The sequence below is a fragment of the Odontesthes bonariensis genome, chromosome 1, assembly GCF_027942865.1.
Source record: "Odontesthes bonariensis isolate fOdoBon6 chromosome 1, fOdoBon6.hap1, whole genome shotgun sequence".
In the NCBI taxonomy this organism is placed as follows: domain Eukaryota; kingdom Metazoa; phylum Chordata; class Actinopteri; order Atheriniformes; family Atherinopsidae; genus Odontesthes; species Odontesthes bonariensis.
The window spans coordinates 31,107,418-31,179,506 of NC_134506.1; the positions used below are offsets into that span (position 1 = coordinate 31,107,418).

The 72,089-nt window shown below is 40.8% G+C and overlaps 2 protein-coding genes across 2 annotated transcripts; one reads left to right on the forward strand and one right to left on the reverse strand.

Annotated features, from left to right (window-relative positions):
* Nucleotides 1–6,467: 6,467 nt before the first annotated feature.
* Nucleotides 6,468–56,997, forward strand: igdcc4 (immunoglobulin superfamily, DCC subclass, member 4). Its single transcript, XM_075464226.1, has 20 exons — nucleotides 6,468–6,753; nucleotides 31,256–31,570; nucleotides 37,303–37,444; nucleotides 38,877–39,010; nucleotides 42,597–42,731; nucleotides 43,483–43,635; nucleotides 44,595–45,005; nucleotides 45,098–45,262; nucleotides 45,701–45,838; nucleotides 46,458–46,640; nucleotides 48,319–48,531; nucleotides 48,878–48,979; nucleotides 49,131–49,317; nucleotides 49,689–49,816; nucleotides 50,680–50,850; nucleotides 50,986–51,120; nucleotides 52,259–52,361; nucleotides 52,454–52,685; nucleotides 52,819–52,947; nucleotides 53,877–56,997. Exons 1-20 carry the CDS (start codon nucleotides 6,687–6,689, stop codon nucleotides 54,399–54,401), a joined length of 3,768 nt encoding a protein of 1,255 aa, XP_075320341.1. The 5' UTR covers nucleotides 6,468–6,686; the 3' UTR covers nucleotides 54,402–56,997.
* Nucleotides 56,998–67,443: 10,446 nt separating this feature from the next.
* LOC142383751 (E3 SUMO-protein ligase ZBED1-like) lies at nucleotides 67,444–70,999 on the reverse strand. The gene is made up of 3 exons (XM_075469456.1): nucleotides 70,049–70,999; nucleotides 69,295–69,365; nucleotides 67,444–68,122 (listed from the first exon to the last, which is right to left on the reverse strand). Exons 1-3 carry the CDS (start codon nucleotides 70,997–70,999, stop codon nucleotides 67,444–67,446), a joined length of 1,701 nt encoding a protein of 566 aa, XP_075325571.1.
* Nucleotides 71,000–72,089: the final 1,090 nt, after the last annotated feature.

Genomic DNA, 72,089 nt, shown 5'->3' on the forward strand with positions numbered 1-72,089 from the left:
AGTAAGAGGGCTGGAACTCTGGAAACTGTGGGCAGAAATTGTCATTTTCAAGGCAAACAGAGAGGGCTACTAAGGAGGTTAGCCAAGACTTGGGACTCTAAGAGTGGAAAAATGCCAGGGCACTTAGATGAACTGAACAGTTTTGGCAGCTATGAAATATGGCAAACACAGGACCAGCAAAGAAAGTGAACTCTGCAAGGGCAGGCCAGGAGCCTAACAAATCAGGGACCCAGAAATTAACACTCTCGCTCAAGGCTGGCAATAAAGGGTATGGTCCCTCATGTGGCTTATCCTCCAGTGGGCCTTTCATAGTGTGAAATATTCAGCCAACTGAACAAGAAGGCAAGGCAGAAAGAGTACAGTGTATAAAGTGTACAAAGATAGAGCAGTTTTATATAAAACAGGAAATGTCATAAACCACCACAAAAAGCCTGAGTGTATGTAATGACAACAACATTTCACAGACATATTTAATCAATTTTATTTTATTAAATATGTCTGTGAAATGTCATTTCATACATATTTAATAAAAAAAACAGATGATCTGTTCTTAAAGTTAATTAACAACAGGTCTTCAACATGAATGATCATTAGCATCCCAGAGAGAAAAAATTACTGAGGTGGGCACATCAGTGTTGAGCATATTAATGCTAGGCTATGGGAATATACAACTTTTGGGGCAACATATGCTTCCAAATTTATATGGTTCAGTGAAATACCTGGCCAATGTCAAACCACATTCCACATATATTTTAACAACATAGTTGCATAGTAAAAAGGTTTGGATTCTAGACTGAAAAGTAGCTGTTAACAAAGGATTTTAAACTCAAGTCTCTTGTTTAGTCATCCTGTGACATTCATCAAGGCCCTCCTACAGCCACCTTTTGAGGAACCTGAAGAAAACCCTCTAGGTAAAATGTGTAAGAATAGCAAAAGGTGCCTGATAAGGCATGCAATGTACAAGCATTGAGAAGAGATCATTTTGGAACAAACAACAGCAGCTGACGACCTGGGAATTATGAGGTTCAAACCAAATCTTTTTATTTCCCTAGTTCCTAAACACCTTCAGATTGTAGTTAAAGGAGGTGCTAATCTATTTTATATATTCTGTTTAGTATAAGTGTTATAAAACACAAAAACAAATTAGACACAGCAGTCAGAAAGTGCTGCAAGAGACTTTTTAGATACCACAATAAAGTGCATCTTACTGCTGTCGTTGCAATAACAACAAAAGTATCTACAGTATATACGTCGACAAATAAAATGACCTGTTCGTGTCTTGTCTTGGTTAAATCAATCCCAAAACACAAATGACAAAAAAAATTATATAAGAATTATCACCAATTTTTGCCTAATTGACACTCATTGTTTTTAGAGAAATGTAAGATAGCGTCCTCTGTAAAGGGTATTTTGGTTTTACTTCATGCTAAAACTCCACAGAAATTAAGTGTGTCAGTAAAAGGTAGTGGCACTACACAACGCACGCACATACATACACACAGAGTATTTTTTTGTATTACGAGTTTGAATACAAATTACGTCTTCGCTGGGTATGTGAATGCACTTTAAATTAGTTAAATTAGTTTAAAGTTTTTGTTTGTTGTTCAACGCTCATTATCCCAGCTTGATGCCCTCGAATGCAGCCCAGCGCCTCTGCACCTCGGTGACATTGTCCTCTAGTATAAAACACATTTGCCCAGTCACCCACTAAACCCATGTGCCACTGTTTTCTTAGTTTCCATGGGGACACTTTCCTGCTGACCAAGCATGTGGAGGGCAGCTCTCCGGCAAAAGGAGGTGGAATAACTTTGTGGTAAGGCAATCATACTCCAACTTCATTTACATGTCCAAACATGAACCATGGACCGTATCATGCTCTGTTTGTTCGCTAAACATTTCACAGTAGTTGATTAAACCTTGCTTAAGGTTGGAAGACACAATCCATAATAATTCTTAGGTAACGGAAATATAAAGTTCTTTTACAGGGTTGTGATAAATCAAGTTATATTGAAATGCAGATTTTCATTCAGACTGTTGGAAATATCTATTATACTATCTTCTACAGTCTGACCAGAGTTGCTCTTTTTATGCTATTGGCATGAAAGAAACATGTCTGGGCAGGCACCTCCAGATGAGGGCACTGTTCTCTGTGTCTTTTAGTCAGTCAGTCAGTCATTGGTATTTTCTCCCCTGATCAGGAAGCACTCTTCTGTCAGGTGTAGTTTGATTTGTCCAGCCTTGAAGAAGATGACAGACAGCCACCTTGGAGGAAACTGTACTCCGCATTTAAATATACAGCACAGACTCGAGACTCCTCGTGGCATTGACACAAGGACAAGAGCCATGTGGAGCAAAAGCAATTTGAAACTATGTTTTATAAATTCATAGCCGCTTGATAACTGCTTGTGTTTCAATGCAATGTCCTTAAACTATACTTTATGTGTGGGCTTTGTAAAAACTGTCATAGTTAAACAAGACTAAAGGATCATTGTCTTACCCTGTGAAATACGTTTCAATAAGATAGCTATCAATTGACTAATCAAATAATAACAGAGCTAAATGAATCAGAATAGTGGCATATTTTAATCGCCACTGTCTGATATATTAAATAGAATTAAATTTGATTCAATTAAATTCAGTTCAATAAAACTGTATTAATCTCTGAGGGGAAATTATATTGTTGCTGTATAGTTTTTTTCTTTTAGATAAAACAAAAGATAAAAATCCTTATCAATAAGCGCTGATCTTTGCTGATTACTGATTTTTACAGGGGTTTTTCTCTGTGTGTTATTATTTAATAATGTATTTCATCCTGCATTGAGTCTTTAGCAGCAGGAACCCTCACCTGTAGGGATTGAAAGTCAGTCTATTTTCCAGTTCTTTAACTTAGTCAAAACTACAACCAAATATAAAACCAAAGAGCGTATTCAACACACTGAATAACTTGCACATGTAGCTTCCTGGCACATCACACCAAAGAGTGGCTAAATACCCTTCTTATGGAATCGTCAATATGTGTCACGGCTCAGACAGACGACCAGAGGACCACAATTGCGTCACACAAGAAGGTTTATTAACTTCAGGGGAAAGGGAAGTTGGGAGTGAGTTGAGGAGAAAGTCTCAGGGGCTCCAGGGGGTCCGGGGGTTCCGAGGGTTACCGGGGTTATGGTGGTCCGTCCAAGGTGCCGTATGCGTGTCCCCCCCAGTGGCAGTGATGCGTCCTATGGAGCTGGATGGTCCGGAGGTCCTGGGGGGGGAACACACAGACAACAGGGCAGATGAAAAGGCAGAAGTGCAGTTCAAGGAGAATCCAAAATCGTACTTGCAAAGGCAGAAGGCTGGTCAGAATTACCGGGGCAGGAGAGTAGTCAGCAGTTGTCAAGGCAGAAGGCAGGTCTGGTTTTCCAGGGCAGAAGAGTTGTCAGGAATCAGGCGGGTCCGAGATCACAGAACAGGAGTCAGAGAGAGTCACAAGCAACCTGGTTCCGGGTGTGAGCTTTGCAGACGATCTGACAAGATGTGGCTGAAAAGCAGGGCTTTAAATACAGAGCATGATGAACTGGAATGAAGTGCAGCTGGCAGGTTAACGAGAGTGGAGCAGAGCAGAGCAGAGACAGGTGGAGGTAATCAACAGGTTGTTACCAGGCAGATAGAGAGAGCCCATGACAATATGTTTTTGAATATAGTGTTCTTTAAGAAAAGATACATTCATCTAAATCCCTTGTTGACTGCAGTTTTTGTTACTTGTGTCTGTGATGTTTGAACAATGACTGTAAAATGACCTTGCATTTGCTCAAAAATTAATTGTGGAAATGAATGAGGATAAGGTGGTAATCCATCTTAACTTTGAGTTATGTCTTAGTTTGTTTCTGCTTGAGATCTCTCACACTGCTTGAACCTCCTTTACTGCTGTTTCAACTGCAAAATAAATGCTGGATATACTCTGAGCTACTATAAATAATAGAAAGCAAATGTGCAAGAGAATTTTATTAATCAGTACTTTACTGGATTCTATTTAATATGCTCTTTATATATCTATTCATGTCATACATGAAATTCATTGTTTAACAGTTATGTATGTACAACATAAACTGTATTTCTGTACAGTTTTCATCTGCAAACTACAGTAATGCTGATATTTAAAAAGACAATAACTCAATATGCACAAAGTTGGTTGTATTACAAAAACTTTTTTTTTCAGTGCATGCATGCCCTTTGAAGTGTGTCTTAGTTATTTCAGAAAAATACATTGCTCTAAACATATTTGTAGACTATTATTTTCTGGAGTGCAATACAGACACTGAGTTCCTCAGCAGCCAATTACTGAATTGTGTGTTTCTCTGCTAAGAGGAAACTACTGGAAGCACTCGGTGTCTAACTGAAGCCAGACAAGTTTACCATCATAATTGGTCTCAGAGGGCAGTCCATCAAATGTGAGAAGAAGTTTCTCAGAAATTGGCCTGCCTGGTTTTAGTTTGTCCTGCTTTCTTTAACAGCGGAGAGACAGCTGTGTCTGTTGAAACAATGATCAGTGGTAATCGTTGTCTACAAAAGTGCTTATTTGTATTAATGAGAGAGGAGTGTTCAGTCAAAGGGCAGCCAGTCTCGTGGATCAAATGTGCATGGCTTGCCATGTCTGTTGCCGACAACGGATTGCAGGGGCTTCAAATTTTTGCTGCCGCACGGTCACTCAGTTTGTGGTTTTAAGAGAATCAGGTTACACATAAGTAAAAACATAGCTTCGAGCAGGTCATTCCCTCCATCTGATCCGAGGGGCAGTTTCATTTAGTCTCAGCTGTTAGAGCTGCAATATAGAAACCTGTATAATGATGTGCTGCTCTGTGAAGGTGCACTGCTCTTATTTACTACGACTTCCTGTGGAGCAATAGGCTACAACAGATTTACAGTGAGTAACAGATGGAGGCACTCAGCCAAAACTCCAAATTTGTGGGCAGCTGATAGCTGGTGTTCATTATTTTACAGCAGCTGGGTAGGAAAAAGGAGGAGCAGGGAAACTACAGTTTACAGAGACACAGTCTCCGAGGACACAGCAGTGAGATTAGTTTTCCAATGCAATCACATAATCCAGTGGACATTTGCTTTAATCAGACACCTGGGAAATGCATCCATCCCATTTCATTCCGCCGGCTCAAATCAATCTACTATCAGTATTAAATGAATACACTGAGGCCAGAAATCTATCTGACTGGACAAGATATCATGACCAAAGGAAGCTCTTTCATTATAGCCTGGTATGATTGATTGTATTTTCTCAAGGCAATGCAAACCCTTCTCCACCAGAAAAACTGCAGATGCATTTAAGTCAGATAAAACCCTGTCTTTAAAGGCATATGTTATGGTTATGGCACACGGATGGACTCAAAGCAATTATCACTGGACTTTCATTTCATCCCAACAAGCAGTTTTCAGGTAGATACCACATCAAATGTCGTACAATGCACAATGGAATGTAGAAAGAAAGAAAAACCAATGTGTTTTACAGTGTGACAAGCAGCAGTTCTAATGTGGTTATTATTTGCTGTAGAGTCACATCTGACAGGTACGTCCCAGGCTGCTGAATGTGGGGATGCTGCTGGTATCAGTGATACTGAGAGCACTACAGGAGGTGAGTTTTTGTCTGCACCGGGAGGCTGGGCTCCAGCTGGCTCCTGCTATGTGTTTACATGCAAAGTCAGAAGGTCCGTCAGCACTCGGAGGAGGGGGTGAGCTGGTTGATTGATTGGGATGCACAACCTCCCCAACTCCCTCTTCAGCCCACATCATGTGCACCCCTTTCCCTTTTTCCTTTCTTTTTTTTCAAAGTCAGGCCTGCTTTGTCACACATAACCCATTAACAAAGGTGCAAAACACACAGCATTGAGATGATCAAATGGATGACCGTGAGCATATCTAAGATATTGTCTCGAAGGGGTGTGTGAGCGCTAACATCACCAGTGTCTCCAGCTTTGGGTTCAATCGGGGCAACGCATTAGCAGTCCTCACAGGCACCCACTTAGCCAGACTGTTCTCCACACTTCATTTTGCTCTTGCAGACACTGAATTATCATAAAGACTCTGTCAGCCCAGACAGACAGACAGAGAGCCTGGGGTAAAGTACATTTTTTAATTCATTTATTTTATATTTTTTTTTTGCAATTTGGCAAGAGCTTTCTAGCCAAAAGCGTGTCTGCTTTGAACAGACATCTTGCACGTGAGTGGAAATCATGGAGCCGATAAAGGGCAGCGAAGGTGTATGATAGAATCACCGATAGCTTCTCAGGACTCCAGCAACGACCAGCCAGCCAGTGTCTGTGGTGGACGGGCGTGTGCGCGAATATGCGCGCGCACGTGTGCGGCCATGCGTGTGTGTGTGTGTGTGTGTGTGTGTGTGTGTGTGTGTGTGTGTGTGTGTGTGTGTGTGTGTGAGGATCAGCAGCAACACACACTTAACACTGGTTTGCAACATGGCGTTGAAGCGCCGAGAGACACGACGGCTCTCAATGTCTAATGCCAGCGTTTTGTTCGGGAAGCCAGGGGACTGTTGAGCGGGGAGAACGAAACACAGAGACTCTTTTACGCACCGGCTGAGACAATAGCGGATTCCGACGTATGTATATAGCTATAGCGGTATAACGGGTTGTATAGACGCACGCTGCTACCCCACTGGTGGAAATCAAAGGCTGTACATGGCGGTGGAGAGCACAATTTGGCTGTTCTGTCTTCTTTCGCTGTTTTGTGGTCCATCCAACCAAGGTAAAGTCCTCACTTTAATCATCTGCAGTTTTTTTTCTTTTCTTTTCTTTTCTTTTTCATTTCTTTTTCTTTCTTCGGTGGGGTGCATGTGTTGGGTAGCGCACCACTCATATTACGCAGAAGTGCAGTTACTCAGCACATAACTAGGCTGCAATAACACATAATACGGAGCTGCTGGGAGAATTCGCACCTTGCACGGTCTGTGCAGCGTCTCCTCGGTATTTCGTCTTAAACTCACGTGGCTTCTCTGGTGTTTGTGGCGTCGGGTTGGGTGGAAGACTTTTGGCGTTGCGAAGTTGCAACGCATTGCCCCAGGAGGAGCAGCCTTTAAACGCTGCCACAGGGCGGCCACAGGGCTTTGAGTCAACCGGGGAAAGTTTGGTTCAAGAACAGGGAATGGGGCTCACAATGAAAGAAACTACTGCAAGCAGTCGGATCTTGCATGTGTTTGTATGCCTGGCCAAAAAGAATAACTTCTTTTACGAACGACGCGCACAGTATGACACGGTTCAATGCAGGTTATCAGCTACTGTCTCCGACAAGTTGAGTGAGATGCTTTGAGAGATGGCACTGCCTTCATAAGTGCATCATTTGTTTACCCACGCCTCAGCCTCCGAAACTTGAATATGGACGTGTTTAAATGCTCAGAATGAACGATGCATAGCAGAAGATCAGTCTTTCGTTTGCTCCAGAGCGTCAAAGTCAGGTGGGAAAAGAAGAATCTGGCCCCACTGGCGAACTGGTTAGAGACTGACTGCTCACATGATTTACATGACAAAAGACCTGTGCAGGATATCAGCACAGCTTTAACATTTAAATGCTCTTCAGGGCCAGGAAACAGATGTAATAAGTTTAACAAAACTTTCCTTTGAGAACCAAAGCGTTTCGTCTCATGAGTTGAAGTAGGCTACATTCTGCCTGTGTGTCTGAAATCACTAAAACAGGTCACGAGAGCAACAATGATGTCGTGAAAGTGGTCTAATCAGCATGTAATACTTTTATTTGCCAAACTTTAATCCATTATCTCCGTATTGGACTTCATGGATATGTGTTTTGTTTTTTTTTATTATGAAGTGTAAAGATTAATGGACTGAGCGTTTTGTTTATATCTGTCAATCATGGGGACAAGGCAGATGGGACTTAATGTAGCTGTAGTCATCACGCCTGGAAACACGAGTGATCAAATCTATTCTCCACTGTAAACTGGAAGCTGATTTCATCCTTACAAAACATCTTTGTCATGACCTTTGTGTCACATTTAAAGTCAGTGTAGTTTTTTCGCTGGTGTCCTGAGGGGATTTTTACCACAGGTGATGAGAAATAAAGCAATGCTGTGCACAAGGTTTGGTGTGGCGAGGAAAAAGTCCAGTGTAAAGTGCATACAGGTAGACATCGCCTCACTCTGAGATACTGCAGTTATAACCTGCATGCGATCCATTATCCATTGTCCAATTATGCTTATGAAGGCTATTAAAGGGAGGTGACTAGAGGTGTGCCTCCTTGACTTTCATCTGATATAGCAGTTGAAGGTCAGAGGATACAATTTATATAGAGTTAGATTACTGTGGCCTGCAGACTCCAGCAGAGTCAGAGTAGATAGTGACATCGCTTGAAGTACTCTGGACACATGACCTGGTGCCACACTGGAGGCGATCACATCCGCATGATGAAATCTCTTGCAAGTAAAAGCCGATTGGTGTAAAGGATGGCTGCGATAAGACTGTGGAGGATGTTCATCTATTTGCACAGATATATATATATATATATATATCACCAAACCTTTCACAGTTTTGATATTTAGCCAGTATTCAAACAGCTTTTGATTTTTTTTAAACGATCAGATTCACAACAAAAAGAAGATTAGTCTTCCATTCTAAGATCCAGAGTATTTGTTGTTTGTCCTCAGAAAGTGTTTTCACAGCAAAAGCAGAATTTGTACTTATGAGCTCAGTTGGCTGCAGAGTTGTGCTTTATGAGCAGATGGATAATTAGTTCTCATTATGTTATTATCAACAACCACACTATTATGTCATCAAGTACAGTAAACAACACGGGCATGTTTTTCTTTTTATACAATTTATTGGGCTCCAAAAGTGGAGCATGCATTATTTTGGTGGGTGTTGATGGTTGTGTGAATGGAGGCTGGTCATGAGTGGGGGCTGAGGGAGATTCTGGAACAGGGATGAATTGGTGGGTGCTGGTGGGGCAAATATGAGGACAAGGGCTATTTCTACACACACACACAAAGAACTTCCCTCAACTGTTCTAAAGATCAAATGAAAATATGTCAGCTTAACTAAACACAACACCAGCGAATGAATGAAACAAAAGTGCCGAAGTGTCTGTGTGTTCACTGTCAAACAGTACTACACAGTTACAGCTACTGCAGTGGGCATATTTTAAAAAAATAAAAAAATCCAATCATGGTTCCGTAGGCCTTTATGAGTAAATTAATCTGATTATTATAAGGGCTTTGGCCTTTTTATTTGCTCATGAAAGACGAAAAAAAACTCATGAAGTAAATTAGTTGGCATATACCCAGTTCAACAGCCACCGCATGTAATTCCACAGGAGCAGCAGAGTGTGATATGCCTTAATCAAACTCAGATGTTCTTCGCGTTCATTTCTTTCACTGCGCCCAGTTACATATGTTCTTCAAACTACTTGTCTGTCTGTTCTTGAAAGAACCCAGAAAATGTGTGTGAACAATACGCAAACCCCTGACAAATAAATTTGTCAGGGGTTTGCTCAGTGAGTCGTTCACATGCGACGTATTGTTTCTGCAAAGAGATTGAAATCTTAAATCTTGTGCTCATGGCAAATTGTAAAACATCCACTAAATTCTTGGGACATTATTTACATTGATTGTCATTTTTGTCATGTCAGCCAGCACAGGTTTTAAAATAATTTAATACAATTTGGAGTTTTCTTTTGTCCCTGCACCACATTAAATTTCTTTCATGTTTGGGACAGAAAATCGTCAAGTAGAAAACTGAGTTTTTTGTTTTGTTTCTGGGTTGTTTTTTTTTTGTATATGGGAGAACTCTTAAAGAGAGAGACAATTATTATGGTCTTTCAGATTCCTAGATGGGATTCTTAGATTGTTTTTTGTGCGAAGCTCGCACAGAAAACATATTTAACATGATTATACGGCGGTTTGGGGAAAACAGACCAGAATTCACTGGAGAAGTTATTTTACAGTGTACTTTATTTTGACTCAGGATGGTTATTGTTTTGTTATTTGTCGGTGGAGTAGTGGACAATAGATTTTCCACAGGCAGTTTTGCTGTTTGTTAGCTTGTTTCAGTTGCTTGTTCCTTAGTTGATTAGACTAACATCCTCAGGGGATTCGAGTTATTTTGGTTCGTATATGATTCTGTTTATAAATAGTTTCCATATTTATTGTATTTAACAGGCTTCACAACATCTCAGTGTTAAGGAGAATGTTTACACCCCAAATGTTTGTTTTCATATAGGGGGGAGACAGTTAGCATCGCAATTCATACCACAGTTAACAAGGACTCAAGCTAATATTAGCTTATAAATTGGCAATCCTCCCAATAAAGAATTTTCCAATTTCGCAACTTTTGCGACTTTCCATATGCCAATGGTCATTTTTCCAAAGCGCCTGGTGACAACTACAACTGTAGCACAAACAGTTACCATCACTGCCCACTCTCTGCTTGCAGTTTGCTCAGCTAGTTGCAGAAAAAAAGCATCAGCAGCACGTGGGAGCTGTTCACAAATGCACAGTGTTGTCCTTGTGGCTTGATATTCAGAATGAAAAGGGGAAAAATAAAAATAAATAAAAGGGGAAAACAGGTCATTACTCTGTTATTTTCCTTCCCAGCTAAGTTAAAGGAATCATACTCAGAATAAACATTTTAAATGAAAACATTTCCTCAAAAGGTCCTCACATAGATTTCAAGTCTGTGCCCATCAGCATCACTGCTTTGCTGATGTTTTTGTGTGTTCTAAAATCCCCGTTAAAACAGAGACTTAAGAGGGATATTCATCTGTGAAATGAATAAGGAGGGCTTGCTATCTTTAGGCTCCAGTATGTAAACTATTAGTTCCAGTTTTGAAATAAGATGATGAAATGAATAAATTCAGTTTTTTTCAGGTCAGACTGGGTCACTTCTCTTTTTCGCTCATAGTTAAAGTGTTCAGAGAATCCTGAGGAGGATTTGACTGTGGAAATCCTGCTGCTAAGGTGAACCTGCTCAATGTTAGTCATGGTGTCGGGAGTGGGAGGGAAATGTTTTCTGAGTTGAGAATTTATTTCACACACTGCACCATGGTACTGTATTACAAAGTCCAGTGTCAAGCTTAAACATCAAGGCAATGTAAAGTTACACAAAGTGTGTGTGTGTGTGTTTGTGTGTGTGTGTGGGGGTGGGGGGGGGTATTTTTTTGTATCAACTCAACCAAGTTCAGTCCCAGGTTTTTACCACAAAATGCGCATATCACAAATTTCACTCTCAGCTATCATAATATGAGATGATGCTTACAAATCTGCTCCACTGCTAAAGGCAACATTGAATGACAGCCTTAATATTTGTAGAATATTAACTGCCTCTGTATTTGCATTGTAACTGGTCTCATATTGTTTTAAAGCAAATGGGCATGAAAGCAGTTGTAATTTTAAGAAGTCCCACCTTGCTTGTTCATAAATAACTGATTGTTTGTTATTTAAAGAAGACAAGTCCAACACAAACCTATAAGATTATCAGATCTTACATTTGTGTTTTCATAGCGAGTTAAAATGGCTTTACAGATCGCACCAAAAGCTGTGGACAGCACATGTTTGTGTATTGCGTAATTTTTACAGCAAAAGTTGGGTAGCATGCACATAAGAGTGTACATTCCATAACATCATTTTATTCTAATTTTCTCTTGTCTGGTGGCCCGTTTGCTCTCAAAAATACTTTTGGGATGTCTGTTGCTCCATTCTATTGCCAATTATTGACTTTATTTTTCATATTGCATACATTGTTTCATACTTGAATGGGGGCAAACAAACAGCTTCTGTTACTATAGGCTGGGGCAAAGAGTGGCTTACAGAGCTTTTAAAGCTACTTTAAAGTTTTCTTTAAAGCTGCATTTCATTTCAGTGACGAGTTTTCTTCCAGATGACGTTTCTGTGTGATGATCAGACTGCTGCTGCATTAGTAAATGATGATCTACCATTTTTTTTACCGTTTTTTTTTTGTTTTTGCTTGCTTTAAATAAATGTCACCCTTTAGTTTGTTTTTATCACATTTAGAATCAAATGGGTGTCACAACAGAAATCAAAGCTGAATCTAAATTGGTCAGAGATTTTCATCTGCAATGTGGAAATAGCAAAATAGTGACTTTTGACCTTTTGGATCTTCCCAGTTTTCTCTGCAGGGCCCTTTTTTAATGATGGTGCTGGTCTACATCTTTACGTTTTCTATGAGTTGCCATCTGTATCTCCTCCTGATCTCTGTCATTATCTTAAATGTTTAGAGTGCATTCAGCTCCCGTTTGTTGTGTCTGCATCAGAGGGACAGCTTTTTAACCTAGTGGTATCTACAGAATATTAAACATTGCTCTTGCAGAGGGATGCATGTTGCTGCTTGTAGAATAACCTGCAAATGTTGTTGCAGCGCCGCCTCTCGTGTGTAACAGCTCCTCTGGAATCACCCCCCCCCCCCCCCCCCCAAATTCAGTACATGTTTGATGTGTGTATTTAAAATTCTGTCCAGAGGCTGAATTGAATAATGAAAATATCCTCACACTAACTTCTTCCCTTTTATCAGCACTACACCTTAAATAGCTTCATGTAATTGTTTTTCTAATTTGAATGTAAAATATTTAAATAGTCTGATTAATGACTTTTGGTCTGGTTGTTAGAATTAATTGAAAATTGGTACCAAACTATAATAAAGTCGGTATGTCTGATACATACACAGATTTCGTAGGACTTTAAAAAAAAAAAAAAAAAAGAGTTTGTCAGACAGCTGTATCTGTGGACAATGGCTAATTACACATTAGGGCAAATTAGGTATCTGCATCTGTGTGTGTGTTTGCTGAGGTATATGATTTCCACCGATGTGCCTGCTTGTGTGTAAGCCGGGGTGTGTCAGCTGCAATTTGTGAGTGCATCTTGATCCCCTCCCCAGAGAGCACATACTAAATTGGGATGCATATTATTTAAAGATGCCCTGGGCTGAGTTTCATCTAGGTATATTTGTGGAGTGAATATGTTGATTTGTTTTTTTTACTGTGTCCTATGTTAGCCTCTTGCTGCCAGGGAAAGAATCTTAAGCACAGAAGTATTTGCATTAAAGGAGAAGCAGCCTTCAGGTTGATTTTGTTTGCTGTGAATTCATATGATTTTCTCTCTGGGGTTCCAGAAAGTCTTGTGGTGAATTTATTTTGTGAATGCTTTCACACAGTTGTAAATAGCCTCTCTAAAATGTCTGAAAATATGAACCTGTGAGCTAAAAAAAAAATAACTCTGATGTCTCCATTCTTAAATGACTCAAACAAGCCTTTTTTTTTTGCGTTATGTTCTGTAAAAACTAGTTTTCAAGTAAGTACATTTTGTCAAATATTTATGTAGATAACAGATCCTCTACTATTGGCCAACAGCAGAAATTTTTATTGTCAACCATTACAATGGTCTGGCCTTATTTCAATGAAATATATGGGATTTAGGTCTGGACTCTGGCTGAGCCACTTAAACACTTTGGCTGTATGATTCAGATCACAATGTTGTTGGACATTCAAAAGCAGCCTGAAGCCATGCTTTTTTGCTGACTGCCTGAGGGTTTTCTCTAGAATCTTAATTGAAACAATCCTTTTCAAAGTCAAAAGATCAACAACAAGACCACATAGGTGTGTGTGAGCAATTGTGGTACCAAGATCAAAAGTTTGTCTGCATTAACAAGATACTTGTGTTACTCAGGTGGTGTTACAGGACTTTGGGCTAAAGCTTTCAATAAGTGAAAGAAAGGAGAAGTATTCAGAATACCACAGCCACAGTCAAGAATTGTGCTGGGAGCGTCATGTTTTTGGGTTGGTTTTCAGTGGGGAAGGCAGTGGTCTCAAAGTAAATTACATAATGTGAAAAGGAAATGGCACTAAGATTCTGGTGGAATCTGTCTTTAAAAAAAAAAAAACTGATTACTGTAATCAAACCTTTAAATTCATTATATTTTATTTTAAAGTACTTTTAAAGGTCTGAGACTCCCCATTATTTGGTTTGTCCCCTCTGGACCACTGTTGTCATATGATGGAGGCCACAGAGGAAGACTCGAGCCATATGTGGATATCGAGGCTCATTCCAAGGTAATGTAAATCGAGCAGTTCAACCTAGAGATTGTTGCAGTTGAAAGAGCAGTCGAGAGGCATTTTATTCTCACATTTCAGTACAGTTCACCTCGGCATGGTCCTTCACTAATTTTTATCCTTTTTCCAGTGTTGGTAGTACTGCCCAACTGATCACCATTTTGAGCACCATTTCAGCCAAGGTTCCCTGTAAGCCAAGCTGACTTGCCAATTGGTCAGAGAGAATCCTCACTTTCTCTTTCAACTTTGCAGCCACACTAAGGCCCTGTGCAAGCTGACATATTTCCTCGTCTTTTGAAAATCCAGCACACAATCTACACCATAAATCTCAGATATATCAGTTATGCACATTGTCAGCATATTATATGTATGACCATGAGCGTGCTTTCTTACGGTAAGTATGGATGTACAAATCGATCCTTATTGTTCTCCGCTGGCTCGAGTTGAGCTCTGTAGCCCACAGTTGTTATGATCACATCCAGAAAATCAGTGTGTGTGTGTGTGTGTGTGTGTGTGTGTGTGTGTCACCGCAGCTTCACATGCACTGTACTGATAAACAGCTGATCCCACCCATGTCGAAGGGATGCTTTCTGCAGTGGAAAAGGAAGCAGGGATGAGCTATGTCATATCAAACCATACCATGTTATAAAATCACGCCATAAAGCTTACCTTAAAGGACCACAAACCAGGGGGGGGTTGAGATTTGGCCCATCTGCAAACAGAGATCAAGTGTGAATGAGGATTTTTGAGAGCATTCATACTTAAATCCTAAGAGCACACAGATACATTACGACAGCAGTGTGGCAGTGCTATTTCATCATGTTGTCTTACTTGGTCTATAAGATCAGCTTTGATGAGTACATTATGTTGATATAAGGAGGCTGTAGGAGCCTTAGTCGGCACTAACTGTAGTTTAAGGCCAAATCATAATCCTATCCCTCTAAGACAGTAGGCCAGTGTACCTCGCTGGTAGTGTTTTTACCGGTGTGTGGGCATTTGTGAGAGTATCAGCAGCCTAGATGAACTTACATGCTTAACCAACCAAAGGTCACCTTTGGTCGATTTCTCCTTGCTGTCTGCTCAGTCACATGACGGTTGAAGTTGATTATCTGTAGAAAAATACTGATATTTATACTGTATGCTGCAGTGGGAGATGGTGTTTTAGGAATTCATTGTAGAGCTGCACTTCAGTAATGAGTGAAGTGCATCACACAACAGAGTGCACACATTTCTGAATCTCTTGAACAATGAGTTGTGCATTTCTACTGATCATTCAAATGCAGTACATTATTCAAAGATCACAGCACAACTCCCATACTCTGATGGAAAACGTCCTCACTGAGAACCCCGCTGTGAGGATAATATGTGAAGCTTGATCAGAGCCCTTCTCAGTGCATGAGCCAGGTAGTGTCACATAACAATGTCATTCATCATCCTGATACTGTGTGAGAGGTTCAAGTCTGATCATTGCAGACATGCTTTATAAAGTCCATGTGCCTCACTTGAGAAAGCAGCATTGAGGAAAAGGAGATCCGATTCAAACATTTAAACTGTTCTGCCTGTGATCTTTGTCCTGTCCTTTGTTGTGTTTTGGTATCATTCAGTACGTTACCAGATGCAATCCCACTCACCAGTGTCACAAGCCTTTTCCTGTAGGCTCAGTGGGCTTCTCTGTGAAAAAAACTTTTTCTGATTTGGATCTCCTGTGCTACTTCCATGTTAGTTTTATTGCTAGCTTTGTTGACTCATGCAAGTGCGTCTGGCACTTGACATGGCCATGTGGAGGCCCCATGCTGCTGGGAGGCTCTGCGTGCAAGAAAGCTGCTCTCTGATTGGAGGAAGCATGACTGGGATGAATGAGCAGTGTACATAGAGCAGTAGGCATGAGAGATTGCACTGATACGCCCCCTCTAACTCTCTATCCCCTGCTCTTCCCTCTGTTCCATGTTTGTCTCAGCACACCCCTGCATTTTTTCACTTTACTTTCACACCATGTGAAACCATGTACATTATTACTTTATGACAGAGCTGGACTGCAGATACCATGTTCGACAGCAGAGTATATGATAATCAAAGTGGGACAAATGCAAAGGCCAAAAAAAGTCTTGTAACCAGAGCTGAAACTGTTTGACAGGAGAAATTATAGTGGATTTTCGACCAGGAATAAGCCAAACACTGTTTCTGTCCTCTGAGAAGAGGTGGTTGCAACTGGAAATGCAACACTGTCAACAAGAAGGAACAAAACAGAGTTCATTAGAAAGCTTAGATCCATCAGTGTTTGCAGTAAGATGTTGTACATATTCAATAAGTCTGTGATGGATAGTTAGGTCTGTTCTGCAGCCATCTGTCCGGCCCGCAGCTTCAGAGCCACTTACTCAAAGAAACTGATCGACCTGAAAAAAAAGGCTGGCTCTGTGCTGGGGACTTCTCTGGAGACCTTGAAACTAATTTAGTCCAAACAGAATGTTGCAAGAGCTGCTCAAGATAATGGACGATACTACGCCCCCTCTAACAAACAATGAAAAACAGAAGTGTGTTCAATCAGAGGCTTCTTCAGTTCCAGTGTAAAGGCTGAGTTATTATTCTTTTAACTGCCCTTTCGCTTGCGTCTTGCGCTTGTGTTAAAGGGGAACTCCGGGGCATTTGAAGCGCGTTTCCATTGCTAGAGGTTGTCAAATACTGATAGTAGGACACAGAGAGGTGCAAATCTGCGCTCCCTGTGTGGAGATCGCGCTGTTCGCACAGCGTGTCATGCGAGGCTAATACGTGGTGGCTAAGGGGCAACTGCTAACCCTTCCACATAAAACAACAACTTGCACACTGCAGAAACGTCACACCACTTTATAAACCATCCGACAATAAAGCCACAAGCCTTACCATCAAAACCATATGCATGGTTCTCACATTACTGGCATGGGGACGTTACAAAACAACTTTATAAACAGCATGTAACTCACCGGCTGGTTGTAGGCTCGCGCATGTGAAAGCCCAAAAGAGTCGATGGAGGATAATCCCATATACAAAACAATTATATTCTCTAGAAAAACTGTGTTCAAGTATTTAAAACATTACAACAATATTACTGGGCATGTATTGTTGTAATGTTTTAAATACTTGAACGCAGTTTTTCAGTTTCAGCTGCGGGGCGCCTGCAGCCGGCGTCCCGCCGAGAGATCACGGCACCGATTCTCCCGTGGCGGCCGCTTCCAGCGGTGTTTCGGGCTCGCCGGGACCCAGTTTGGTGGCCTGCTCGGGAGGATCGGTGCCGTGATCTCTCGGCGGGACGCCGGCTGCAGGCGCCGGTCCTCCCGAGCGGGTCGTCGGGCTGGGTCCTGGTGGGCCTGGGGTGCCGCTGGAGGCGGCCGTCATCCAGACGCAACTCCTGGAGAAGGCGATGAAATTATCCGAGCTGAATGCACCACCGGATGATGTCACTGATCCAGACACGACGGCGTGTGCGTTTCAGACGAATCTCGGGCTGCCACAGCAGGTACAAGGACGCGATCAGCCATGGATAGCCCCTTGAGCTATTCACTCGTTTTTTACTCGCGCGAAAGAGGCGTTTGAGGCGATGGAATTTAATTTACACCTGCGGCAACGATCGCGCGATGAAGGCGGTGCGAATATTCGCATCGCGTTTGGTGTGAACGCAACGTAAGAGTGCCAGAGTGTTCCTCCCCCTCCCCCCTCTGTGCATGAGAGAGGAGGGGCGGAGCCGGAGCGAGGGAAGCAGTGCAGAGAGCTCTGATCAACGGCTTGCCTGAAGCAAGTATTACAGCGCAAATTTGAACTATATCGATATATGCGATATGGTCTAATTCCATATCTTATTTAAAAATCTATCGATATATCTTAAATATCGATATATCACCCAGCCCTAATTGAGTACCACCGATTTTTAAAAGAAGAAGACCCTGCCAAAGAGAGTCGAGTGGGTCATTCCACACTCCAACACTGGCCACTCTAAAAAGTGGATAAAATGCATGGTGGAAGTAGTGGTATTGTACTGTATTGGTGTTGCATTTTGACCAAAGCATGTCACAGATATTTCATGCAGATCTTCAGGAAATTCTATCAACTTGTAAAAATTGGCTATATGTATTTTTTTAAGTGCAACGCTACTGGCTCCAGAACATCTATTGATTCCCCTTCGAAAGCATCAACTTCTTCCACTTCAACTTTATTTGTATGGAACATGTATAGCACAACTTTAAAAAAAAACTGAAATTGCTCTATGTCATGCTTCAAAACCTATATTCACAAAACAGCAGATGGCATCCTAAATGCTCAATCTTTTATTTATAGTCTTCTAGTACTTGGTTGAAAAAAAAGTTATCGTGAATAACTTTTTCTTGTCTGACTCACTGGATCGTTTTTTTCAACAGTGGAAGTGACTCTGTGTCTGTGCCCATGACTGGGTGTGAGAAGAACTCTGGTGTATCGACGTGGGAGGAAACACAGCTGGAATGGTTAACACTCGACAATGCAGCTGTTCACATTGTTGAGTCACTTGCAGCCTCACTGTGGCTGCTCAATGCTCAGCCCCCCGTGCACAGCATTGCTTAAGAAGTAAACTGTTGTAATTTACTATCCAAGTAATCTAAAGCTTAGCAGGGGAGGTTAATATATAGTATGCACTTAATTTTTCTTCACAAGAACCCGATACCCAAAGCAATAGCTGGGATGAAGAGATGAAAGCCTAAATATTTAGACAGCAGCAAGATGTGTCCGTCAGTGACATTCTCTCCATTTGCACTCTGGAACCTGAGAGTCTCTTTCTGCCTGTAAACTGCTCAGATGATCACAACTCTGGCTTGACAATATTGATTTTTTTTTACACGATGGGTAGTTTTTGGCCACAAGCATGTGTATCTAATGGGACTTTTTCCTTACCTTGTGGTGAATGGTGTAAGGTCATTGAGTTGGAAAGAACTTGAAGCAAGCACAAGGACTGGGGTTTTATTTCAAACAACCCAAATTATGGCACTTTACTGGGAAGACAAGTGCAACATTCATGCACATCATTCAGGAGCAAATCATAGGATTTCTATACTAATGCTGGGTGAATTTAGCAGATGTACCAGGCAATCTGTTTATCTTTAATGGCTTTAGTGGCTGTTCTTCACAAAAGTGTGTGTAATCCTGTTTCGCTCTTTCAATCGACTCTCAAAAGCTCCTCTGATACAATCTGCACGATTACAGTCTTTTATTTCACTCATACAGAGTTTCTTTCTTTTCTTTTTTTTCATCATTTTCTCTCCTTTCATTTCTTTTCTTCACATTGCCCATTTGCTACACAATTTTTAAGCCAACTTTGCATGTGTGATCACAACACTAAAAATCTTAAATGATTTAGGGGATGGTTTTCAGGACAGCTGTAGCACCATGGCCCAGTCTAAAACATCATAACAGCTAATTACTGGATTACAAACAATAATACCTGACATCTGTTAAAGGACAACACCGTTTTTTTGACATTGGGCCCTTGATTTCACATTATAACATGATGTTCTACTCACCCCTGAATTTTTGTCGTAAAGTGGGTGTTACTGACGTCATCATCGTGCTACTACCACAGACAGCCCACAGACAAACACACACAGACTTAATGACAAAAATTCAAAATTACAGTAACCCGGATTTTTTTAAGTAAGCAACGCACCTCCACGTTATCAGTGCTAGTGTACAGTAATTAATAAATTATAAACAGCATAGTTTGTGCCTGTATAACGTTGCCCATAGGAAACCGTGTCATGGCCGAATATCTCAAGAGAGCAGCCAGACGCCTCTCGAATATCTTCGGAACAGCTCCAAATTACCAACAACAAGCAGGGGTGAGTAGAACATCATGTTATAATGTGAAATCAAGGGCCCAATGTCAAAAAAACGGTCTTGTCCTTTAACTACCCGAGGATCATTATATACACTCAACTGGCGTTGAATAGATACATGAAAGAGCGAAGAAACCTCTTCTCACTTAAGCTTCTTTCCCATAGATCAAAAACCTTGTTTTTTTAGGACAGTAAGAAAGTGTTTTCTCAGCATCCAGTCGCACATAAAATGACTATAGTAGTCACAGGTGTTATAGCATTGATGTGAACACAATATATAGTATACAAATTTTTGCTAAGGATGCAGCCCTGAGCACTACACCCTTAGCAAACATTTGTATACTGTACACTGTGTTCACATTAATGCTATAACAGTGGAGTGGAGCACAAATGCTCTTAATCAGATAAAGGAGCTCAGAGCGTCACAATGAGGGGGTGATTCAACAAATATTCCTTGGACAAATTATTCTTATATCTTGGTTAGTTCCAGCACCTGGAGATTTTTATTACATATGCCCATATTTTTGCATCATTTTATTATACTTTCCAGAAATGGTCCACTGTGGTCCACTAAAGCCTCGTTTCCACTATGCAGTCCAGTACAGGTCGGTTCGTAACGGTACGGTACGGGTCTGGTCGCTTTGGGGTCAGCTTGCGTTCCCACTGTACAAAGTGGATCCTCAGGGGTTCATTCAGCAGGTGGAAAGACACCATCAGTGTTGAAAGGTATATACAGGTTCTACAGCAACATGTGCTCCCATCCAGATGATGTCTTTTTAAAGGGATAGTTCGCCTCTTTTGACATGAAGCTGTATGACATCCCATACTAGCAATATCGTTTATGAACATTTTCTTAGCCCCTACTGCGTACTGTGAGCCGAGTTCCGGCTTCATTTTGACGTTTGACGAAAGTAGTCCGGCTAGTTGGCTGGAGTTTAAAAAATAAAGCATTTTGCTTCTCAAAACAATATGCGTTCAAAAGAGTAATACATTTGTCAGACCTCACAAGTGCTTGGCACTATTTTCCCTCCCTTCGTATCACTGCGTTCAGCCACCTGCCGACAGCCGCACCTGTTACGGTGTTTGCTGCTCGGAAGCAGGGGACTGCTCAGTCTGCACTTCGGCCTGCATGGTCTACACAGCATGCAGTAGAAGACGTCAGATGCTGGACTGACCTGCCTGCACTCCACTGTTGAGCAGCTAGAATCTGAGATCGGACAAGAATGCGGAAACATTCCTTTCCCAAAAGTCCAGCAACTGGCCTCCTCAGTTTCAAGACATTTACAGACTGTTGTTAAAAGAAAACAGCATGCTACACAGTGAGAAACACAGCCCCATCCTGACTTATTTCAGACATCTCTGCCATCAAATCGAGATGAGCTAATATTTTTCATCAAATGGTCAAATGTCTCACTTCCAGCTCTTGAGGTTTTTTCTGTGTTTTATTGTAAATAACATGTTGGTTTGTCAGATGATCAAATCATTGCAGTTGTATACTCTTGTATGCATTTGTACATTAAAATGATTAAGTAAAATTAACAGCAAATTTTATTCTCGGGTATCAGCATTCATCTTCTTTACATGTCTTTTTTAATTCAGTCTTGTTGGCATCCCTAAGGTCCTGAAAGACTTGGAGTATTGTTTGGTTTCTCTTTAAAGGCTGTGGAAACCTGATCTGTGGCCCGGAGGTCACTGAGTGTCCAGTCTCTGTTGACAGTCAGCTGGACTGAGTGAAATAATTGCTGTGTTGGCTCTTCTCCTGTTTCTCTTTCTCCTTTTCACCCCAGAGTTCCATAAGTGATGTATTAACAGAAATTGACTAATGACATAGGTGTTAATGGCAATAAGAGTAATGCCTTCCACCATCTCCAGTTCCTCTTCCTTTTAATCACTTTCTTAATCTGAATCACAGAGAAAGAGATTCCTTTTCACATCTTTTTGTAGGATACAATTATGAATATACAAATACATTTTAATTTGTCCTTTTCAGAGACACTAAGCATCTGAGTTGGGTTTCATATCACCATAATATGTACTGGTAGAAATGTATTATGATACCATACAAGGTTTTAAAAGTGTTAAAGGAGCACTGTGCGTGGAAAGTGAGCCTCTACGTAATTTCTCTATATTTGATTGTCTCATGTTAACTGTTTGTCTTGTTTCATCCCCTCTACTTTTTCTACACCTCTGTCCCCACTCCACCTTAAGGAAGTTATGAACCTCTTGGCTATGCTCCGTCACAACCCATTCACCACAGTGCAGATAGACCACTCAGCCGCCACTATCTCTCAGAATGCCCGCTGCCCCTTCCAGCAGCTCCCACTTGTATAGTAAAATGGCCACTTCGCAGATTCTCCCTCTCTTTACCGTCCTGTGTCCTCATGAGACACTGACAGCTACTGTGTGGGCGTGCATACATCTGTCAGCGTATACGGGCACGTTAGCATGTGCGTACTGTGTGTGCGTGCACTACGGGAGCTTCAAATCTAGGGCATGGCAAGGTTTCTGGTGCAGATGTGTGTGAATATCAAGTGTTTTATTCCCAGATGATATGTCAGCTACTTGAAATATCTGATATGCTTAACTCTCCTTCTTCTGTAAAGAAGAGTAGGTCATGCTAAACCTCAGATCAGTAAATGTTTCAGTAATGTTTTCAGGCTTTTTTCATTGTGTAATTAGTTGTACACATTAGCAAAACTTTTCTGAAAGTAAACTACTTTTAATTTATATTTTTTACTGTTATTACACCTCTGTTTCCACTGTAATGCTGAATCATACCCACTTTTCACCAAACGAAGCTCTTGGCAGTGAGCTGGGAAATAGCTGCTAACATTTTAATGACATAATGAGACTTAATTAGTTTAAATGGAAGAGATGAAGCAAGGAGCCAGGAGGTCGTCAGTGTGTGCCGACACACACATACAGTTGAGTTTCTTATTTCGCTTGCTTTACATGTGAAGTCTACATATGTTTCTGTTTCAATATGTTTTCAGTGCATTTGTATCAATGCATGATTATGTTGTGTCCATAGCAGATGTGTGTGTGTCTGAGTGCTGTACCACACAAACACACACCTCTTTATCAGGAAGTGATGGTGATGGTTGCGGGGGAGGTCATTTAATCAAGAGAAAAATTCCATCTCCCATTAACTTAATTAATCCGACGGCAGAGAAAGAGAAGCTGAAGGAAACCTGCCTGTGTGTGTGTCAGTCTGAGAAAATAGAATTTTTAAGCTGAATTCACAAAGAGGTATTTCAAATGAGTTATAGAAGGATCTGCACGGGATCACATTGTGTTTCACACACAAAGACGATAATCTGGCTAAAAGCTGTCCGAGTGTATTATTTTTTTTTATTATTCTTTTTTTGGCGGGAGGATTTTTTTTTTACTGTCCATCGTGGGACTTAAACTAGATCAGGATATACAGTAACACTGCCTCTGTATGGTGACAAATGTTTCCAGGAAAAACCTTACAAAAAAAAGTTCAATATTTTGTCCAATATTTAAATATTTGAACTGCTGTACGCATTTACTGTTTGAGAAGGAATACACATCAGTAGTTGAATCATTTTAACAGCGCAATGCAATTTAATGCCAGCCAGCCATCACAGCTAAACTAGACTTGGTGAGGATGTGCACATGACACATCACAGCCTGACGTGACACACGTTTGCAGACCGGACAGACGTAACAACCACTAACCACTTTTATCATAAACACAAACACACAGAGCGCATTCTGTGCACACACACTCATGAAATGTGTACTTCTACAGTAATCAAAACAGTTATTTACATTTACAATGGTCAGTTTAAACTCTTACCTTGATGCAGAACAGACTGTTGGTTCAAACGCTTACAGGTGAGCCCTTATGTCTGTGTTGAAAAAATTTGCAGTGGGCTTTACTTTCATCACCTCTTGATGTTGCTATCCATGTTTTTTTCCCTTTCCCACTTTTTTTTAGATACGTTTTCTTATATTTTGCCCACTTAAGCATCTTCCCTCTCAGTCTCGTCTATTGCTGCAGATTTAGGGCATCACCCGTCAGTCTCCATAGCCAACAGTGGCGGCGTTTACTATGGAGACTGACAGGTGGCAATAGCCGATCCACGATGTGTTCAAGTGACGATAGCCAATTAGTGATGAAGACAAGTCAAGGGGCATTGGGATATTAGCTTGAACTCTCATGGGATTCTGGAAGTAGAATATTAAATAGGCTGTTTAGGAAAAATCCCGAATTCTGTAGCTCCCTCTAAAGCCTGTAATCGTGCTTTCAAAAATCGAGCGCTCCCGGCTGTTTTTAACCAATCAAGTTAGGGTGGAGGAATCCTACCTGTCAATCACAGCTTGTGCACACGCTGCTGAGCGTGAGTCTGCCCCAGCTTGTGTGCGCACACTGGTGTGAACTCACGTGCACAACCTCGTCCACAGAGGGGGAGGGGTTTGGGGGGCGGTTTGGAGCTTGTTAGAGGTTGGGGGAGGGACCTGAAAGTTGTATCAGTTCGAATTTTCCGACTTTAGACTCGGAATTTTGAAAACCTGCCGACAGCAGCTTTAATGATGACTGATTGGGTGAAGTGTGTTTTAATATAACATAAGATTCACTTAAAACCTGCCAAATTGACCTTTAACCCATCCAAATTATGACCGCCTGTCCAAAGCAAATCTTACCCACAAAACCAAAATAAAAACCACCCAATTATGCAGGAACCCACCCATTCTGGCAACACTGAGGGTGACAATAAGGACACAGTATAGGCAGGGGATTCACCCGTTTTAGGTCTGTTTCTGGATACAAATGTCTGTATGTATTTGTGTGGGTTTTCTTCAAGAACTCACACCAAAGGCATAACAATGCCTAAATCCACTGTAGGGACAAAATATGCTGCTCAGTCCCAGAGAGTCCACATGCAACCTGAATGAAAATGAATTAGCATAATTACAAGAGGGATGCTGTTTGTCAGAGCCTCATACTATTTCTTCTGATGGACTGTTGACCAATAGCGATACAGAACTAATTAAACTACAAAATTAAGGAAAATGATCTCATGTTCTTGGCACATTCTGTCCAGTCCAGTTAAAGTTAACATTAAATACATATGCATAAACTTAAACATGATAATGCAATGGAAGGTTTGCCAGGTTACATTGTTGGAAAATTAGCATTTCTTGTGACTCGACTTGCCGTTTAGCCTGCGGAAAATTCTGGCAACTTTAATAACAGTCTACAGTCCTATGCAGAAACTTTTTTTAAAAGACAGTCCTTGCACTTTACTGTAAACATCAGAATGCAGGTGTGCGTCAAATTTATAGACAGCTGACTGTGAGTAGGAGAGAAAGACATTCTGTCACTTCAGATGTAATCGTGTTCAAAGAATTACTGCTGCTGACGTCTTTCTCTGCACCCAACCCCCCTCACAAGTGACAATGTGAAGAAGACACATGAAGTCATTTGACTCATTATATGTTGACTGCAGGTCCAACTCTGCCATAAGCAATGTGTTTGATTGGGCATTTTTGTCCATTTCCACGTTCTAGATGTAGATTTTCTAAAATGCCCTTTGCTACAAGAAACAGCAGCCTCAGAGCAAGTAATCCACAGTGTTGCCGAAAGGTTAGTGAACACTTTATAATTGTTTGTATAAATTCAGCATAACCTAAACTTAAGACAAGTGCACATTGAGTTGCCTGTGGTATGAAATGCGCTATATAAATAAAGATGCCTTGCCTTGCCTTGCCTTGCCAAGTCTTAAGAATAGATAAGGAGAACCCAACTAAACAAACAAGACGCATACCCCTGTTGTTCAGATCACTGAACAACAATGATGGTCATGGCTACAGGTAGAAAGTCAATTCTCTTCAGATGAGCTTTGCTTCCTGTTTGCAGCTTGGTAAAAAGAATATAAATAAGAAAATGTGGACAGGCGAAAAGTTGAAAAATGCTTACCCATCAAAACTCTCCATTCCAGCATAAGAACCTCATTGCATTTGTGAAACATGGCTGTTTTCAGTCTGCTTGGTGATGTAAAGATCCACTAGTAATATGTTTACATTTTGTGTTTTTTCAGAGATGTGAGAAACACTCAAACAATTATTAAGTGCTTTGACTTGAAATGGTTTCCAATCTGTCAAGCTGAAGTATAGTTTGATCAGTTCACATTCTCTACCAGTTCTACTGGGGCACTCACCAGTTTTACATGGAGGCTACATAAATTAAGTACATGGCTAATTAACTTCTGCACATAGGGACATGCTTCAGATTCTATTTCTCAATATATGTATCACCCTAAATGCACATACATGCTATGTATTTGAACTAAGAATGAAAGATAAGTAGCTAAACAGATGCTCACAGATGCAATAACACAGCCTGTAAGCATACTTGCTTTACTCTGTAGTCTAATTGGCTTCTGCTGCCAAGGCTGTCACGTAATCCTCCTCTTGGGTCTTTGTTTACATTTACATTCAAAGCACTATTGTCACCACGTTCTCTGCCTAATATGTTCACATTATTTCTCACATAATAAAAAACTATTCCTAGTCCTTCCTTTTGCTGTTGCCGAGCAACCAGCATACATTTCCCACTTATATAGTTTCCTCTTTATTTCTTTTTTAGAAAGATATTATTTTTCTTCTTGTCAAAAATCGAACCATCGATCTAAGTTTGACTTATTATATTGCACTTGAGATAACATGTTTGAATGAAAGTCAGCCGGAACTCATTTCTTTCTTATATTTTGAGCATGTTAAGATTTTTGGGTATAATATATGACATTATTGATGCATTTAACTGATGATAATTGCTGCTCTGTCAGAAGCCGTTTTCGAATTAATTTAAGGATTGCTCATTTCTAGCAGTGTTTGGGGAATTACTGATCAACTGACCGGCTATTGGCTTTTTATGCTCCAAATTACTACTATGACATCAGCCAATTAAAAATTCAACCTCAAGGTGCAATTTATTAAAGGATGTTTATGCCATGAGAAAAAAATCTGTGATGTGGGCAGGAGTAAATGATCCACCATTAGTGCAGTGGCACCTGACTTATAAACCCATGTCTAGTCTGGCAAATTATTTCACTTCTTAATCCTTTGTCAAAGACATCTGCCCTATAGATTTTGTAGAGAATTTGACAATTTGACAAGTATAGTTGAAATACTCCTGTTTCAAACACATTCCAAGTGTGAAGCTGGCAAAAGAGAACACGACCACTTTGCTCAGGAGCTGACACTACTTGCTCTTCTACATACATGTGTTTTTTTTGATTGATTGATTTATTTCTTGCGTTTAGCAGTCAGATTATTTAAATCTGGTATGTTGGTTTTGTTAAGATTAAAAAGCGTTTCCCTTTACATGGAGGTTAGACAGAAACTGTGCATCAATATTTCTCAAGGGTTTCCAAACTAATTTCAAACTATTGCTTGCCGATGGAATGTCGTCAACATACAGGCACACACTTACTTTCGTATGTTGGAAGGGGTGAACACTTAGAACCCAAACCTTTTACTGTGGCTGTAAATGTCTTCGGCGGTAATGGCCACTGAGCTCCAGAGTGCTGCACATAAATCAGCCTTCAGGTTTGTCGATAGTCGAGGTCAAGCAGTCTTGGCTCTTTGAAAAAAAAAAAGGAAGGGGGAAAGAAGACATTTGCTAAGCACTTACAGTGCACAGTGAAAATGAGTACACCCCTGTTGAAAAGTAACATTTTGAACAATATTTTAATACACACACAAGTTATTCCCAAAACGTGCATAGAGTAAGTTTAATACAACATCTGTTCAGCTTACAACAGAAAAGAAAGGTCAATAATATAACTTAAATGACATATTTGTCCATTTTTGTGAAATGATGCTGGTGCAAAAGTGAGTACACCCCTATGTTAAACTCCCTGAGAATGGGCCGTGTTGGCCCGAAATGTCATGAAATGAAAAGGCATTAAAAGGGAGGTCATCGTTGTGCGTTTCATCCTTGCCTTACATTGAAATTTTACATTTTGAGTCTGCACCAGGCTAAAAGAGACGTGTGTGAGATTTGACTGAAATCCTATGGAGAGTATCATGATCTGCTTCAGTAGTCACAGTACATGTTGACAAGCATGTTTCTTTTGGTGAAATTCAGCTTCCTACTGTTGATGGCATCCATACAGCCCCAAACCATGTCACTCCCACTACTATGCTTGACTTTAAGCATGGGGCACTTTTCTTTGTACAAATCACTTTTTACCACTACACAGGCTTGACACCATCGAAAGCAAATTTGTTTATCATTGTCTCAGAGACAAACAAACTAAGGATATGGATTGCTGGAACCATGTCCTGTGATCTGATGACACCAAGATGAACAAATTTGCTTTTGATGGTGTCAAGCCTGTGTGGTGGTAAAAAGTGATTTGTACAAAGAAAAGTGCCCCATGCTTAAAGTCAAGCATAGTAGTGGGAGTGACATGGTTTGGGGCTGTATGGATGCCATCAACAGTAGGAAGCTGAATTTCACCAAAAGAAACATGCTTGTCAACATGTACTGTGACTACTGAAGCAGATCATGATACTCTCCATAGGATTTCAGTCAAATCTCACACACGTCTCTTTTAGCCTGGTGCAGACTCAAAATGTAAAATTTCAATGTAAGGCAAGGATGAAACGCACAACGATGACCTCCCTTTTAATGCCTTTTCATTTCATGACATTTCGGGCCAACACGGCCCATTCTCAGGGAGTTTAACATAGGGGTGTACTCACTTTTGCACCAGCATAATTTCACAGAAATGGACAAATATGTCATTTAAGTTATATTATTGACCTTTCTTTTCTGTTGTAAGCTGAACAGATGTTGTATTAAACTTACTCTATGCACGTTTTGGGAATAACTTATGTGTGTATTAAAATATTGTTCAAAATGTTACTTTTCAACAGGGGTGTACTCATTTTCACTGTGCACTGTATATGTAACTTCATACACCTACAAGCCTCGTGGCACTTGAATTTAATCTAGCAGGAGAATGAATGTTAAACGTAAAAAATGATTCCACTGTTATGTGAGGCGTTCCACTCCAAAGCTCTCCAGCTACCAAACTGCCTCGGCTAGTAATGGTATTACAGTCAAAAACTTGATCTGAATAATTATTATCCCGAGAAAAAGTCATGGCTATGTCAGAAAAAGGGAAATGCAAAGAGTGGCATTACCCAACAAGGATGTGATGGATACAGAAATAAAGTGTTGGTAGTGGTGATTCATTTTTATCAAAATTGTGGTCTATTTATGTCAAATTTACATTCTGGTTCATGACAGCTAAAATTCCACCTCTATTGCAGAGCTGATCAGGACTGAATAAAAGTTTTGAAGTTGAAATAAGAGCATTTTAGAACAGAGGTTTACTTCATGAAAGGCGGTGAAAATACTCTTCGCTAAAAGGAAAACAATTTTCTTTGCTCTCATACATCTTACAAAGCACATGTTAGCGCATGATGCATGGAGAAGTATTTTCACATTAAAGGCATCATCAATCAATCATGGCCAAGATAATGTATAGTCTGTTGGGAGCAGCACAATAGAGCGACTTCTGAGCCCTGCTGGTTTTTTTTTCATATGTGTCTAATGGCATCCATCTAACCCAAGAATGATGATTTCATGGTACATATTCACTCCAGATTCTATATTTATATATATTCATTCATTCAGTCTATTCATTTATCGAACTGAATTAAAACCCTTTCACAAGGAAACATACTGTTGTGAGGATAGAGGGCAGAGTAGGAAAAAAAGCAGCCTAATTACCTAAGCAAAGATGAAAAGATTGGGCTTAAATGGCATCAAACTGTGTGAGTTACGACTAAGCAAAAGTAATAAAGACATAAGAAAAACCAACAGCTGGTTGCACAATGCACTAGAGGTTGTTATGTGTGTGATAGCAGAACACATGTATTCATTTGCATTCACAATTATTATTGTTGTCATTATTATGTAGAATTTCACATAAAATAGCAAAAAAAATCATTCAACCTTGACTGAATTTAAGCTTTGTAAAATTTCCAGCATTTTGCAGAGATCTCATTCAACTGCAGTTGATACAGTAATCTACAGCTCATCTCACACCAGCTCATCAACCTCTCACTCCAGGAATCCCCCGTCTCTCTGACTTTAATGTCCTGCTGCTGACATACAAATCCCTTCATGTAGCTGCACCAGTTTCATTTGCAGAGCTTTTCCTCCTCCGCCTCAGAATGGCCTCCTGTCTGTCCCCTAACACCCTTCTCTGGAATGCACTACCCTTATCCATCTGTGCTGCCAACAGTATTGACTCTATTGAAGTTATGCTGTGAAAAGACAAAATTGGCAAACGTTGAAGCTGATAGAGTCGTCAAAAATAGCCAGCATGATGAAGTGCATAAATGTTCAAAGGAGTGAAAATAGTTAGATCAATGAGGAAAGGGTGTAATCTTCAGTTATAGTTGAGCTATGGTTGATTGTAAGGCCACCGGCATTTAGCAAAGCAAATAAGTAAGAGCCTCCCATTGGAAAAGTGCTGAAGTGATTCATATGTTTTAGTCTGCAATAAGTTAGTCAACCCTCAGTGATGCAGTGAGTATCTCCTCTGTCCTTAGACAACCATGTTTGAGGGCAAATCATGCAGTCATGGGATAGATTCTGTTTCAGAAGAGTCAAATTACTGGTCTGAATCAAGCAAACAAAACAACTAGAGATTTCTAAAACTTCTAAAGCTTTGTCAAGAGATATCCAACACATTATAAAAACCTAGGATAGTCCTCTTTGAGGAAGAGACATGTTTGGGAGAACATCATTGCCAATAAAGCTGCTCTCATTCACAGATTTTTTCTGTCTTTTGTCAGACAGCCAAACATTTGAATATGGCAACACTTGCATACAAAGACCTGCAGAGAAAGATAGAAGCAGTAGAATGTCTCGAACATTTTCTCACACATGCCACAATGTTGCTGCATCAAACATACTTATCAATTATCAAACCTACGGGAGCAGAGTTATTATGTGGGGTCGCTTCAGTTTGTCAGGTCTAGGTTCAGCAAGATAATGTGCCCTAAAAATGAGGTCAGCTGATTACCAAAATAATGATGGAAATAATGGATAACCAGGTTTTTCACCCATAGATCTTTGTGAAAAATGATGATAACTCTGGCTGGAAAAGAATTTTGCATCACTGCATAAGCTTGTCAAAACAATTAGAAAGTCATCATCAAAGCTGAAGGTGTTCCAAGAAACTATTACAGTTACAGTTACTATTACTACTACACCTATTAGGGTGTGAAACTTCGCTGATCCTAAACTGTTGCTGGTGCAGTGCAAAGTTAACAAACTTTTCTTCTTTCGTTCAACACAGAAAAGCCTGTTTCGGTGGAGCTGAGCTGTGGTGCTGGGCCCAGCCATGTGGTGTTGGAGCCAGGCTTGCCCCTTCTGCTGGACTGCAACCTGGGGGCCAGCAACACACCTTTCAATGTTAGCTGGTTCAAGGATGGAGAGCCACTCCCTCTGGAGGGAGAGGAATACCTGCAGCACCTTGTCAATGGATCCCTCCTCCTGCTGCCCACCTCTACAGACAGCAGCCCCCCCCATGACGTGGAGGGGAATTACAGCTGTGTGAGTGGCAGCACCCTTGGGGCACTGACCAGCCGGGCTGTGAAAGTGCTTCTTGCAAGTAGGTGTCCAACAAAACCCAGAGCACACTGCTTTTCTTTGGGTTTTTTCTTTTTGGGGGGAGGGTCTGGTCAAGTGCACATGAAGTCATAGAGTCTCAGAGATGTCTGTAAATTAGACGTGAGTAAGGGAATATTTACTGTGCGCGTGTTAAAGCAATACAATGTAACTTCTCAAAAAGCCCATTATGGAGCTCCCCCTTCAGGCTTGGAGGTAATGTACGGTTACACTGTCGTAAATACAACACCCTTTCGCTTTCACGTTTCATGTTTGTTGACGAACCGGCGAGGAGTCAGAAGGTGCAAGCTATGTCGACCGAGAAGGTAAGAGTAATCAAATGTACCTGGGAGCGCAAGAGGGGACTATTTGTTTTTGCGGTAGGTGTGCCAGAAAGCAAGTCGGAAGTACTTCCGCTCAGCTCCCGGGCCGCTCCCGGGCCGGTCCAGCAAAGTTACATAGCGCAGTTTTTCCAACTCAGACCCCCGAAGGGCATAGGAGACAGGCCAATCGTATTATTAAAACTCATTCCAGCCGCACAATTTTTTTCAAGCTGTTATTTTAAGGTAGAAATGTTTCATAGTATTGCTTTAACTCTGTAGAAAATGCATGAATCCGTCTGCACTTGACATTTTGACCAGGATGACCACCAAGTCACCTTCTCCTGAATGACAGTATTGTGACAGTGAATGGCATTCACTCTGTCCCTGTCTTTTTCTTACTTCTGTAGTCTCCATTTAAATTGAATTCAAATGTATGAAAATCAGATGAGGAGTTTATATTTGAAAAGTGGTAGCAATCTCACAGAAGCAAATAAATGTATTTCACATCATGTTAAACTCTTCCTTCAATCCTAGAAAATAGTAATGGCATATCCATTATAAATAAGCTCGCATATTGTCTTTACACTATATGTGTTAATACTGTATGTGTCTGTATGGTTCTGGGTGGTGAATATTTCAAAGCAGTAGCAGTTTCACTCATTCAGACCTTTAAAGTGCTTAGTTTCTGTATGTGGCTGACGTCCGGGTGTCAGTCAAGAGAAATAAACTAAACTAATTATCCGAGAAACATGGTTCCAATTCAGCCTGCATGATCAGACGTTTTCACACACGCACCGGAGTCTATGAAATGTTCTATAGATGATCCTGAGCAGTGGCCTGTGAAAATGCAAACGTCCACGCCATTCACCCCAGATTTTTTGGGAAGATATTTCACCCACCCCCCTCTAGAGAAATCTCCAGAAAATCAGTGGGAGATACATTGTGTGAACATACTGTATCAGCAAATTTCCGAGGCATTTATGGCCGCTGTGCAAGTGAGTGTGTGTGTTGGTGGAATGAAGGATGAGAGGACAGGCTGAAGTTTTTTAATCACCCTACAAAAGAGGCTCCTTTCTCGCACACTCCAAAGTAGTGGTCTTTATATAGTCATTAGCTTTGTGTGAGATGAGACAGTGTCCTGTGTGGATGGCTCTTCTTTTGTCAGCCATCACATGCCTATTTATGAGGTTCTCTTGTTTGAGGGACAATGAGGACTAAAGGGGAGCGGGTGTTAGATGAATGGTGGAAATGCAGAAAAGGCTGAAGAGAGTACGTGGCAATGGTGAAGAGAAAAGCTTTCGAGACCATTAACACTGACCTTTAGTCTGGATGTGTGCACAATCGATGTATATGTGTGTGCAGTTTTTTTTTAATCAAATCAGAGATGAAAAGCTATGAGACAGATGTGACAGTGTGAAGAAAGCTGCAGCCAGACAACCTAAACACTGATGTTGAGAAGACATCCTCACTTCCTACTGTGTCTTTACACACTGGAATGAGGCTGAAGAGAAACTGTAGCAGAGATCACATCTGTGAAAACACATTAGAAAAGCCACCTGCTCCAGTTTTCGCTGTTGCAATATATAAGTATGATGCATGTGCCTGAGAGGCAGAGAGACAGCCAAAGAGACTTTCTCCTTGTCTTAATACAATTTATTTTTATTTTCTTTCACTCTGTATCTCCCTAAGAAAAATGACAGAGTGCAAATAGAGCACATTTTACATTCACAGAAAAACAAGGATGGTAAAAAAAGCTGCTCTTAATGTTAATTATGCTAATTAATTTTTCTCAGCTGACGCAAATGTCAACATCTCCTAATTACTACAAGCTTTGGCAAACCACCTGCATGCATATCTGATGCCCTAAACATAAAAAGTAGACATCATCTGACAAGCCAGCAGAGCTGTCTTTTCTTTTTTCTCACTGTTTTCATCCCATGCCAATAAAATGAGGGAAAGACAATAAGGAGAATAGATTTTTAAGAAGTACTTGTTTGATTTTATGTATAGGAGCACTTCCATTTCAAAAGTTTTTACTCAGTGAAAGGCTTAGCGGGGTTGCTGTAAATTGCTTCCTTTGGTCAGTGATGAGGGGCATTCCTGCATGTGTGTCAAAACCAACATGCTCTCCAGTAGCTACTTCAAACATCTGTTGAGGCAGGGGGCATGCTCGATGAGCTTTCACAATGTTGCTCAGCCTTAGAACTGGGTAGCAAAGGGGTCACGGGTGGAATTATCTGCCTGCACAAGGGGAGGGGAAAAACGCTGCAATCTGATAGCTGTGGGGCCAACGAGTGGGGCACAGACAGAGGGACAGACAAAGACAGAGAGAAAGTCGGGGTAAAGTCAAGGGCAGGAAAGAAATGTAGAAAAAAAGAGAAGGAACAGGGACAAAATGGAGAGTTCTTATATATCGAATGGAAGGGTTTATCTTTATATAGATAAGTGCCCAAGGAGCTGCCTGAAATTCCTTCTGACACAGAAAGACCCTGTTGCTAGGAAACAATTGAACATATTCTTTGTTTCTTGTGTCTTGGTATGTCACCTTTAGATGGGAGTATTATGATGAAAAATTGCCCTGTGTGTCATCTTGAGCCAGACTGATGTCAGCTTTTCAGCATCTGAGAGGGCAATTTACATGGTTCCGGATGGAATGTCATCGTGAGTCTGGGGACACTCACTGAACCCTGGGGAGTGACTATTATAATCATACTTTGACACAGCAGAGGTGGAGGCTCAGCCAGACGACATTGTCCCATCACAGCATGGGCAAAGTGTTTTCTCTGAACTCGCCCTCTACCCTCAACCCCCCTGTTGCATTTACATACTGCGCACTCTCGCTTATCAGCTGTCATTCACCCCCACGCACGCACACACACCCATAGACAGTATACACGCACTAATCCAATAATGTAAGGACTAGAGAAGCCTGTCTACAAGGCACGCACTAGACTAAACACTAAGGTAAACGCAGATTTGTACACGTGCACTCCAATCTACTCATGCACAAACTTAATGAGCCTGTGGATGGATTCTGCTGTTTAATGTGTGAAAGTGGAATAGGTTAATCATCACTGTCCTCTGTACAACATCCTGCGCAGTCAAGTCTAGGCAATCAATGCAGTCATGCCATGCTAGTGTTGCTCTATCAACCAATAACATTGTTGGTCCACCACTTTCAAGCTGAAATGTCGCTGACAACTGTTTTGACATTTTGTACATACGAAAATTCAACAAAATGTTTTTACTAAATTTCTCCATTTTGTTCCACGTTTCATATGTGTTAATTTTAGTCTTATTTTTTAACTTTTTTTGTTTTTTTACTTAGAATTACATTTATTGATTTCCTCAAAAATAACAGTAATCACAATAACAGGAAGGATGGCCACCAAAGCAAGGTTTCAATGTCTGTTTAGGTGCTCATTTAGAAAAGGCAAATGGGAACAACAAAAATTGGAAGAAAGATATAATTATAGTCACTTGAGATGACTTTGTCTGTTTCTAATAAAAAGACATGAAGACATAATGGAAACAACTCACGTGTCAAACAAAGCTAAATAGAAGCCGCCCACCAACTGTTAAACTCCTGTGACTGACCAGCATCCTTCCAGATATCATATGATGTCCCAGATATTCCCTCTTCTGGATGTCTCCTGCAGGTATTGTTGTATTTTCCTCCTTGAGGTTTGTTTTCATTTAGGACTACTTCTTCTACTGAATTACAGCCATCAGCAGTGCAGCCTGTACTGTCACCCTCTGGTAACACCGTGCAGCCTTGTTAACTCTATTAAAACCTGCAAAACAATTAGTTCACAGTATTTTCAGTGCCTTTTAAACTATGCATTAGATTTGCTTGTGGATTTAAAACCCAGTTCATACGCAGTTTAGCTTATTTTCTCATCCTTGCCCCTTTAGTGATTCCCTGACTTTAAATCTAGATGTTTTTACTTGTGGTTCTTCAAACATTGAATTTTCATTGATGATTCAGTGATTTCCCTGACTTTTCCCTTGTGAATATGAGTTTAATTTCTCAACAATTATTAGATGTATCGCCATAATAACGATCATTTCCCATTCATGTCACTCCGATGAAGGGACTAGAAATGCATGTGATAACAGTTTAATCCTTTCTAACATGTTTGACAAAGATCAGAGCTGCTTTGTATACTTTGACAAAATCAAAGAGTCTTACAAAACATTAATATGAGCATTGAGTCAGACTCACACGTTTAAGGATAATGTATATAAGCTATGTAGCCCTTCTGGATAATCTTCAAATATTTTGCTCAAACCTGGTCTGAATTAGTTCAGTGATTATGTTACCATAAAAAAACTGTGTTTCAGAAATCAGAAAAAAATCCAGATAAGCAATTGGATTTCTTTTTTTATTAGCTGTTCATTGTTACATTTCACTGTTCGGAAATCTTTTACGTTGCACATGTAACTGCACACTGTATTCACTTGTCTAGTTGTACAATATAAGATTCACAGTCTCCTTGTTTTCTATTATGTTTATGCTTTTTTCCCCCCTGCCTTTGGCTGCCGGTTCTGTCTTCCTTTCATCCACCCCCACCCTCTACTCTTCAGACAGGGCTACAGGCAAAGTGGCTGGGATACTCAGCCTGTTTTGTTCTCTGTTCCAACAGCCTGTTGGGGTCAGAGGTTAGAGGCCCCTCAGACACTACTCCCTGCTGCCCTCTGGTGCTTAGCATTACGACAAAAGGAATAGTTGCCTTGTTTGTCAATGTGTGGAAACTGAGAAAGTTGGAACCCTTGCTAAGAGTTCATCTGGAGAAAAAAAATGTCCTAAAATATCCTTAATATCCTAATTAGGACATTTAAATGCTCTGAATGAGGCTTTCATTCAATAGCATAACTTAGAATAGCTCTTTAAAAAGTCTTAAAGGGTATTAGTGTGAAAAAACTGAAGTCTGTGAAATTCAAGCTGCTGAAGTGTCATTCACATGTGATCCAGGACATCCCTAAGTAACTCAGCTGAAATGAAAAAAAAAACAAAAAAAAACAAGAACTGTGAATGAAGTATTTGGTACAGTCAGTTCTGTTTGCATTATATAAAAGATTGGAGTAACAATGAGTGTACTTGGTATATATTCAAATGCTATATCAGATAATAATAATCTATACAGTATAATCTATACAGACTCTTAATGAAAAAGGTGCTGTGGATCAAAAATAGATCACTGCTTCAAAATAAATAAATCATCTGCCACACTGTGTGACCTTCATTAAACAAACTGTATCCTGTTCATCTAACCATATGTAGCCATACAGATAACAGCTGAGATTAGACTGGGCTTTTTTACAGGTCTCTCCCCAAGGACGCTCTGCTCTCCCCGAGGACGTTCTGCTTTGATAACAAAACTTTTGTTCTTCATCATTTCTCGACCCTCAGGTCTATCTAGATTCCATCAGGAGCCATCACCACAAACAGTGCCCACTGGGGGAGCTGCCCGCTTTGAGTGTCAGATTGAGGGAGTACCCACACCTGTTATAACCTGGGAAAAGGACAAAGTGGCTGTCCCTGACGAGACAAGGTAACCCTGCTTTGTTGTTTGTCGTTGTTTTGCTGTGGTTCACTGTCTTCTTTTGAATGGAGGTTTGTCAAGTATTCTTCTAAAGTGTTCAGATGGATGAGTAATGTGGCAGTATGTTCATGATTCTACTGCAAGCTCCCCTAACCAGCTGAATAAGATACATAAGACCCCACAATGCTGCATGTTAGGATACAGATCTGGATCCAAATAAATCTCAGATCTGGGTTTGAAGTATTCAAGACTAATTTGACTAGTTAGATGTCCAATGTCAATATAAACCTGATAACTAGTTGCTTATGTTCAGTAGATTGGTGACAGGTGTAAAAACAGGGAAAAGCGGTGTTTTTCTCTTCTATAACAGAATGCTAAGGCAAAGCGATTAGACCAACCAATGTAATACATTATAATGCCGCTAAATTGAAATAGTTCTTAGCATTTTTTCTCAGGTATATGATATCTGAAATGCTTAATAATAATGGTTTGTATTTAATTGACAAGCAGTCATATCAAGTGTATGTGACTCTATTGTAAAAAGAAAGAGTAGATTATGAGTTGACTGGAAAAAAGTCCAACAGCAGAGCTGTTTTCAAAGTACAATCTCAGGATTTAATTATGTATTTGAAACACAGTGAAGATTAAGCTCAAAACAAACAACTCAAATGTTTTAAATATATCCATGCATGTGACCACATCCTTAATAATTCTTCCTTCATCAGATCTGTCTGATAAATGTTCTCATTTTCTGGGATACTTACCAAAATTGGCATTTTGCTGTTTCCCTTCTGGCCCTGGAATGTGTTTGTTTTCTCTTTGTTATCATCCCCTGGCTCTCGCTGTTTCTGTGAACCTTCTGTCCTCACTTTTCTCTCATTCATGGCTTGCTGTCTTGCTCTTATCTGTCTTCTTCTTGTTCTTTGTTTTTCTCATCCCCTGCCTCTTTGTCTTTTTCCCGCCTCTCGTTTAATCTTCTCTCCACCTCTTTTCAATTTCCCCATTCCTGAAAAGGCCACCTATGGTCACATTTTAGTTGGACTAATTGTCTCACAAAGGCAATGAGAGGTGCGTTATATCTCCAGAGCGCTGGTGGTCCTGTCTCCAAGATAGAAATGTCTTCAATATAAACTGATCTGTAGGGTGAAAGCTGACGGTTTGAATTTCAACAATGCAAATTAACCTTGTATACACAGACACACACAAACATGCACATCCATCCATCCATTTAATATACCCGCTGAATCCGTCGGTCGGGTCGTGGGGGGGCTGGAGCCTATCCCAGCGGTCATTGGGCGAGAGGCGGGGTACAAACATGCACATACAAGAAATATAACATGATACATTTTGGGAATACTGTGACAAAAAAAGAGTGTAGTTGGGCTTTACCTATAGGCTTAGTTTACTTAGGTTTTCAGTGTTTTCCCTCTGTGTGCAACAGGTTAATTACCCTTCCGAATGGGGTGCTCCAGATTCTGGAGGTGACCAGTAAGGATGAGGGACTCTACCGCTGTGTCGCGTCCAATTCTGTAAGGAGGGACGTCAGTGATGAAGCCAGGCTCACTGTCTCTGCAGGTGAGGTCTGCTGCAGTGCTTCATAGTGTTTAAACTGAGCAGCCAGGCGTCACTGAGCGCAGCTACTCCAACCTCTAATGAGAGTTTTTGGACAACATGCTTGAAATGCAGTTTTAACAAAGAAAAACATTTTGACATGAGATCTGTTTGAGTTACATGTAATGTGTAATTGCAGTGACGATTTTGAAGCCAAATTGTGAGAAGAGAGTTTGTTCTGGCAGGTATTTTGCTGAGTTATGTATTATACCAGTGTTTTAGTATTATAACAGATTCCTTCAAGACATGTATTAAGACATGCCCTGAATAATCATTCCTTCATAATTTAAAATCAGAGAGCATATGAATATGCAATCATATTCCAAGTTTTGACATTACGCTTGTGTAACTTGCAAATGAATAATGGGCTGATTGCTGGTTTCAGTCGTTCATGGGATGTCAAATAATCTTGATGGTACATGTCTGAAGGTAACAATCACATTGTTCCCCTTCAGCAGATGTATTTGAAAGCAGCTCTCTAATTTCAAACTTCATTATTGTGCGCCGTGAAGGTCAGACATCCAAGTGAAGCAGATTTGAGTGGCAGCACGAGAAAAGAAAGCTGATCTGTTCTTGTTGATGGTACATTTATGCATGATGTCTTTACTCTGATTGTTCCAGGACTGTGGCGTGTTCAGCTGTAGGAATAGCTGATACAGTACACACATTGTTCAGTATCTGCTGCCACCAAACAGAGATTTATATCATATGGACGGAGAAAAAAATTGAACACAAGGATGATGTTTGTTCATGTACTTAATTGAAAACTAGTGCATAGGCAACAAATTAAATGTTGAACCTGACTTTTTTTTTCCTGAAAAATATGTATGCTCATTTCATCTATTTTAATTTCAAGCGCTGTGCAATTTAGTACATTAATAAACGTCATCCCTGTGTTCTAAATTCTTCTCTACTGTGAGCAACTGGACTGGACCAGATTTATTGACAGTGGAGCCATGTTGTTGTATTACCTGCTGAATAGAGTTTGCCGTTGTCTTGTTGAAAGAGACTTTTTTCTGATAAAGACACAAAATGGAAACCAGTACATATCATTCAACATCAATGGTGTCTTCACAGATATGAAAGTGACCCATCCATGTGCACTGAAGTGCCTCCATACCATCAAGAATGCTGTTTTTTGTGTGCTTATTACAAGCTAGATAATTTCTCCCTTACTTTTTTCTTTTTCAAAGATTTTTGATAGTTGTTAGTTTATTGGTTTGCCTTTTTATTTATTCAAATGACAATCAGACAACAGATTCCTGCCTCGTGTCAGACCATCTTTGATGAGGTTGGGCCAAACGAATACTGTAATGTTTCCTGATATGGCTTATGGGACACTGTAAAATGTAAAGAAAAACACAATGCAATGATTTGCATACCTTATAAACTTATACTTTATTCACAGTGAAACATAAAAAAAACATATCAATTGTTACAAAGGAGACATTTTACTATTTCATGAAAAAAATGAGCTCATATTCCATTTGACACACAACAGCATGTTTGAAATAAAGTTGGAACGGGGCCATGTTTACCTCTGTGTAGCATCCCCTCTTCTTTTAACAACAATCTGTAAACATCTGAGTGGGATGTTTACGGTGATTTAGGTGTGAGAGTCTGTGTTTAGGTGTGCTTGGATCATTAACCTATTGTGAAGTCTAATCTGTTTTTATCTCAAGTTTTTTTATGAACAATATGATTCAAGAGTAAAAGTAAACATCAATCTCAATGAAGTGATATGTCATGGAGTCCATCTTTTCCTCTACAAGTAAACAGTTCTCTGTGAAAATGGCTGCAACACAAGCCTAAACCACGATGGTTAAACATCCATGTGCTTAACAACTGGAGAGGTGGTCCAGTTATACTCCACACCCTCATAGACAAACATTTCTCCAATTGTTGCAGCCAAAAAGTTCCATTTGAACTACATCAGCCAACCGGACTAAAATTCATCAGGTTTGTTTTGATCATCTTTTTTTTAAATAAATGCTGAATTTCGCAGTTAGTATGCAAGAGAGGATTTCATTGAATGACTCTTATAAAGAATAGAATGGAAAATGGTTTATTCGTCCCCGTGGGGGAACTTCAAATTGTCATGATTGAGGGTCATATTTGTGCAGATGTGGCTGCAACAGGGCAACAACTTTGAATAGTCTCTCTTGTAATAAGTTTCCTCAGAAAATTTTATCAGTCATCAAGACCTCAACAAACCTAAAAGTTTGTAAGCTTTTCCCCGCATTTGCTTGCTGTTTTCTTGTAAAGTTCACAACACTTAAGTTCAGCGTTTAAATTAAACAAATGTCTAATTCAATCTCATAAACCTTACTTGCTTTTCCTATTTGAATAGAAGTGGTCAACACTCCCAGCCAAGCTTTGACATCTTGATGCTGAGGTCATCAACTAGAATAATTTTCTTCAGAAGATGTAGAAAATCTGAAATATTCTGCTTTAAGTCCACAGTCTGGGGGTTTCCATTGTTTTGGGCTTTGCTTTATCCTCTCTTTATTTTCTATTTACTCGGCTTTACACAGCACCCACACCCATCGTATCCACCACTTTGAAAGCACATCCTGCTATAAGGCAGACTAACCCACTTGAAGCCCTGTAAGAGTTTCCCCTATGTCATCTCAATGATTCATTTATGATGTGTTTACAGATTGCCAGGCCACTTTGCTGACATCATTTGCATTATAAGCTGATGAGGGTCTATCACTCACACCAGCTGCACCTTTGGGACTGATACACACTCAAGAAATGAGTGCCCACTCAGCCCATAAATATACACTTTGAATAACACCCTTTGTCACTGAGGGGGAGAGGTAATTCTTAGTTTGATAATCAAAACCATCCAACAAACTGACATTCTAGTTCACATTTATGTCTCACAAAAGCATTCTTTCTTCTTTTTGATCTTGTTTTAGCTTACATATTTTGGCCAAAAATCTCCATGTGCTACTACTTGTGTTTATATCTTAGACATACAGTATCAGCCTTTTAGAATATGGCTCATTCCTAGTTTTGCACGGTGTGTCTGTAGTTTGTTATTAAAGGATCCTGTCAGGTGTGCACTGCTGCCTGTAAATAGATTTGATTCAAGGGCTTCCCCTCTGTTGCCTCACAAATGGCCACACATAAGGGCCCTGTAATCCATATACTCTATTAGATTCACATATCAGTCACCATCTAATAATAACAATGGATGGAGCTTTTACCATAAATTATAAAGTTAGCTTAATGCTCAACAAACACTAGGTGCTAGTCTGCAAGCAAAAGTCGAAAATGGTGGTATTTGCTGTCTCTTGGTTAGTTACAGGTCAAGAATCAGTATTATGTATATATGTATATATATATATATATATACATATATATATATATATATATATATATATGTATATGTATATGTATATGTATATAGCCTAACACTAAATTTCCTACAGTAACACAGTTATGGGCTACACCTGTGTTTGAAAGGTGTTATGTAAATAAATTTAAGTTGGGTCGAGTCTACAGTATAAAAATAAAGGATATTCTTCTGTCACTGTTAAAGGCTCTAATGATGCCCTGAACCCAGTTGTGATTGTTGCACCACCTCAGAACGCCATCGTCGTGCTTGGCCATCCTGCTGTGATGGAGTGTATGGCACAAGGCCAGCCGAAACCACTGGTGTCCTGGAGCAGAAGAGGTAAGACTCACAAATGTTCTCACACACTTCCAGCTGCTTCTCATCCTGTTTGTTTATATGATATAATATACTCTCATAATCTGCGTCTCACTCTTCTCAAACATCAGCACATCAGTATTTATATTCATTGATACAGTAATAGTTAATCTTTTTTTTTTTTTTTTTTCCATAACAGGATCTGTCATAATGACACATGCATGCCTTTGTGGCTTTGAGATATAAACCAATGCACGCGCTCTTAAAACGTCTTGGTGGAAATTATGTCACGTGAAAGTTGGAAATCTTTCCTTATGCTATTTAATTCCTCAACAACTGCACTTCCACAGTCAGCTCATCATCTGAAATGTGCAGTGATAGTTGGTTCTTGAAATGTGAGAATATCTCTTTTTGTTTTGTCATTTTGTTAGTCATGAGTGGAGAACCCCCACGCCACAAAATGGCGGATATACTCAATAGGGGTCTATATCGTGAACACTAAATGATTTCCCTCACAGTCTTTGAGTGGGCCAGTGCAGCTGTATCAGTGAACCTGGACTAAAAAGTCCCAGAGCCCCCTGTTGGTCATTTGTGAGATTGCACATAGCATCACCTGCTCTTCAAAGTGCTGTCTCTCAATTTTGTGCCATTTCTCAGGCAGTTGAAAGACTGAGAAATGGTCTCCACTCTTCTCAAGGTTCACTTGCCTTTTTTCTCTACCTGTATGATCTTGTAGTGTCCTCTTAAGCACTATATTGCTTTCTCCTTTGACCAGATGGAAAGCCCATTTCCACTGATGTGGTCGTCCTCGCGACAAACCTAGTGATTAGGGACACAAGGCGTCACCATGCTGGCATCTACGTCTGCCGAGCCAACAAGCCTAAGACCAGAGAGTTTATTGATGCTGCTGCTGAGCTGCATGTGCGTGGTAAGAGTCATATTCTAATATTTATAATTGTACAAACACATCTTGCGGCTGTTTAATTCAGAGAAGTCTGTCACCGATTCAGAGTATTTGAAAGTCTAATGTAATAGAAAATGTTGAATGAATTAAAAAATGTTTTTCATGTTTTTCATATCTATGCATACTACTCTTCTGATCTTGTCAGTTAGTTCTCAGTTGCATGTAAATTCATATTTTTTTAGCTTAGGAGCTGGGAAATAACCATTAGCTACCATTCATGTTGCCCCTGTAGCATAGGGGTAAAGAAGTCAACCATGGACTGTAACATGTTTCGTTGATTTGTTGATGCTGAACCAATCAACAGATACTCAGCTGGAACAGTTGGCTGACCGCTGGAGAAGCTCTGATCAGTTTAGCCTCCAGAGGTTTACGAGGCTTTTAACAAAAAGAAGAAGGGTAGGGATTAGTGTTAAGAAGGTAGAAAGAGAGAGACTGTGGTGAGGGGAAAGAGGACGTATTGTGGTATTTTTCCAGTTAGTACAGCTACTTCTTCCTCTTAATGACAACCACTGGCAACGTAGCCTATATTGCCACCGTGACAGCACTATACAGCCGAATTTATTAAATTCAAACCATTATATGACAACATATCTGATTCGTTTTTAATTTTTGTGTCTTTAAAAAGAATGCTTCAATGAATTGAAACCTGTCTAATAAAGGTAGAGTAGAGGAACATCTGTGTCATGTAGTGATCAAATGGTTAGGGATGGCTGTGGCTCAGTGTGCAAGTAATTTACTTGTAAGTTGTTAAAGAGAAAGTTCAGTGTTCTTTACTTCATGTAGGTCTCAAAGATTCAACACATAGCCTTTGTTATAAAATGATAAGAGTGAGCTTTTATAATATGGACTGAATTTTAACTTTCAACTTTTAAAAAAATGTATTGGGCCCAATTTATGTAAGTTTTGCTCCTCACTCCTACTAGCCCCTCCAGTGATTATTCATCCCCCAGAGACAGTGTCCCTATCCCGGGGAAACACAGCCAGGTTTCTTTGTAACAGCTCTGGGGAACCACCACCAGTGCTGCACTGGCTAAAGAATGGTCAGCCCATGAAGTCATTCAGACGGGTGAAGACTCAAAGCCCAGGAGTCTTGATCATCAACCAGCTGGCTCTGGAGGATGGGGGCTACTACCAGTGCATAGCCGACAATGGGCTTGGTACAGCCTGTGCCACTGCCAAGCTGACGGTCATTGTGAGGGAAGGACTGCCCAGCCCTCCCCAGCACCTTTCTGCTACACCCTATTCCAGCACGACTGCCCTACTCACCTGGATGAAATCTGAGAACAACTCGGACCAAATCATTGGCTACTCTGTGCACTTCCAGCGCACTTCTGGTTGGTCTCTTTAATAAGGGTGTGGGGCCAATCTTTTGCACCGGTCCTCATTTTAAAAAGGTATTTTATCGAAATATTTTCATCCTTTCCAGGCTTTGATAATGTGGAGTATCAATTTGCGATGAACAGCGACACCACAGAGTATCTTGTCAAAGAGCTTCTCCCTCATAGTGCCTACACATTCTTTGTGGTGGCTTACTCTCCCATGGGTGCCAGCCCCCCGTCCCTCCCTGTTACTGTCGAGATGCTGGAGGATGGTGAGTATTTAAACTATTGCACAGATTTTGTAGAACCGCACACAAAATAAAGCTACTTGGGTAAAATACAGCCTGCTTGGGATGCTTCACTTACTCACAGAGCAAACATTAGCTGGCAAACTTTGTAACCCCTTTGGACTTTTAAGAGCTCTTGAATCATAGTCATTTAAAAAGCAGCAGTTCTAGCTCACTGGAGACTCAAGTGAGCTTTTTTGCTTCTAGTTATTCTTTAAAGTTTAATTGACTATTTTTTTCTCTCTTTTTTTTGTTAGCAGCAGACCATGACCAATTATTTAAGGAAAGACTGTTGTGGTGAATGAAATACTTCTAGAAACTATTTTGTTTACCAGTATCCAGTAACCGTGGAGGCTTGTTGGAGACAGGGCAAAAATGTGCATCATCAGACAGCTCAGTTTGTAACTTTATGTTTTCCTGCAGTGCCAAGTGCACCTCCTCAGCTGTCTATAGCCAGCACATCTCCCACCGACATCAGGTTGATGTGGCATCCGTTGTCCTCGCAGCACAGCCGAGGAGCTGTTACCCGCTACCGCATTGAGTACAGCACATTGGATCAGGGTGAGCAATTAGCACCAGTCATGACCTACAACAAGGAAAACACTTTTTTGTGACACAGCAAGTATACCTCGGGGGACATTACTGTCTTCACACAAGACATGCATATGAAAGGATGCATTTGTACAGTATCAATCCCAAACGTTGTGTCTTTTGCTTTATGACATTTTGATTCATGTTCTTACGTCAGTGTTGCTTTATTGTTTTTACTGTTCTATCTCAGTTTTCTGCAAATAACAACTGGCAGTGTTCTGTTCACAGTTTTAATTAGTTTTAAAAACTAGTTCATTCCAAGCGCTTAGAGACATGTATGAGTGTTTAATGATTTGCTGAAATGTGAATACAGGGAAGAATTGTTTGTTCTTCTTCTAACCCTTTCTCCAGGATGCATAGCCTACACTCAGTGGGACCTTTCTCATAATAGGTTGCTGCTGAGATAAAGTAATATACATGAATAAATGCAGAAGCAGCACATTTGTGTTACAAATTATTTGTTGAATCATCATCTCTCAGGAAAATTAAAGTCATGCAGCTTGTCTTAATAAAGCCCTTGTAGCATGAGTAAAACTAGATACTTGATTATGATATTTGTGTACATAGATATATGTATTGTGTTCTGCAGCAGACAATGTATTCTCAGTGGAATTGAAGGGGAATGAGACTCAGTTCACCTTGAGAGAGCTGCAGCCCAATCAGGTCTACCGACTGAGGATAGCAGCCGGAACAAGTGTGGGCTTTGGTGTTTTCTCTGAGTGGGTCCAGCACCAAACATTAGCCCACTACAACCACAGTGACCACAGCATGGGTAAGGAAAACACTACAAACAGACTCACTTGCTGTTGCTTCAATCCAAAAACTCCTGTAGCCATTTGTCCAGGGTTGGCCATGGTTTGAATTTAAAAGCCACAACCCGGAAAGTGAAGGCAACATGCCTCTTACAAGCTTCTAATCATTGACACATTTCAGATGTTTGTTTTGTTGCCTGCTTTGTCAACAAGCATTTAATTTTGGAGTGGTCCAACAAGCTTGGCACACCTTTTTCTTTTAAAGTTTATTCCATTATTGGTGTATAACCAGGCTGCATAAAGAGCGTCAGTCCTTTTCTGACATTTCCAGGTCCCTTCAGAGATACAGAATTGGTTTCAGGTCCAGAATCGGCTCGGTCATGCTATGACTGACACGGTTTTGCCTGAATCACGTTTGGTGTTTTCCTGGTGACACCCTTTGAGTCATTGTCTTCTTTAATTGCAAACCTTCTCCTGAAACCTGAGTTCCAAAACACTCTTGTCATAGTCTGGGTTTTTGTTATGTTTTTGGTTCTGTTTTAATGTTATTTAGTCTCCAAGTTTCCCATATTTTCTGTGTGAAGCTTAGTTAAGTTAATGTTGGACTTTCAGTTTTGTTCTATGTTTTGTATTCTCAGTTGGTTCTTTGAGTTGTCAAAGCTGGTCTTGCTTTCTGCTTTTCCTGTACACGGGGTTTTGGTTTGCCAATTACCACATTTGCTCTTAGTATATCATTAGCTCCCCCTGAAGAAATACTGCCTGGCTTCCTTTGTAGAATGTCCGATTCTCGTCTTTGTTTCATTACGTCACACAACTTCTTCTAAGCTTAAGTTTTTCCAGGCCATGCTCTGCCTTACGTTTTTGGATTTATATGCTTTGCACTTCCTGCCATTGGATGGCTTTCAGTTTTGTTTTGAATAAAAGTTCATTTATTACCACATTGTGAAAACTCAGTTTTACTCATTTTTACTCCCAATTGTGGTAAAAGTGAGTTTTTCTCAGCGTTTGATTTTCTACGCATGAGAATTGTGGACAAAATGTTTTTTGTCACACAGAATTATTTTATTCTAGAATGATGTGCTATTTTCTTTCTTTAAAGTATTTTTTTGGGGCTTTTTATGCCTTTAATGATAGGACAGTGTGAGAGAGACAGGAAGCAGAGAGATGGGGAAGACACGCAGCAAAGGGCCGCTCGGTGCAGGAGTCGAACCGGGGCCGCTGCATCGAGGACTAAGCCTCTGTACATGGGGTGGCTGCTTAACCCACTGCACCACCGACCACCCCGAATTGTGTGCTATTTTCGGTCAAATAAATGCTTCTGAAATTGTTTTTCATCCTTCTTCAAATGCGCGCTTTGATACAATCCTGTCCCACAAATTTATGGACGGTTCTCTCAAACATGGTTTTCACTCCGATGTTACATATCAACTGTAAGACCTTACATAGATCAGTATATGCCTTCAGGATTTACCAACACACAGTTAAACGTGTTGTAACAAGGGGGTCTGACAACCTTATTACATCAACAACAGACATTTTGAAAGTTAAACAGTTCAGATTAAAGTGAAACATCTAAGTAAAATGTAACAGACTAATGGCCAGAAACAGTCATGATGCAATAACGTTGCAGAAAACAGCTGTTAGATACATGTGTGTATAACATCCCTTCACATTATTTTCTTTCACAATCTTTTCCAGTGATCTTTGCTCCCACTGAGCTGAAAGTCAGAGCCAAAATGAACACTCTAAATGTGACATGGCATCCCTCACCCAATCATACACTGGTCTCTGGCTACAAACTATCATATCGAGAGGTGGAGGCTGACGAGTCGTCCAATGGAGAAAGAACGAAACACACCCATACCATAAGGCTCCGTAAAAAGGCAAGGTATCATCTACTCACTGGACTGGGTAAGTTGTTGGCAAAGGCCTCTCCAAATGAATTAACAACTGACTATTTTCATGGTTTTGGCACGCTTGCAGGATTTGCTATTTTTTTAGTTTTCCTTGTTTGATTCCGAGCAAGTGAAATTCTGTTTTCCCTCTGTAACTCTAACTAGTTTGAAAAATAAGCAATACACAACAAAATAGACATTTCTCAGGAAAAATTTCATCAAGGCATTTGGTTGAAGATGTACAAGCATATTTGCCATTTGTGGTATTTAGGATGTGGCTAAAGAATATAAACAGAGCTTGGAGAAAAGAAAAATCACTCTGTCTCACTCTGCTCTTGCATGCTCTTTTGTGTTTGTGTCAGTTCCTGACCGGCAGTATGAGGTGAGGGTTTGGGCATTTAACAAGCAGATTGATGGAGCTGCTATGGTGTGGAAGGGAAGGACAGACAAGGCACATGACAGACGTAAGACTTCTTTTTGCAAGTGTATGCCCCCAAAGGATCAAATGAATGTAAATGAATGTTTACATTTAAACCTGAATGAAACGATGAAGAATGACAAATAATATCTTGATCTTCCGAGATTCAGGGAAAGTAATGTGTTCTTATGTCACAGCGTCGTTGCCACCCATGCACCCCCCTCCAATGCCCCCAAGCAGCATTCAAGCCACGGCCAACAGCTCCACCTCGATCTGGCTCCGCTGGGAGAAACCAAGGTTCAGCAATGTACGCATCATCAACTACACAGTACGCTGCAGCCCAGCAGGGACCACCAATGCATCCCTGGTATCCTACCACACCAGGTCAGAACATCAGGTTAAATCTTGATCAACATCTGTACAGTTTTGAAAGACTCCTTTTGAGTGAGTGTTTTCATCACAAAGCCTGTTTAAAAGCTTTCTTCTGTAAATCTGAACTCTGATGAAAGGAGATTCTTTAGTGGTAATATTGTAGTCCTCTTTTCATTCTCTGTTTTCTGCCTGCTCTCAGCCAACTAGTATCTACCCACGTCAAATGTTTGGTTTTTTTTGCTTTTGTTTTTTTGGTATTCTGTGCAATACCATACAAATCAATGCATTTTTCAAAACCGACAACAATAACCAATATATGTGAGTGCAGAGAATAACAAACATATACATCTCACACAGAACTCTGATTTGTTCATGTGCTGCAGTTCTGCTCAGGAGATCCTGCTTGGGGGACTGAAACCTTTCACCCAATATGAGCTGGCAGTGCAGTCTAATGGAGTGGATGTGGCTGGACCCTTCGGTGGCACTGTGGAACAGTCCACTCTCTCTGACCGTGAGTATCCACCAGTAAAATTTCTTACCCAAATTTATTAGAGAACTCTCTTGGAATGTGAGCTTCAAGTCTTTTTTTCACTCACTTGAAGTTGATAAATGAAAACACTCTTTTTCACAACCTATGCAGTTCTTTTGAGCCCCTCACATAAAGAATAGGGCTCAGAAGCAGTTACTGTGCCAAAAAAAAGAAAAGTGAAATTATAGTGGGGGGGGGGTATAGCAGCAAATAATGTACTTAAAAGATGAGGGTACAGGCATTGAATGTTTTCTCTGAGCAATTCAAGATGTTGCACATTTATTTAATCTTGTTAGTGCACATCAATGATTCTACAACTCTGATCAGCTGCATAGACAGGCAGATTATGCAGGGGTGCTTTTTTTATTAAAATCTTATGAACCAGCTAGTTGCACAGTTAAGATTTTGTACTTGCTAAAGTCATGAGAATCTGGACTTTATGCCAATGATAATTTACTTATGTGTCTGCTGGCAGGTGGCATGATAATGTGTTCACTCATGTACAAACCACTGTGTTGGCTGGCCAGTGGCCAGCGAACACAGGAATTAGTGGTTTGCACCAATTGCTGATAACTAGCTCTAATAAAGTACCCAGGTGTAGCAGCGAGGTTGAAGCCTTTAAATGGCATTATTACTGCAGCTCACTCCATCCCCTTATGTCATCACCTGAGCCCATGCCCATTCCCCCTTTGTCCCAGTTCTACCTCCTCTCCTGGACCCAGGTGGCAGGGCTATCAGGACACAGATGGGTGTGAGACAGCATGTCTAATCCCCCACCAAGACAATACAGCTGTAACGCCTAATTTCTGGGCTCTAATTACTCACCCAGTCCCTCTCTTCCTAAGGGCCCACCACACCTCCGGAGGAACTGCAACTGAGTGCTCTGGACTCCTCCTCTGTGCTGGTGAGCTGGCGCCCTCCACTGGAGCCGAATGGTATCGTCATCAGCTACAGGATTTTGTACAGTGACAACCTCAGCACACATGAGCATGTATGGAAAAACCTCTCTCAGGATGGTGAGTACAAGTCAACATGTTGACCAATATCCCATCCATGTATTTAGCTTTGACTTCTTGATATTTAGGATATTTGAGGTGAATACAATTTTTGGTGCTTCTGAAAAGCTGTATCATTCCTTCCGTCTTTCTCAGGGAGCATTACCAGCGTGGAGATCTACGGTTTGTGCGGTGGCACGCGTTACTTTTTTAAGTTGGGAGCTTCTACTGAGATGGGGCCAGGCCCTTATTCAGCTATAAAGGATATTCAAACCCCTCTTCCCAAATATGGTATGTCCAAAGTAACAGTAGAAATAAGGAAAAAAGTGAAATTGTGACACTGAAAGCAGCACTAATAGAAGGTTTTCAATGAACTGATACAGTGAAATTTTGCATTTATTAGGCAAAGCTGTTCAAATAGGAGCTAAAATGATATATTAGGTATATATATCATTTTAGCTCCTATATATAGAGAGAAATGTGTATGTGTAAAACATGTTAAACTATAGATTTTACTCTCTTGATGTGAAACTTCTGTTCATATTCTCACATCAAAAGTAATCACCCTTGGTTGCAATTTGTATGCATCTTTTTTTTTCTGCCATAAGTCAGGACTGTAGTTCTGCATCTTGAGGGGTAATATTAAAGTGTGGTTATAAAAGAGGTGACCTTATCAGTAACATAGCAGAATGTGCAAAGCACCTTCTTTACGCCCATGTCACTTTGAGTCACTTTGAGTTTTCAATCTCTTCACACACTTTTTAATTCAGTTGTTTACTATTTTAGTTTCACCGGTAGCTATTAAATGCTCATTTTGTCTTTTAATATAGCACTCCTCTTATTATATTGTGTACATACCTACCAGTAGCAAAATAATACTTATACTTTGTATTTTTTTCTTTCCAAGTGCAAGAAAAAAGTGAATGCAGCATTTTTTGTTAATTTTTTTTTTAAGTAAAAAAAAAAAAAGACAGCGTAACAGTTTATTTCTTTTTCCAAATGTGCTGTGATAGTGTTGCCAGTAAGAAGTGTGAATGGCACAGTTGTGGGTAGGTGGGTGAGAGTTCCTGCCATCTGTTTCCTCTCCTCTCCTAAACGCCACTGCCAAAGACACCCAGTATCAATGAATACCATTTAAGGTTTGCTCTCTCTGTTTCAATGCAGCCCTGTATCTTGTTGATACTGTAAACTTATCTTACACAAAGAGATCAACACATCCTAGTAGTTGTTTTGGATAGGACCTTTGCCAATTTCTCAAAATTCAAAGTATTGTATGAGGTGTGCTAATGTGTCCCAATTAGTGAGCCAAATATGAAATAAGAAAATCAGTATAGGATCTCTATCACTTAAGCCGACATTTCTGATTTTGGTAAAGTCCTTATCCAATATTTTTCCTCTGTTCTTCTATGTTTTCTGATTATTTTCACAGAGCTGGATATCCATGCAGTAACAGGCATCATAGTTGGGGTGTGTTTGGGACTTATATGCATCCTCCTATGCATGTGTTTCAGCTTTCGTAACAGCAAATCTAGGTATGTTAAGTGCTGGACTGTCAGTACTCACACAGTATTCACATTATATATCTTGGTTCCAGTTCTTATAAAAACAACTTTCTATCTAATAGGGAGATATCTGGAGGTCTGAACTCCACAGCTCTGACGCCTCAGTACAGGAAAGATGGCTGTCCCGATCCAGTCAATGTGCCAGACTGCAGTGATAGCTATGAGCTGGAAATGTTGATGCCCTCTGGCAGCCAAGAGTCTGGTCAGCTGCCAGCAGAAGCCCCAGAGGAACAGAGTCTGATGGCAAGTGCTAATCTGGGAGAGGGGGAAGATGCCCCAGCACCTGAACCCAAGGTCAAAACCTGCAAGGGGGGGTTCTCATTTCCAGATGGGCCAGCGATATTTTCCTTGTATTATTTTTTTTTCCATGTGTTAGAGGGATAATAATTCTCATTTAGATGCTTCTGCTATGTTGCTTATATTACAGACTGCTTGGAATGGCTCTGTGAGCCATAACTGGGTCAACAGAATCACAAGATACAGAGACACCATGGCAGAAGACTCTCCAACACTGATTAATGGAGCACTCAACATGCTTATTACTGCTACTGGCATGGTAAATAAATGAACAAAACAAGCTGAATTATACTATCTCTTTTGGGTATCAAACAGTCCCTGACAGGAAGCTTCTTCTTCTATATGGCTTTGTTCCTTGTTTCTCAGAGCCTGTGTATTCCCTGTGTCTAATGTAGTGTATACTGACATATGAAGACACTGAATGAGCTAGGTTACTGGCACCGACCCAATTAATAGAAGCATGCCTAATTCACCTTTTATTTTTTCTCTTTTCAGTTTTTTTATAATATTCTATAATAATTTAAACCCTGCTCCCTGCAATCACTGCCTCTTATCTTACACCTACCATTTGGAACTACATTTGTTGATTCACCATTGAATTTAATTGTCACTTTTAAAGTACGAGTTGCTGATTTCAGAAAGAGGCAAAGAAAAGCAGCTTCTGATGGCTGGCCATCCATTCTGCCTCCTGAAATGGCAACTGTCATTGGCAGATTTATTTGTTTGAGCAAGCTAGCCAATTAAGCTAACATTAGTGCCAAGAATTTACTTTTTAATGTGTATTATGATAAGCCGATGAATGTGGTATTGAATACACACCGCAGGGCTTCATAATATTGTTGCATAGTCTTTTTCAAAGGCTAAACTGAGTATACTCAATTGAAACATTGCTCTTGTGTTGAAAGACAGATAATTACTCTTAATAGTAATAATGTGGAAGTTAGTATGATCTAGTTAATTAATCATGTGGTCGTTTACAGTAGCAGGTCATAAGCTAATGAGCTGGCTATGGTAACACTTACAGGCTTACAGAAAGAAATGATGATAATAATAATAATAATAATAACAATAATATCAGTTCCTGATGCTTGCAACTTATCCAAGGATTTGTCCAAAACATAGATTATTGCTCTTACAGTTACACGTTTTTCTAAAATACTCACTTGACGGAGATATTGTTTGTTGCAGGAACTAGACGGCCGTCTGTGCACATCTTTGTGCAGTAACCAGGTTGAGGCCGAAGTCATTGTTCACTCTGAGCTGTCAGACGTCGGCGGGGAGAATGAGGAAGAGGGCAGTGAGAGTGATTCCAACACCACCAGGGGACCCTCATTATCAGAGGACACATATTCCCCTTTAGGTCAGCCAAGTTCCCCAGGAGAGGAGGAACCCCCAGAAAAACTTTCACTGGCTGAAAGTCCCTCGAGTCTTCCCTTGAGAACACTGTTGGCTGATCGCAACGGGGAGACAGAAGTCACAGGGCACCAGCCCACTGGAGACTCAGACCCACAGGACATGGGGTTAATCAACGGCTTCCATTCTCCTAAGTCTGCGAGGGCTGTTTTGACCTCAGAGCATCTGGAAAATGGGGATTCTAGACATTGTTCATCAGCACCAGGGAAAGCCATCTCTGCTGGACTGTCTCCTGCCCCCTTTGTCAGTTCTGGCTTTGTCCACTCTACCTCAGCAGCACACACATATCTGTGCCCATAGCCTCTTCATATCGGGCATCAGCCACACATAAACACTTAAGACTTCCCCTCTGAAAGGATCCCATTGGGTCATTTTTATGCACCTCATCATTGGATTTCTTTCTCTTCCTTGCAAGTTTCATAGGGACTGAATCCATCATTTCATATGTGTGTATACACACTATACATATACGGCATATTTTTAGAGGTAGAGAACCGTCTTGAGAACATGTTCTAGATCATTGCAGCTGTACTTTTCTTTCAGTATCTTTCATTTTTCTAGCGAGGAAAAGCAAGATTTAACATAACCAAGCAGATGGAGGTGGATTGGAGAAGGCTATTCCCAAGTGAGCGAGCACTTGGACAAGCTATCATCAGCTATGATAGGACGGGAACAGGAAGTTCTCCCCAGGCTAGGTTGTGTGGATGCTACTACAATGTGGCACAGAGGAATACGCCTTAAAGAGTATGTGCACACTGTGAGATTGCAGAACACCTGTGTCTCTCCAGCCTCCTGCTGTCTCAGGGTCCTAACACACACACACACACACACACACACACACACACACACACACACACACAGGAATCATACCTAATTCCAGTCATGCATAAACACATTCATACACATTTCCTGACTGGAGTGTGGGGGTCTCAGGTGCCTAATTATTCTAGGTGCGTTTGTAACCTCTGTATAGTTCTCTTGATTATCATATTCAGTACAAGCAGGAAATGGTTTGAAAAGGAAAAAGATATTTCTTACAAGTAAGGTTACTTTTCCAAAATGCCATTTGTCCAGTTGATGTGATTTTGTAAACAAGAGACACTTAGTTTTTTCTGTTTTATAGCTGCTGGTATCTAATTTGAAATCCAAGTATTTGGACAATGATTTTGTTGTTGGTTCAGTTGCATTGGTGGGAGAACAAGAAATTTGACAACATCTGCAGACCACTCTCCTGTTTCGACACCCAAGTAGGAATGCACCACAGTGCCATCAGCTGAAGCCAGATTTTTACTCTTGTATGATCATTTTTTTTAAATGGTTGCCAAGTTTTTAAATTAATGGTAAATTTAGCTTGATTCTTCAAGCCTATCTGGTTCCATCTGTATGATTGGAAAAAAAAAGTTCTAAATTCTTTATTCTGCAATCAGAAATCTGTCCAAAATGCACAAAATCTGACTTCGAATTTTTGCATTTCACTAAGACGAGTGGAGAAAAATTACAATAAAAGCTCCTGTATTTTCTAACAATGAGCCCAAATATGTTGAACATATAGCTTCGATATTCAGTCAGATTCCTTTTTATGATTAATAAATTATTATCAGCAGTGAGTATTGGTTTAAGCAGTGTACAAAGGGGACTGGTGCATCCCTCCTCGTTGCCAACATCACTACCTCATTTCTTGTCAGGATGTTTCCCGGTGTTGTTTTATTCCTTTTGTGTAACCAGCACCTTTTTATGACCTTTTTCTGAACTTTTTTGACTTTACAGCCTATTTTGGAAAAATATTCGTCCGACAGTGACTGTACAATCTTGCATCATGTCAACCTGGAATCTATGTCTTTTGAGTGTATCCATCTCAGATCTCTTACAGACTGTGTATGTCAGTTTGAAGTTAATGTTTCCCTCAGTGTTCTGTACCCAATTGAAAACATTCATACTTGATGGGTTTGATGTGAAGCATCTGAAACCTCAAAGAAGCTAAAGCAGGGTCAACTGTAAGCAAGGATCCCATGTAACTTTGTGGCAAGACATTATACTCATTATCTGGAATTGAAGCCATTATGTGCAAGTCTTTTGTAAGTTAGTTGTCAGCTGATTCCACATGGTACTTCACATCAGAATGACATTTGTAAGGCTGATGACACTAAGACTGAGGAGATTTCACTTGTGGTGAATTAAGCATAGTTTTATATGGGTGTAAACTGATGTTATGTCATGCACCTCTGATTCTGAGAAATGGGCAGGTTTGCAGAGGTTGGGATAAGTTGATGATAAAAATAATAACATCAGCACCAACATTTAAGTGCAGCCTTGTTGCTTAACCTCCGTCAGGTGTTTTTTTTTTGGTTGTTGCAATGCAGCAATGAAAGGAGAGTGAACAAACCATTTCTCATCTGCCTATGTTTCGACCCAAATCCGTGCATATCCATGCAAATGCACACATCTAATTAACTCAACTAAAATACATCAGCAGCTGACATGTAAATGGTTCCTTGTGTGATGTACCAAACATCCACAACCTGTTTCATACCAACAAAACATCGTGTTTGCTCTAGAGCTTTTCGTGTCCCTGAAATTTTTAACAAAATGCATAGTTGGTACCATAAAGAAACTTATTTTTTTAGCCTTGCCATGTATGTAAATAACATTCAAACAAGACCGACATGTTTTTCCATGCAGTCTCAGTCATTTACAGACAGAAGTGAATGTTTGTTTTAACCAAACCTTTGTCAAAAGTTTTTTGTTTAAGTTATTTTAGAGATGTGGGGGCCAGGGGGTCGTCACATCAGGAAAAATCAGATTTGGCCATCTGTTAATGCAATGTTTGTTATGTACTTAGAAACCATAAAAATTGCCTTAAAGGGATAGTTCGCCTCTTTTGACATGAAGCTGTATGACATCCCATATTAGCAATATCATTTATGAACATTGACTTACCCCCTGCTGCGTCCTGTGAGCCGAGTTCCAGCTGAGTTTTGGCGTCCACGAAGGTAGTCCGGCTAGTTGGCTGGGGTCAAAAAAATAAAGCGTTTTGCTTCTCAAAACAATATGCGTTCAAAAGAGTAATACATTTGCATCACAAAATCGTTCTCGATGAAAAAGTCAGACCTCACTTCGCTTGGCGCTATTTTTGCCTCCCTTGATATCAATGCGTCCAATGTAAAACTGTGCAGACCGAAGAGCAGACCGAGCAGTCCCCTGCTTCCGAGCAGTAAACACCGTAACAGGTGCGGCTATCGCTAGGTGGCTTGATGCATTGATATCAAGGGAGGCAAAAATAGCGCCAAGCGATGTGAGGTCTGACTTTTTCATCGAGAATGATTTTGTGATGCAAATGTATTACTCTTTTGAACGCACATTGTTTTGAGAAGCAAGACGCTTTATTTTTCTAGCCCCAGCCAACTAGCAGGACTACCTTCGTGGACGCCAAAACTCAGCTGGAACTCGGCTCACAGGACGCAGCGGGGGGTAAGTCAATGTTCATAAATGATATTGCTAATATGGGATGTCATACAGCTTCATGTCAAAAGAGGCGAACTATCCCTTTAATACAGTAAAAATGCGAAGCCCGCTCTGCACTCTCCTATTTGATAAAACACACTTAAAGGGTTCATAAAGACAAAATCAAAAGCAAGTTCACATGGGAATAAAACTGCTTCTGCAGTCTTCACACTTATTTAAGCTTTTTTTGCGCCCCAATCAGAGTTGTCAGAGCAGGTTCCAATTTCTGGAAGTACAACCACCTGCTGTGATATCACTAATCAGGGGGAACAATTTCAATGTTCACTAGAGCAAACAGTCTCAGCTTTCTGCCTTGTGGTTTGATAGTCATGTGATCTCTGGATAAACTAAAGCAAATCACCAAATCTAAGCATGTATATTGTTGACCCAGGATCTTTACCAATACTCTTCTCTCCTTCTTCATCTTTAACAGCGTGCCCCAAGTCCAGAAAAAAACATTCTTGACAACATTCCAAGATACGTTACCTCTCTCGGCCATGACTGGCCGTGGAATTGAAAGAAGAGAAGTGCTAACACCCCTAACTGAGTTTTGCTGCTCAGATAAGCTTCATCCAGGGCAGGGGTACGGTTGAATAGTTAAAAAAAAAAAATCACCTCCCATCACCTTTTACCAAGCACTTTTCCTTGAATGTGTTGGAAAACATCAGGAGGTTTAGAAAAGATGATAGGAGAAATTTGTGAAGTCTTGGGGAAAAGTCAGCGTCATCTGACTACAATTATGCTCAGTTGTGATATGGGTCAGCAGTCGTGAAACTACAGCTGTTCTTTTTTAATTTCCACAATTGTATCAAATTTCATGGAAGAGAAATCATGTTTCTCATAAGTTATAATCGAAAATAAATCTTCATTGTCAAGGCTGGTCATGAAACAATGTAGAGAAAAAGTCCCTTGGTGAAACATAATGTTACAGGTGGCTCACACACACTTTTGCCCTCACATTCTTTACATACAACCTAGTTATTACCCCTGTATGACAGTAATAGAACATTGCTTTGAATGTTGTGGCTGCAAGGAATAACTCTTCTCATAAAGGAAGTGATCCCGTGTGCCTGAGCAAAAGGAGACGCTGAAGGAAGTATTAAAGCTCCTTTGTGTTGGTTCTGTAGAATTCAGCCAGCTCTTACCTTGGCTGCCTCTTTGATACTACGTCCAGGTCATTTCACTCAGTCATGAACCTTCCTTAGCAAAAAGCCCAATTCAACCGGACCCCTGGCCTCGCTTTTTTTTTTTAATCCCTACAGCATGAGCAGATACTGACACTAAGCTGCTTTTTACAAAGCTGCTCGGACCATGATCGTGAAGTGGACAAAGATCAGCGACGAGATCTGTTAATCATGACATTGACTTGAGGTAGTGTTTTTAGCAAGCTCACAATGGCTGAAAATCAATCTTTTCAAAATCATTTATAGAGCGTTCTCTCACCCAACATAGCCATTTACAAACTGCTGCGCTTTGCTCACAGCAGCTGTTCCCTTTGCCGCTGTTGTTATTGCATTGAAATATTATTTGTTGATGCTCTTTTGCTTGGTAATGGAGAAAGTAAATCCTCTGCTCTGCTTGTTCTTACAGATACTTATCATTTAAAAAAAAAAGAAAAATTTAAAAAATAACTGTGCTGGTTCGGGCTTTGGAGTTAGCCAAGCAAAGACATCCTTTCATGATGTTGTAGTTCATGATGTAAAGTATTAGTTGGAAGAGTTTTGTGCTTTTTGTTTCCACTGATATCTCACTTTAATCGGGCTGTTTTTTTTTTAGTCTCAGTGCAGTGGTGGGTTATCATGGGGTGTTGAGCAGCCAGTGAAATTAGCGTAACAATTGCCTCCAGCATAAAGGATGTATGCTCTCCTTATAGGAGCTCTATTAACACGTTTAACCACTATTTGAATATGTGTAACTTTTTAGTACACCTTCTTTTTCTTGGCTTGAACAATCTGATTTTTTTGGAAGAAAATATATCTCATGCTCTCATTTTGTAGAGAAGATAATTACTTTGATACTTGTGTATATTTTCATTCCTCTTTTTCTAAGGGTTTTACTAAACCTCATGTTGGTAACTTGTTGGTTTGATTCTGATCAGTTTCTTGATACTGCAGATTTTGTAACAAGTAGAACATATAGGCATAAGCATCCTGTTGTTTGTCGAGCCAGGTTTTTCCACAGAGGATGGGACTGATGTTTCGTTTTACCTCATTGTGAATTCTCGTTCATTGCCGTCACAGGCCAGCAAATGAGGAGAAGAGGGGGCAACGGAGGCAATCTGAACTGACTGTTACACTGCATGAGTAGAAAGTTTAAAGCAAAAACAGAATAAACTCTCATTCTGTTGTGTAACTGGAGTCAGTTTTTGATTTTATTTTTAGGAAGAATGCTTAAAGGGACATCCTCTTAATGCAGGTCATACCTCTCAGTGCAGACTGCCATTTATAGAAATAACGGTCTCTTCTCTACTCAGGTGCCCCATCTTACCTAAAATTGTAAAGGTACATGCCAGCATATCCACCTCAGATGCTTGTCATTTGTTTCCTTATTCTGTCTTTTTGGAAAGTAAATCAAGGAAACTTATGCACATTTTTTGTTGTTGTTTTCAAACAAATCACTGACAGTCTACTTGTGTCTCTCTGTCTCATCTCTGTGCATTTTGGCGCTTTGTGGTGAGCTGTTGTTTTCAGTGATGTCACATTATTCTGCAGTCTTGGAGTGGGGATGTCTTAGTGGTTAGTTTAGTGTGCACTTGCTCATTTCTGCTTTTCAGAGAGTGTAAGCACACACTCAGACTCTGCTGCCATGTGCCACCTCTATGTTCAGAGCATTAACTCATTCATCACACGTGCTACAGTCGGACAAAAATGTAGGAGCACTTATTGTAGATTGACGCCTGTTCTTGGGCAATGAGCAACTTTAAACTGTCATCTTTTCTTTTCTAGAAGTGCAATTTTCTTAACCTGTAAAATGACAGATTACTCATTGTTGGCCACTGTGGCCATATATATAAAAAATTCCTTGTTCAGGAATGGGCCACAGGATAGTTAGTGCTTTTGCTCTGTAGAAATACTTTCACTGTGTTGCCATATGTGAAAATGTACAAAAAAAAGTCACAGCAACTGTGAAAAAGTATCTTATGTAAATAAACATCAAAGACATTAAAAAGCAACGCACGAGTGTTGTTTTTTGTATTTCAGTCAAACTGTGCATGTATCAACCCAACTTGATTTTTTTTTTTCCCAATCACAACTTCCTCGAAACATTTATCATTCAGTTTCCCTTGCTGTATGAATTCATCATCTGCTTTTTACATGCCCCAAAATTACACTCAAGATATGTGAAAGCTTTCCAGAAGTGGCTAATATTCGTCCTATTCCTGTCATCTTGGCCTTTATGTTTTGTCACTGGGTGGGATAAACGGTTGTTACAGCCAGCTCAAGAACGGGACATATCAGTCGACACCACAGCAGGGTTTAAGATGACGACTCTAACAATATTTATTCATAAAGATGAACAATTGGATAAGAAAAGGAGACACCAAGCACCCGGATGTGCCCCTGCTGCTGGTAGATGGAGGAAGACAGATTAACGAGACCTGCCTTTATAGGCTTAGCCCACGAGCTACAGAGGCTTGTCAATCATCTAACTGGGCTGAGGTCGACAGCAGTAAGCACCACAATAAAACAGGATGTCTCACAATACTGCGCTGTCCAGAAGAGCATTAATTGATCCAACTTAATCTTGATTTCCTAAATAAGAGAGATGACAAAACACACGTGATTTTGTGAATAATGATGCAAAAATGATGGAGCTAATTACCAAAACTACCTCTGTTATATCTGAATATCTGAAGCTGAATGCTCATAAACTATAACGTACACAATCAAACTACTGACAGGTAAAGTAACACTGTTCATCTTGATACAATGCAATGATCTGCTGGGAAAACATGCATATTGGCATTCACATTAATGTTTTTTCACACTTATCTAAACATTTTTGCAAGACCACTCACCCAGACAAAAAACTGCTAAGAATGGGCTCCAAGCAAATGACCCAAGAGTCTGAAATGTTCATCAGGATTTTTTCTTTTTTAACCATTCTGTTGTAGATTTGTCTCATGGCCCTATTTCAACCAAGCTATAGTTGTCGGACAGATGGCCTCAAATCTGACTCTTGAATGCTGTGATATACAGAGAAGGTGCAAGGTGCCAAGGTCCTCGGGCTGCAAAACAACCCAAATCATCAGATGACGTCTATGAAGCACAGGCTGCAGTTGAATAAAGCCTTCATATTAATAAGAAGTCTGTCAGTTTCTTTTTGGATTCACATAGTGGCTGGGTATCAACAACATTCAGGGACTTTGCTGCCTCACCTTAAATTCCAATATAGCTTATAATAATCAAACTAAAATAAACTTGCAGTTCCAAGAAGGACCACTAGGGGACAGTGTTGTCATTCCCCTCAAAGTGCATAAATTTGGTGCCAATCCCATAAGGCAAGGCAAGGCAATTTTATTTATAGAGCACAATTCATACACAGGGCAATTCAAAGTGCTTCACAGCTACATAAAATCACAAGAAGGCAATAAAATCATTAAAAATAAATAGAAAATAAAATAAAGAAATTTAAAACCCATTAAAATAATCATTAATTAATTAAAAAGTGAAGAGTGCAGATAAAATACTTTCAGGTGTCATATGCACAGCTAAATAGAACTGTTTTCAGCCTGGATTTAAACATTGTCAGAGTTGAGGCCTGTCTCACATCTTGTGGAAGACTGTTCCAGATTTTAGGAGCATAAAACTGAAACGCAGCCTCACCTTGTTTAGTCCTGACTCTGGGCACCAGCCGGAGACCCCTCCCTGAGGTTCTCAGAGCCCGAGTTGGTTCATATGGCTCTAACATGTCAGAGATGTACTTTGGCGCTTGACCATGAAGAGACTTGTACACAAGCAGAGCTGTTTTAAAGTCTATTCTCTGAGCGACAGGAAGCCAGTGCAGAGACCTGAGCACTGGACTAATATTAGTGATGGGATTTTCGGCTCTATTTTGAGATTCGGCTCTTTCGGCTCTTCTTACTGTGGAGAGCCGGCTCTTTCGGCTCCCAAACGGCTCCCCGTACACATTTTTTACGTTATTAATTAATTAATAAATTTAACCTAATTTTACAACATTTTGTTTCATTATTGACATTTTTAAGCACTTATGATGAGTGAAAATGCTGGATAACAATGCTTTATAAATAGAACTTTTATTATGACCAATTATTAAGATAGCACCACTTCCACAAAAATAAATTAAAATAAATTAAACAGTAATAAATAGCCTATTAAAGCAGACATAACAAAAAAAGGCACCAGAATACAAATATCAAATAGGCCTACAGTGCTATTAAATTAAAGAATAAAACTATTAAGGATTAAAAAAAGTATTAAACCAACAAACACTGCATGAAAAGAGGGATTTGTGGATGTATGTGGCCCCTTACATGTCCGCATACGTTAAGCCCCTGCATTTGCGGTGGTAAAAGTGAAAACTTGGCCCAAGTTGTCGCAAATTGACCTGGCAACTGCTCCCCCATGCCCCCCTCCCCTCCCCTACTTAGGAGAGCCTTTAATATGTAAATGCCAGTGATCAGGTCAGGAGCTGCCACAGTCATTTTCAAGTGGGGTGGGGTGAGGTGAGGTGGGGGGTGGGCAGGCCTGTTTCTACACGTTCATCACTATCACCTCCAACTCCAGCCAAGCTTGTTGCTGTGTTGTCTTGAAAAAGAAGAGGTGCACGCTGTCTGCTGGTGACAGGTGATGCATATCTGGTTTTTTTTCTCCCAAACACCTCTTTTGTAATACCGCTTTTTGTGGGCAAAATTCAAGGATTCAAGGATTCAAAGGTTTATTGTCATATGTGCAGTTAGAAACGTGTTTCCCTGAACAATGAAATTCTTTTCTTTGTTGCCCGCACTGGATGTCCAAATGTATAATAATAAAGATAAGATAAAGAGAAAATAAGCATGCAACAGCAATATTCTAAAAGGTTTCTTAAATAAAATAGAAATATAGAAATAAAAATATAGAAATCTGGCCTGTATACATAATGTGCAGTGGTGCGCTCAGTGTTTTATTGTGTATGGCTTAATTCGGTGTCACAATGGTCACAATATCGCCGAGGTCTTTTCTTTGTCCTTGCAGAGTCCATTTTTGTGTCAAAACAGTGCAAATTGCCAGCTGTGGTCAGACAACATTAAATAGCAAAAGGACGGGAGGTTGTCTCGCGAGTATTCCGTGTAATGACGTATACGCATATGATTGGTGGAGCTTAACGGCTCGCATAAGCTCTCGTTCAATCACGTATGAGAAACATTGTGTCGTGCAGTGTAAACAAAAAGTTTAAGGAGCAGATCTGGCGGCAGAAAGGCAGACAGAAATCGCTGAGGTCCCGTGCTGTGAAAACTGCCCTGGTTTGCGGAATACAATGGCTGGAAGACGACTTGCTTTCAACTCCCCAGCAACTCTCTGCGGGTCTACAGGTTTGTGTGTTTTTTTCTACTTGCACATGACCATTTGATTGTTTAATTTTAGTCTTGTTGACACTGTACAGCACTTGGGACAGTTCTCGCTGATTTTAAATGTGCTGTATATTAAACTTACTTACTCACTTGCTTACAGGCAGATAAAATGAAAGTCCTGTTGAATGCTATGAATGTCTCGTATGGTGGCCAGCACTGTGGATACGGTCGTGGAGAGGGTTCTGGAGGGAATCGACCAGAGATTCGCTAGGTTGGAGGCAAGATGGCCGTCGAGAACGGACTGGAGTTACATTCCAGAGAAGTTGAAGAGCGCACCCCCAAGAGAAGGCGGATACAGAATCCGAAAATCGCGGTAAGAGTAGGTTATTGACTGTGGCTTTAGGCTAAACTCAACTTAATTGTGTCCATCACGTGAAAACCAGTGTGAGTTGCTTTATTTAAAAAAATGTATTTCGTGTTTTCAATTTATAGGAAGCAGTTCGCCGCCTGCATAACTCATCGTGGCATTATAATCCAGGTCAAGGGTAAGAATAAGTGAATGTTCTCCCAATATCTAGTTGAGTTGGACCCGATGTTACGTTACGTCAATGCAGGTTTTTTTTATTAACCATAGGACTGTTGTTTTTACAGGCTACTGTCACCTCACAATATGGATGTAACGAGTCGCTTGAAGGAGGCGGTGTCAAACAGTCCGAACTTCAGAGAGGTAGACGGGGACACTATTGAGGGTGAGCGGCGCTGACTTTTACCACGGCTGGCACTGATACTTTTAAGCACTGGTCATTTTATTCATTCCTCTTGTTTGTTGTTTTTAGCTGCGTGACGGACCTGTGTGCTGTGCTACAGGCGCATCTTGAAGCCAACCCGAAATACTCACAGTCTCACCACAGAAGAGTGAAAGAGAGTTAGAACATATACGCTGTCAATATGACTTTTGTTACTTTATAGACAAGTTGTCAATATGCTGTGCATGGATAGACTATGTTTTGATTATTTATTGGTTATTGCAACATCTCCCAGAAGCCAGCTTCTGATCCAGGATGAGGACGTCTGACAACTCCCGCAGACCCTGCAGGGACCGGAGTAATGCGGATTCCAAACGGCGGCGTTGAGGCTTATTGTGTATATTGTAGGCTACAGCAGTGTGTGTGTATATAGTTTTCAATTCTTTATTATCAATATGGTTCTTATTACAATGTAAGCTATGTACATTGTGTGGTGTGGCAATAAAAGCGCTTTAAAAAAAAAAAGTTTCCTTTTTCATTTCCTCAATAGATTCACGTCATTCATGCCTGCATTAGCCTAGTCATAGTGCAGCTTATAAGAATGACGTGAATATATGCAGGGTTCCTACAGGTTTCTTCAAGTCAAATTTAAGTCTTTTTAAGACCATTTATAAAAAAAATAATACCCATTTCGAGGCCTATTTCACAGACCTACCGGCAAAGAAAAACTTTTTTTTTTTTAATTTGTTCATTTATTTATCAAACAAATGAAAGTGTGGACTGTGTAAAGCATTGATGAAACATTGCAGCATAGTAGTAGTAAACGCTACAACACCACAGCACAGACAACAAGCCAAACAGAGGTGTGAAAAATCAAAGAAAATTTCAGCAGACCACAAAAAAGTTTAACTGACACAGTTAAGTTGTTTTTTAACATTAGTTATGTTAGCTAGCTACTTATTCCATGCTGGGAATATGGGGAGTAGAGAGAACTATAAATAATGAAAATCAACTAAAAAAATGTGTCGTTTCGTTGAGGCTCTCATCGAACATAAGAACGAACGGTGATTTGTTGACCTTGGACACCAGTTCTTCTTTAATATACACAGCTAAACCAAACTTGGCTATGTACGCCGTTTTGTCGGGACCACAAGTAATTGTGGCAGCGATGTCGGAATCGGGGAACATGCATTTAAACAATTCCGAAATACCCTCGTTTCCATTATACGAATGGTGTTTGGCGATTGTGTTCAGAGTCCACAACACCTCTGCTTTCATGGTTGGTGTGGACCCAAAAGCTGTGCGCAGATCTACTCTAGTTGCGGTGATGGTCGTAACTGGAGGGGCTGTGCTAGTAGTTGGCTGGTTAACGTCAGCTGCTAGCTCAGATACATTTAAAGCTAACTGGCTATCGTTGGCCGGTTGAAACACCCCAGCGATGGAAGGAGTTTGATTCTTCGCTTTCATATTTTCCATGTGCTTGGAGGACTTGGCGTGAGACTCTAAAGCCTTCAAGCCCATAGTACCAAGCTGAATCCTCTTTTTGCACACTGTGCAAAAAGCCTCGAATACATTATTGTCCACTGGTTTTAACCAGTGACAAAATGATTCTTTGTGGCGCCACGCTTCATTAAATTTACATTTCCCCATAATCCCAGCAAGAAATGGGAAGCAAGGAAACGCAAACAAATGTTAAAAAACAACATAACGGCGTAAGTTAAACTTTCTGGTTTTCTGCTGAGATTTGCCTTGATTTTTCACGCTTCTGCTTGGCTTGTTGCTGTGGTCTGTGTCAGTGCTGTAGCAATGTGATGTGCTCGGACTCGGTAGCGTTCTCAATGATTGGTTCCGCCACTCTTCATTTTAGGCTACGTTATTTAGGCTTTTCAAAATAATAGTAGCCTAGTTGACAAATGAAACGTTTGAGGAGAATGCGATACGGAGAAATTACTGCACAAATTTTAAGACCCAGATTTCAAAATTCAATACTTTTTCAAGTCTTTTTAAGGTATTATTTCCAAATTCATAAATTCAATGCTTTTAAGACTTTTTAAGACCCCGCGGGAACCCTGATATGAAGTACACAAACATCCCAGGAATATTAGTAATCATAATCACAATTATTAATCATAATTGCTGAATGATATGCCCATATAAAGTATGCATATATTAACCTTATTGGCCAATGGGCGGACAGCTTTACAGGAGCTTTTTTATGTAATCACGTGCCTTTTTCGTCCAATACCAGCGAGGCCAGTGAGAGGTCCAGGCACTCTCACAGCGGGGTGCTAATCGCTGAGCCATTAGCACCCCGCTGTGAGAGCCTGCCGCGAGTCGGGTTCGTTTCCGACGATTTTCTCGCTCAACAAACTTAAAGTTTGTCTGCCTGCAAGCACCCAGGTGCGTCCGAAAATTAGGCAAATTCGCGGATGTTCACTGCCGTCCACAGTGACACAAATCCCTCTTTTCGTGCAGTGAAAAATGCACCATAATACAAATATCACTAGGCCTACAGTGCTATAAAAGCATAAAAAAAAAAACATGTTAACACAAGTTTTGAACTATGAAGAACTCACTGAACTCACTAAGACATAGGCAGATTTGCGTTGAGAAAAACAAGGTGCCTTAGCTTGTCGGGGCTGATCCTATTTCTTCTCTCAGTAATAATCTGTCCAGTTTTGGAGAAGATCCTCTCCGAGGGGACGGATGTTGCCACTATGCAAAGTCTGCGTTCCATCACGCGAGTGAGCTGTGGGTAAATCAGTGCCTTTGTCTCCCACCAGCTCAGTGGGTCGGCACTGCGTTGGAAAAGAGGCTCCTCCAGGTAGGACCTCACCTCCAGAATTGCATCCGCTGTCGGGTTCCTGGTTGCAGTGTCTCCGCTTGCCCGCTCCTCAAACAATCTCCACACAGCCGATGCTTGCGGCTCCTCCAGCTCACGCGCGGCTGCTCCCTCCTCTCCTTCATGACCCCCTTGCAGTTGAGATGACTCCTCACATCTTGATGCTGCTGTAGTTATTCTGTTGAGAGCTTCGTCGACTGCCCGGTTGTCATTAAAGGCCACCTTTTTGAAACGGGGGTCGAGGATGGTGGTTTCGGACAGAATTGTGTTGTACTCCATCCGGTGGAATTTTTTGTCCATGCTAGAACAGAGAGAATTCACCAACTCCTTCACGCTCTCTGTGGTTACTCTGCTCTGGTTCTCAGCTGTCACTCTCTGAAGACCCCTGCACAGTATCAGCATTTTGGAGGCGGTAACATACCTAAAAAAAAGAAACATCAAAATATATTTTAGGCTATATAATATTTATTTATATAGGGGCCTAGGCCTAACTATTCAACAATATTATTTTAAGTTTCATTTCTAAATTGCTTTAGGCCTACATATGCTACTAATAATTTAATTTAGGCTATTTGTAGTATTATTTTCAGCCATTTCTAAACCTGATTGTCAAATAAATAATTTCAAAAATAAAAAAATACGATGACATAACATTAACAAAGTTTAATAGCCTATTAGGCCTATAGTAATATTAACCCTTTAGGCGCCAAGATTGTTTTTTGAAAATACTGGATTTTGACATTAATATTTCAAAAGCTGGTGGCTGAAAGGGGGTTAAAGATAGATGCCTACTGAAAGCAACAATAAAACAGAATAATGTAGTAAAATATTACTATATCATCATTACCATATAGTAGGAAAACGCATGCAAAAAGTTGCCTATATTTTTTCAGGAAATGGTGGATATTGACTTGATGTTTGAACTTATTTTCATTTTTCTGTCTTTTACCATCATTCATAAGGAGGAAACCAACAATAAAACAGGAGAAAGTGGTAAAATACTGTCATCATTACCATAGGGTAGGAAAACACATGCAAGAAGTGGAAGACATTGAATTGTCACGGAAACCAGTGTCGCTCTGCTTAGTTCTTATACGCTTGCGCACACATGTATTTCCGTGAACAGATGACAGCATAGTCAGGCGCTTCGTTCCATGCCAAGCACAAGCCAGGAGTTTGCCCTTCCTCATAAAGACTGGGTCATCCCCCTTTCTCAGAGACAACTCTGTCCTTCTGAGGCACCTGGGCATGCCCCGCATTGCACAGTTCACTGTGCCACACAAACCAGTGTCTGCCCCTGCCAGTTCATTAGCAATGGCAGGCGAGGTATAATACGAGTCCATGTATACCCAGCCACTATCATCGGTGACATCTCTGCCAACATGTCGTCTCCCCTTTCCACGCACATGAGGAGTGCAGCGGCTACTCGCCGCGGTGCCACCCACTGGACGGCTAATGCTACGGCCTCTCACTCCCCTGCTGCCACGACCAACACCTCTCCTACGGACACTACGGCCACACTCGCCACAGCCACCCACCCCGTAAAAGCCAGAGAAAGGGACAGAAGGAGTATGTATGTGTTTGTGCTTGAACATTGTGTGATCCGATGTCAGGATCATTGCGCTGGCGGATAGGCGCACCGCGGCTAGCCGCACCACCGGGGGCTGGGTGGAGAGAGCGCATGCTAGAGATACCAGACCCACTTCTCCCACCCCTGATTCCTCGACCAACACCTCTACGGACACTGCGACCTGCGTTCCCCACTACCACCCACTACATTGAGGTTGGATAACGGCAGCGAATGAGTTGGAGTGTGTGTGTGTGTGTGCTTGGAGAACAGCCTCGCGTCACATGCCGGCACCATTGCCTTCGGAAGTTTCACCGTGGGAAGCATGAGTGAGCGTCCGATCCTCCTCCTCACGAGGTAAAAACTCTCCTTCGGAGTCGGAATCGGCAAATAGCATGCTCAATACTTCCGCACGGTTCAAGTTCTTACAAGCCATGGTGTAAAAACTCAGTAATAGTTCGCTGACAATAAAAATTCGACTCGCACGTCTCAACAGAAAAGCTCTGAATAACTGCTTCCGTGTCTGAGCTCTCGTTGCTTTTTGCACTGCTTTTTATAGACACTGTGAACTACAAAATGACTACAAAATGACGTGAGCTTGGTCTTGTTTGAAAGGGTAACATGTTTGCCAACTAGTGGTAGGAGGACTGAACACCTTAAAGCCCGTTTATTTTATCTACAGACTGTTTTGTTTATGCTGACGTCATGTCGCAATTCTGCGACTTTGGCGGTTAGAGGGTTAAAGTTCAATGTGATAATAGTTGAACACTGTATGCCTACCTCTGCGCTGATCTCCACTGTGCCCTGGTCGAAGGGCTCCAGGACACTGCAGGCCTCTTTCAGAGCCTCCCACTCCTCTTGGCTTAGAGGAACCACAGATGCGTTGATGACGGCCAATGTTGCGATAACGGCATCCTTCGACTCAAGCATTCGCTGGATCATGTGGAATGTAGAGTTCCAGCGGGTGACACACTCCTGTTTTAGCTTAAGCTCTGCCATCGACATTTGCCGCTGGGTGGATTTCAACTTTTGAGTGGCTGTTGTGCTTCGGTGGAAGAATTCCACTATTGCCTTTACTTTGTCCACAGTGGCCTTCATTGCCCTCAGAGCACTTCTTACAAAAAGGTTAATGGTATGTGCCAGGCAGGGATGGTGTGTCCATTTCAGCAGCTGGATGGCTCTTGTTATGTTTGCTGCGTGGTCTGAGACGCAGCATACAACTTTCTGATCCACCCCCCACTCTCTTGCCACACGGAGGAGCTCTTCCGCCAGATTTTCCGATGTGTGTCTGTCGCTAAACTCGAAGCAGTCCAGCAGAGATGATGCCATTCTATAATTCTCCACGAAGTGGCAGGTGACAGACATGAATGATGTGGTGGCGCGGGATGTCCAACAGTCCGTAGTCAAGCACACTGCGGGGGCTCTCTTCACCCTTTCTTGCAGCGATGCCCGTGCTGCCTCATATAGGCCTGGGATGATTTTTTGAGACAGGGTTTTTCGGCTGGGGAGGGCATACATGGGGTTGAGGCCATAGCTGTAAGCCCTAAATCCAACGTCCTCTACTATGGAAAAGGGCTGGAAATCTTGTGCCACCATCTTAGCAAGCTCCTCATCAATTGTGTTCTGTCGGGCGGGGGTTAGGGACTTCTGTAGGAACTGCCTCATTGTGCTCTGGGATGTTGATGCTGGAGGGTGGGGTCCAGGCTGGGTTGTAGGGATGGGGGCAGGCATTGTGGCAGCAGCCGAAGATGTAGTGGAGGTTGATGCCCTGGCAGCCGAAGATGTAGTTGAGGTTGATGCACCAGAAGGTTCGCTTGGTCGCGACTCCTCCAGCAGTACCGCTGAGTGTGACGTTCGCATGTGCCTGTGTAAATTGGTGGTTGAGCCTGCTTTGTATTAAATGCTGGCTTTGCAGAGTCTGCACTCTGCCCTGGAGCTCGTTGTTGCATTAAAATGCGTCCAAATCTTGCTTCTTTTTCTTCCGCTCATTTTGCACACTTAGGCCTAGTGTTCTCACTCCTCTTCTTCCTGCTGTGCGTGCTTCGACCGCTGTTATGTGAGTGAGTGTCTATTAACACCTGCCGATGCATTCTATACAGCGTTTTCCTGCCATCTTATTAATTGAAAGCTATGTGTGATTGGTCAAAATGTGTGGAGCACACGCTTGACATGAGGACAGCAGAGGAAAACATGTGGACACATTTTTTTTCCCAGTGTTTTCCCGTCACCTTATTAATTGAAAGCTGCGTGTGATTGGTCAGATGTGTGGCGTACACGCTTGACATGAGGGCAGTGGAGACATTAAAGGAAAACGCCGGAAAGTTTCAAATTTACTATTTTCCCTGGTACATGTTCCCCAAAATCGATTTCTCACACTGTTTACATTTGTCAGCCCGAGAGAGTAACATTCGCGAATGTTTGAAATTCAAGTTATACCGCTCTGGCTCTCCCTCCCTAGCGCCGCCATGTTCACTCAACATGACGTCAGAAATGCAAACATTTTTTCTACAGCAATGGAAGACACTTACGAACTGTCTTGGTCTGACTCGGACCCGGAGATAGAATGCGAAGTTTCGCCTGAGTCCGAGTCAGATCATGATCAGCCTCTCGATCCAAGTTATGTTAGCTTATAGCCATCAGCCGAGACGGTCGGATAAGGCTAAAAATAAGGATGGACAAGTGGCTGTCGCAGCAGCCGCGACACCGCCGCCAAATGCTAATGACTCACCGGTTGTATCCACGAGCCGTGAGGCGTTTCCGGACCCCATACACAACCTTGTGTACCGTGTCCAGGCCTACCGGCAGGTGACCTACTTTCTCC

Excerpts from the sequence above, each read along its gene's own strand:
- igdcc4 (XM_075464226.1), top strand. The coding sequence starts at position 6,687 with ATGGCGGTGGAGAGCACAATTTGGCTGTTCTGTCTTCTTTCGCTGTTT. Across the intron at positions 45,263-45,700 it reads TGTCGAGATGCTGGAGGATG|TGCCAAGTGCACCTCCTCAG; the intron begins GTGAGTATTTAA and ends GTTTTCCTGCAG. Across the intron at positions 52,686-52,818 it reads CCCCAGCACCTGAACCCAAG|ACTGCTTGGAATGGCTCTGT; the intron begins GTCAAAACCTGC and ends CTTATATTACAG.
- LOC142383751 (XM_075469456.1), bottom strand. The coding sequence starts at position 70,999 with ATGCCTGCCCCCATCCCTACAACCCAGCCTGGACCCCACCCTCCAGCA. Across the intron at positions 69,366-70,048 it reads CAGTGGAGATCAGCGCAGAG|CCCCCGGTGGTGCGGCTAGC; the intron begins GTAGGCATACAG and ends CTCTCCACCCAG. Across the intron at positions 68,123-69,294 it reads CTGACATCGGATCACACAAT|GTATGTTACCGCCTCCAAAA; the intron begins GTTCAAGCACAA and ends TCTTTTTTTTAG.